This window comes from Callospermophilus lateralis, chromosome 6 (genome assembly GCF_048772815.1).
Source record: "Callospermophilus lateralis isolate mCalLat2 chromosome 6, mCalLat2.hap1, whole genome shotgun sequence".
NCBI lineage: Eukaryota > Metazoa > Chordata > Mammalia > Rodentia > Sciuridae > Callospermophilus > Callospermophilus lateralis.
The window spans coordinates 9,718,663-9,789,069 of record NC_135310.1 but is presented as its reverse complement, the minus strand read 5'-3'; the positions used below and the strand labels follow the sequence as shown (position 1 = coordinate 9,789,069).

At 47.4% G+C, this 70,407-nt stretch overlaps 2 protein-coding genes and 1 pseudogene across 3 annotated transcripts; 2 read left to right on the top strand and 1 right to left on the bottom strand.

The window, feature by feature from the left end:
- The first annotated feature begins 3,178 nt into the window (after positions 1–3,178).
- LOC143401736 (neuroguidin pseudogene) lies at positions 3,179–7,416 on the top strand (annotated as a pseudogene).
- Positions 7,417–22,415: 14,999 nt separating this feature from the next.
- On the top strand, positions 22,416–59,800 carry Tmem181 (transmembrane protein 181). Of its 2 annotated transcripts, XM_076858078.1 has the most exons (17): positions 22,416–22,498; positions 32,063–32,166; positions 37,964–38,019; positions 40,700–40,790; positions 41,209–41,330; positions 44,233–44,343; positions 47,971–48,051; positions 49,547–49,646; positions 50,197–50,327; positions 50,523–50,614; positions 51,515–51,572; positions 54,108–54,210; positions 54,699–54,750; positions 56,201–56,283; positions 57,411–57,500; positions 58,454–58,520; positions 58,859–59,800. In XM_076858078.1, the coding sequence occupies exons 1-17, from the start codon at positions 22,491–22,493 to the stop codon at positions 58,935–58,937; spliced, it is 1,428 nt and encodes a 475-aa protein (XP_076714193.1). In that variant the 5' UTR covers positions 22,416–22,490; the 3' UTR covers positions 58,938–59,800. The 2 variants fall into 2 exon arrangements, with proteins under 2 accessions (XP_076714193.1, XP_076714194.1); XM_076858079.1 differs by lacking the exons at positions 58,454–58,520; positions 58,859–59,800 and adding an exon at positions 57,730–57,817.
- A 3,302-nt stretch (positions 59,801–63,102) lies between these two features.
- Dynlt1 (dynein light chain Tctex-type 1) lies at positions 63,103–69,731 on the bottom strand. Its single transcript, XM_076858080.1, has 5 exons — positions 69,637–69,731; positions 66,784–66,825; positions 64,437–64,560; positions 63,832–63,909; positions 63,103–63,526 (listed from the first exon to the last, which is right to left on the bottom strand). Exons 1-5 carry the CDS (start codon positions 69,661–69,663, stop codon positions 63,456–63,458), a joined length of 342 nt encoding a protein of 113 aa, XP_076714195.1. The 5' UTR covers positions 69,664–69,731; the 3' UTR covers positions 63,103–63,455.
- Positions 69,732–70,407: the final 676 nt, after the last annotated feature.

Below are 70,407 nucleotides of genomic sequence, written 5' to 3'. Positions count from 1 at the left end.
CTGCTGCCGCCTCGGCCCTTAGGGCCTCCGCGCCTCACCCTGTGCAGCCGTCACCTTCTAACTTCTCCCCTGCGGCCTGGGAGCCTTTTCTTCGGATGCTGGAGCGCAGCTCCACCGACAGCAGAGAAGCTCTCCCTGTGGCAGAGCTGCTCTGGCTTCGCCCCTTCTGTCCCGTTGGGCGGAAGCCGAGGAGACCCAGCACGCATGGCTGCTGCTGTGTGCCGTGCTCTGTCCTGTTAAACTACACTGGGTCCTGAGAGAGGGACAGGATTTGTCTCTCTTTAGGTCACAGGTCACACTCATGATACATACCGGCCACCAAGCGGCAAAGCTCATGGGTTCACAGAAGACACCAGGGCAAAGGCGGTGAGCGGGTGTGTGGGGCACGCTCTTTGTCCCTCTCCCTGGGTCCACCCCCACCCCCGTCTAGTTCTGTGTCCACTTCTGGACTGGGTTCCCTGGGCTCCTCCATCCCTGGCTTCCACCAGGTTTGGTGGGAAGCACTGGGATGAGGCCTGCAGCTGGAGGACACTAGTACTCCTCCTCACAGTGCCCGCAGGAGTACCTGTGCCTGAGTCCAGCCCCCTGGTCCAGCTGTCACGCACTAGCTTCCTCTGTCCTTAAATACAGGATGTATCTTCAATGGGTCATGCGGTGCCATGTGAAATCAGGGAAACGGAGCTTCTGGGTTTGTTGTGTTTGTTTTTTAGTACTAGCAAGTGAACCAGGGACATTTTTGCCACTGAGTTATATCCCCAGCCCCTTTAAATTTTTTTATTTTTTTTTTCTTGAGGCAAGATCTTGCTCAGTTGTTGGGGCTGGCCTCAAACCCACAGTCCTCCTGTCTCAGCCTCCCAGGTGGCTGGGATGACAGGCCAACACCACCTGCCTCGCTGTGGAACTCTTTCTTAATAGAACTACAATGCTTCAACCTCCAAACGCAGTTGGTCCTGGATGGAACACCTCGCAGAGATCGCACTGTACATGGGGAAAAGTGAATCCTCAGGAGCCAAACACTCCCATGACTCTCTGTGGGATAGTGAGCAGATATTCATAAAAATGGACCATGTGTCCTATAATGAGAGTAACCTTGGTGCTTTGAGACAAATTAACCACATCAGGAAAGTGTTACCTAGTCACATTTCACAGAAGGAATATCTCTGTGATTCTCAGATGAAATATCTGAGAGACGCCAGTGGCAAGATGTCTGTGTTGAGACAGTGCTAACAGTGGTGTGCACACCTCATAAAATGTTGCCAATACTGAGTGAGAAGTGCCAGCAACTGACAGGTGCAGCAGTGCACACCTGTAATCCCAGCAACTCAGGAGGCTGAGGCAGGAGGGTGGCAAGTTCAAGGCCAGCCTCCACAACTTAGCTACACCCTGTCTCAAAAAAAAGGGGGGGAATGGGGGGCTGGGGATGCAGCTCAATGGGAGAGTGCCACTGGATTCAATCCCCAGAATGATAGAAAAAAAGAAATACTGGCAAATGCTTAGCACAGCTTTCAGTACACAGTATGTGCTCAATAAAGTGGCTTTATTATAATGGTTGTTGGTTTTAAATGCAGCTAGGAAGTATCTCAATTAAGAGCCACAAAAATAAAAAACTTATTGTGTGGTTTCTGAGGAAAAGAAGAATGGCATGTTTGGCTGGTTGAGCCATGATAAATTAGACCAACTGTCTCTATCCATTGCCCTTCCCATCTCATTTTTTTTTTTTTTTTGTACCAGGGATTGAATTCAGGGCACTCAACCACTGGGCCACATCCCCAGCCCTATTTTGTTAAGGCCTTGTTGGCTTTGAACTCGTAATCCTCCTGCCTCAGCCTCCCCAGCCGCTGGGATTACAGGCCTGCGCCGTTGCGCCCGGCTCCATCTCATTTTTCTAAGCAGACTTTGTTATGACCTTCCTTTATTTGATTCCTCTCAAAAGATGAAAAGTATCTGAAGAGTTTTTGTTTTGTTTTGCTTTGAGCCACATCCCAGTCCATTTTTTATTTTGAGGAGTCTTGCTAAATTGCTGAGGCCGGCCTGGTACTTGTGATCCTCCTGCCTCAGCTCCTGAGCCACTGGGATTACAGACATGTGTCTCAGTGGCTAGCTGAAGACGATTTTTGATTTGAGGATTCTCTGCAAAGTTCTTCATGTTCTCAGGAGGAACAATGCCTTTTAAAATCTAATCACCAAATAAACAGACCAATGAACATAGGGAGTCTTCACTGAAAGCAAAAGTGCATCACTCTAAGGGCTCTTGATTTCATAGTTCAAAATGATAAGAGACGCAAGGATCAATTATAAATGGTATTACTTCTTCTGTGTTTCCAGTGATTTTTAAATTATATATATATGCTTGCTGTGTATTCCATTGATTTTCATTTAGGTGAGCTAAGTATTTCACTTAGAAAATGTATAAAGAGTTGCTGGCTGGAAAGTTTCATCATCAACATGATCTATCTTTCCTTCCTTCCTTCCTTCCTTCCTTTCTTCCTTCCTTCCTTCCTTCCTTCCTTCCTTTCTTTCTCTTTCTTAGACAGGGTTTTGCTCTGTTTCCTGAGCTGGTCTCTGATGGAGGTTCCAGCTCAGCCTCCTGAGTAAATGGGGTGACAGGCATGCACTGGGCACACCATCACACCAGGCTCCTTAATTTTTTAATTGAACATTGGAGCAAAAGTAGAGCATTTTAATTATATTTTAATCTTGGTAAACATTGAATTAAATACCCATTGTGCCCTAGACAACTTTAGGTACTGAAAATTCAACACTGACTAAGAGTCAGTTCCTACCTCTGGGTGTTCGTAGTCTAGTGGGAGAGGTGCGTGCAGATTCAAGTGAGGCGATTATGTCTGGGAGAAGTCAACCCTGTCATTAGGACAGGATTTTTCTTATTTTCGTACCAGGGATTGAACCCACGGGCATTTAACCACTGAGCTACATCCCCAGTCCTTTTTATTTATTTCTTTTATTTTGAGATAGGGTCTCGCTAAGTTGCTTAGGGAGTAATTTGCTGAGCCTAGCCTCAGACTTGTGGTCCTCCTGCCTCAGGCTCTCCTGGAATTACAGGTGTGTGCCATCACTCCTGGAAGGACAGGGTATTTTTTTTTTTTGGTACCAGGGATTGAACTCAGGGGCACTCAAGTGCCCTTTACTAAATTAAAAAGGAGCCACTGGGCTCACAAAGATGGTGGCGTTGGGAGTGCTGGAGTCAGACGCACCACGTGCCATGACACCCTTGGAACATCTCCAGGAACAGATGGTGGCTGTAACACTGAAGGCACTGACCCCAAAAGTTCCATCGGGGGGCTAGGGACGTGGCTCAAGTTTAGCGCGCTCACTTAGCATGCGTGAGGCACTGGGTTTGCTTCTCAGCACCACATAGGAACCAAATAAAGATACGTGTTCACCTAAAACTAAAAAATAAATATTAAAACAAACAAAAAAAAGTTCCATCGGGAGCCCCTTCCTGCAGAGAAGGGTCTCAGCTTCCTGAAAGTTAAGATCGGCTGCTGCACATGTACCTAATGGATGTGAGTCACCTCACCCTGGACAAAGCCTCAGGAGGATCTCTTCAGGGACATGCTGCAGTTTTGAGACTGTAGAGATTCGCACAGTGTTGGAAAAGCTTCGTCCCTTGGACCAAAAACTGAAGTATCAAATTGACAAACTGGTTAAGATCGCAGTGACAGACAGCCTCAGTGGGAAGGACCCACTCTGTTTGAAGCCTCATCCCAGCAATACGATAAGCAAGTTGAGCTCTGAGGATGAAGAGGAAGATGAAACAGAGGATGGCCAGTCCGAGGCCATCAACACTCCTTTTGTAGATTTCTGGTCTCTGATAGAGGTTCAGCCTCAGACAACCTTGGGTACTGAAAATCCAAGCACAAGTCCCACCTACCTGGTGCCAGGACATTATGGTGGCACAGAAGCTGAGCAGGAGAAAAAGCATCTGGAAGGAGCCAAGAGGTGGTTCTGTCATTCGTGAACTTAGTGAGCAGTACTCAGATGCTCCAGAAGAAATCTGAGATGCTGGCCATCCGCACGTCACTCGCCAGAGTCAAGAGGACAATATAGGATTAACTCAGGAAAGCACGTGTAAGTGTCAGGAAGCCAGAGGAAGGACGGTGACAAAGAGCAAATGTCCTGAGCCCACAGCTTCATTCCCTCACTCCCTTCAGTGACATCAGTGCATCGACAGGAGGAACCGCTCTCTTGATGAGGATCAGAATCCTGTTAAGCGGACCCAGATCCCTAAGCAAGGTCGGAAGGAAAACGGTTCTCGGAGGCAGCGTGATCATGGGTGTACGTGTTTTATGCATTTTTTGTCATCCTGGGATACTTCTATTTTCACGGTAGGTAGGTCTTTTCCTTGGAATTGTTTCCTTTGGACATGTGGAAACATCTTTAAGAAAACTGATCTCTGAAAATTGATCTCTGCGTCTGAAAAAGAATTAAAAAAAAAAAAAAAAAGGAGCCAGTAACTTCTTCAGAGTCTTCACAGCCACATTTGTGATTGAGGGTATCTGTGAAAAGGTTCTGTCTCTGTCCGGGGATGGTGCCCATTTTTATTTCCCAAACACAAGCTCAGGGCTTGAGTGTCATTTAGTGGGAGAGAAAGCTTGGTTCTGTACATGCCTTATACGGTTCCATGTGCACTTGAGTTGCTGGAGTGCATTTGAATTCACCGAAATCCACCATCGTATTAAAAGTTGGGTGTTTGGGAAGCAATTGGCCACTTGACTTCCTTAGGCCTATGGACTCCTTTTCATCCGCGTTCACATCGTTCTCTGTCCCTCTTATTCCTGGCTGGCTGGCTGTGTCCATTTAGTTTGGGACGGTTGCTATTCAGTCTGTCAACAGTACCTAGTGAGCACCTGCTCTGTGGCCAACATTTTCGTCAAGGATGGCGGGTCATCACCCTGTTGGCAGAGCAAGTCCTTACCTGCTTTGTACAACTTGAAAGTCCCTCTTGAGCTGGGGATGTGGCTCAGTGGTAGAGCGCTCGCCTAGCATGGATGAGGCACTGGGTTCCATCCTCAGCACCACATAAATGTAAAATAAAGATATTGTGTCCACTTAAACCTAAACAATAAATATTAAAAAAAGAGTTGGGCTGGGGATGTGGCTCAAGCGGTAGCGCGCTTGCCTGGCATGTGCGGGGCACTGGGTTCGATCCTCAACACCACATAAAAATAAAATAAAGATATTGTGTCCACCTAAAACTAAAACATAAATATTTAAAAAAAAGCTGTGCTGCAATTGTGTAGGATGAATCAAAAATGCATTCTGCTGTCATATATACTCCATTAAAATAAATAAATTTAAAAACAAAAAAGAAAGTCCCTCTGCTACAAAGAGACTCTTTGCGAACACGGTAGAAGCCTGTAGATATTGCCTTAAATTCTACCATTAGAGATTCATTATTTCGACATAACAAGTATTCTTATTTAAATGTGGATTCCATCTTAAAGCTGGTTGATAAAGGTTTATATAATTCATGTAACAGGGGTTCATATAAAATAGTGGTTTAGGAATCTCTCTGGAAATTTCCATGAAAATACATTTTTAATGAATACACTTTTTAAAAATATATTTTTTAGTTGTCAATGGACTTTTATTTTATTTATTTATATGCAGTGCTAAGAATCGAACCCAGTGCCTCACATGATAGGCAAGCGCTCTACCACTGAGCTACAACCCCAGCCCCACAGGTACTGTTTTTGACCCAGCAATTTCATTTCTGATCCTAAGGATATAATCTGAAATTCAAAGATTTGTGCATGAAGATTTTTCACTATAACATTATATATAACTGCAAAAACCTCAAAACAACTAAAAAGGGAATAATTGGGGACTGGTTAAATACATTGTAATACATCTCTGGGCTAGTACATTGTGCAACAATAAAGATGGTTTTATTTTTTTATTGGTTTTATTTTTTAAAATACACAACAGCAGAATGCATTATGATTCTTATTACACGTATAGAACACAATTTTTCATATCTTTGTATAAAGTACGTTCATGCTAATTCATGTCTTTATGCGTGTACTTTTTTTGCATTACAATTCTTATTACACATATATACCACAATTTTTCATATCTCTGTTGTATATAAAGTAGGTTGACACCCAGTTCATGTCTTCATACATATACTTTGGATAATGATGTCCATCACATTCCACCATCCAAAGATGATTTTCAAAACAAGTTTTTATAATGTTGTATCACTCATATAAGTGAAAAAGCAGGATTCCAAAAAAATTATCACATAAACTGTATCACATGTGGTTCCAATTGTGCAAATGTTAGGATTGAGGGAAGTGAAGTTTTGAGGGACAGTAGAAAACCCTGGGTGTGGCACTTGGAAAGAGGCCTGTGTGTTTTGTTGTGCTGGCTTCGGAGGAGAGATACAAAACACTAGGAGCACAACAAGTGAGGCCATCGAGGTGCACTCTGCGTCCTATACTCAAGCAAGAAGCTTAATGAGGGTGGGGCTGGGGCTCAATGGTAGAGCGCTTGCCTAGCACATGTGAGACACTGGGTTTGATCCTCAGCACCACATAAAAATGAATCAATTAAACAAAGGTATGGTGTCCATCTACAACTACAAAAGAATAAAAAAAAAAGTTGAGCAGAGCGGCAAGAGCTGGTGGGCTGACCTGGTGACACTGCATAAATAAATCATAAGGAAACAGAGTGGGAGTGGGACTGGTGGACTATCTGAATGCTATACACTAAGTGTAACAATGTTTTATGAGTGCATGATAGTTTTACATGAATAGGGGGTCATTTTGACATAATCATACTGCATAGAAAATCATTTACTCCATTTCAGAGCCCAGTCTTCCTCTTTCCCTCCTTTTCTCCCTCCCTCACCCTCCTCCCTCTACTCTGCAGGTCTTCCTTCAATTCATTTATTGTTTTTTTAATTGGTGCATAATGGAATTCACTGTGGTATATTCATCTATGTACACTGAAGGCTCTATACCACTTTTTAAAAACTACTGTTATATGAAACCACATAGAATCTCACTGGCATAAAATGCCATGAACAGAGCCACACTTGGCAGAATGTGTGCTGCATGTTCCATTTTATAATAAGGCAGGCTATACATATTTACAGTGATAGAGCCACAACCGTGGTTATGACAGAAAGAGGAGTCCTGGAAGGACAGCACACAGCCTGCTGGGACTTCTGTGTCTTCACTGAGGTGGCAGTCACAGGGACAGGTGCATGTCAGATTTGAATGACCTGCCCTCCTTTTACTCCTGTCACGTGGGCTGTACCTCCTCACAGCTGCTGTCCCTCATCCTCATGCCATTCCTACAGTGGACCCTCAGCCTCTAAGAAATGAGAGGACCCTTCTCCCCTGATTGACTGTTGTCAGTGTCCTCTCAACAGCAAAACACACCACCTGAAGACACACAGCTTAAAACTTCAGCAATTACTTCAGTCCTGTTGGTGGGCTGCCCTGGGTGGCCTCTCTGTGCTGGGGTTGCCTGTGGCTGCCTCCTGGTCTCTTTCTGCCCAGTCTCTCAATAGAAAATCCAGACTTCCTTACCCAGAAGCAGATCTTGAAGAAGCTGGAGACACACAGTGCAATACCTGGGAGCTTTGGCACAGAAACATGTGCTGTAACTCCCAAAGCATTCTATTTGTCCACGCTAATTACAGAACCAGCACAGATTCAAGATTCTGCACCTTGATGGAAGTAGTAGACAGTCATGCTGGAAGAGGATGCCCTTTGGACAGCAGTTCAAGAGGAAAGACCTAATGATATGGATACCAGCGGTTCCCCAAGGAAATGGCTTAGCAATGTTCTAATATCAGATACGACAAAGCTCATGGTCAACATCACCACCCACCCACCCACACATAAGAAATATTAAAGCATTTCAGTGTTCTACTCTTAAAGAGGAACTTTCAGCCAAATCCCCGAACATCTGAAGAAAATTTCTAGCATGAAGATAGTGACACAAACAAGCAGTAAAGTGTAACTTAGAGGAAATAAATTATAAAAGGAGAATGATGTATTTTAAAACTATCATTATTCATGAAGAGGAGAGAGAAAAGACATTGTATCAATTAAACAAGAACAGGATAAGAAGAACATTCAGTAATCAAAGCTCTTGAAAACTAAAAGCATCATAGTAGAAATAAAATCTTAATAGGAGGCTTAGGAAATAGTAAATAAAAGTTAAGCAAATAGATAAAACTAGTAGAGAAATTAGAGGATCGATTCTAGATATCCCACTTCTAGCTATAGGGGTTCCAGAGGAACTAACAGAAAGCAGAGGAAAAACATCATCAAGGGAACAACTACAGAAACGTCCCCAAACCCAGGGACTTGGATTTCTAGGGGGGAAGTGCTCCCAAAGTCCAACCCAATGGATAAGAACAGCTTCACAAATCTTGAAATGTCATCAAACTATGGACAAAAAAAGCCCCTACACACTTCCAGAGTGAGAAAAAAAAAATGGGTCTATACAAAATCGTGTCTTTGGACTTCTTAACAACAATGCTAGAATCTAAGAGACAATGAAGAGATGACTTCAGAATTTACAGGAAAGTTATTTTCAGCTGAGGATTTTAGCCAAATTACCAAGAAAGGATAAGGGTAAAAGAATGATGTTTTCCTACCTTTGTGATCTCAATACATTTCATTCTCTTGCCCTCTTCCTCAAAAAGCTCCTAGGTTGTTTGGCCAATACAATAGATGAGGGATTGAAACAGAACCAAAGGGAAGAATCCCCAGGGTGGCGGTGGAAAGACCTTTCGGATGGCATCATGCACCAGGCATGAGGGCAGCTGGTCCACAGCCTGGCAGAGGGCCAGAAAGAGCTATTTTGCCAGCAAGAAACTAATGGAAGTTCTCACAGATCCAAACACCTTAAGAGCGGAATTAGCAAATCGGTGGGAGACCTGAAGTTGAATTAAGTACACAGAAAGCCAAGCAATAAAAAGACAGTTATTAACTCTGTGGGAAATAAAATATAAAAAGAAAAGTGATTATAGTACACTCTGTGGCTCAACTTGTAAAATATTTATACAGTCATCATATGTATGTGCATGTGATATTTTATCTTACATTTCTAGTTGTTTGTAGTCAAAGGGGGTAACAAAATGGATTAGTACCCCCATAACCCTGGAACCAGGTTTGAATTGTCCTCTAGGGGTTGAGGGGAGTCCACCCAGAGGAGAGAGGGAATTTTTGAGAGAGGATATGTTTTGAATCTCAGAGTTGGTTAATATTCCCCCTAATGATAAGCTTCCTGTAGCTAACTATAAGATATTTGAAATAGGGCATGAGCTAGGCCCAAATTCTTTCACTACGGAAGACAAATCTGTGTGTTTCTTTTTAGCATGCCTCTTTCTGCACTGTTTTTGGGTATTACAAATTCTGAGCTTCACTTTTCATCATCCTGGAATGTTTGACTACAAATGCTCACTCTGATGAATTAAGGGTAAACTCTAACAGTGTAGTGTGTGGTGTAGGATGATCATAAGCTACAGAAAGATTTTCAAGGCTTGACTGGATAGCTTGGCTAACCAATAAAAAGTTATTCCAAAATGTAAGGAGAGGGAGGAAATAGAAAGCAAGGTTTAAAATAAAAAGCAAGGGAGAGTGAGTGATGTCAGAGCATAGATACTGGCAACAGGAAATATAGAACTTGAGAAAATTGAGTTGAGTTCCATTATTAGACTCACCTTTGAAAATTAAATTACTGAGATGCATATTCTAAAATTTGGATACAATTATGTAGGTTGTCCCCACCCCACAACTGTGTATTTGTGAGATGTTCCCCCAATGTTTGCAAGATCAATCTTCCGTGGAAACCTGTCGTGGATTCTGGTGGAAACAAATACTATCTCAAAGAGCTACTTCTCCGCTTATTATTAGAAAAATTTGCAAGCGATCTCACCACTCTTTGGTGAGTAATCCCATGAGGACATGTTAATTTGTTTTTATTTGGAACATTAGTGTTGAGCCTGTAGAGAATGAAATTCCTTTGTCCAGACATTTTTTGATGGCTCTAGTACGTGTGGAAAGAGGCATCTTCCGTGGACACACTCCATTATCGTAAAAGAAAGAAAGAAAGAAAGAAAAAGGAACATGTATTAGGACCCAGCTGTCATGGACTTAGTTTAAGATGTTTTTTGCAGCAGGCGGAGTGGAACCCTGGCAGCCAGGCGTCTGCGAGAGCTGTCCGTGGTGCTGAGCGCGGGGCCGGCTCCCGTCCGCCTTCTCCGCAGAACTGGCTCCGGCCCGCCCCCGACTGCCGCCCCCTGGCTCTGCCCTTTCCTCTCTCGTAACACCAACCGGCGAGGGCCGCACGTCGTATTTTGTCCTGGGCAGCAGATGACCTTGTCTCGGACGCCCATCTCGCGCCCTCCCCGGGAGGCGGCGCCCTCCCCGCGGGGCCCCCTGGCGGGCGGCGAGGCGGCGACCCCGCCCCACCCTCGCGTGCTCGCGGCCGCGCCCTGCGCGCGCCCGGCCCTCCTCCACGCCCCCTCCCCACAGCCACGCACCTGCTCTCCGCGACCGGGTCCCGCCCAGCGCGCCGGCAGCCGGGGTCCCGGGAGCCCGCAGCCGAGAGCGGTGAGGAAGGCGGAGCAGAGGGCTCGGCGGCGCGGGGAGGCGACGCGGGGCCGGGGCGCGCGGGCGGCGGCCTGCGGAGCGCGGCGCGGGCATGGACGCCGAGTACCCTGCCTTCGAGCCCCCGCTCTGCAGCGAGCTCAAGCACCTGTGCAAGCGGCTGCAGGAGGCGTACCGCGAGCTGAAGGAGGACCTCACGCCCTTCAAAGATGACCGCTACTACCGGTAGGCGCGCCCGGGCCGCCGCCCTCCGCTGGCCTGCGGCGCCCCCCGCGCCCCGCCGCCGAGCCCCGGAGGGGGCTGGGAACCCGGCGCTGGCCGCCGCGCGCGCCCGCGGGGTCCCCCGCAGGTCGCGGCCGCAGGGTCAAGGGCCCTTTCCCATCCCCGAAGACCAGAGCCGATGCTCGCCTCGGGAGAAAGGGACCCTGGGCTTTGGTCCCCGCTTGGCTCCTCCCTCTGCCTCGTGGCTCTCCCTCCCCTCCCCGCGCCGGCCGCTCCGGCCTCGCGGAGTCCGGCCTTGGGGGTCTGTCTCTTCTCCTGGAGCTTGGGGAGCGAGGGCGGGCCCTGGCCTCTGCCCTGGGGTGGAATCTCTGAGGCTGGGGCGCTGCCGAAGGTCGGGGATACAGTGTCACACGACTGGGTGGCACCGCCGTGAAGATGCGGGGAGGCCTTGTATGGACGCCCCAGGAGCTGTTGACTTGGGCGTGTTTGCGTCCTTTCCTGGCGTCCTCTCCTGGGTGGCGGGAGCAGTGGGGCCTGCAGGTGCTGCCGCAGGGCACCCGCCCCTTCCCCTCTGTGCAGCGCTGTTCTGGTGGGGAAGGGTGTCCGTTGCCAGGGCCTGCTTTTACCTACTGTATCCAGGTGTCAGGAAAGGACCCTCTCAGGAGTCGTGTGGCGTGCAACCTAGATTGACTCTGTTACTTACTAGCTCTGGAGCTGAGAAAGTTACCTAATTCCGCACCTCAGGAGTCCCCACCTTTAGTGGGAAGCATGAACCGGAAGGATTCTAGTAACAGCTTACTCCCTCTGTGTTCAAGAATGGCAGTTGTACTGCCAGCTGTCGTTGAATTTATGGTCGTCAGTTTTATTCTACTTACCCTGTGATAGTAGTTACACCATTCATGCTCAGAATCCGTAGCATATTTAGTAAATCTTCTCAAAAGCCTACTGGTCTTCTCAAAAGCCTTCTGGCTTCCCAGGGGGCTCATTAGCAATATATCACGGTTGTGGTCATGATTGCTGAGTGAAAAATCCCATTCTTTAAAACAATACAATGCCAAGATCAAATGTTGTAGTTTGAAGATGAGTCCCTCAATCTCTAATGCAGCCTCCTGGCAGACCGGACAGGTAAAAGAGCCCACAGAGATTTATTTATTTATTAAAAAAAAACAAAAAACTAAGTTGTAGATGAACACAATACATTTATTTTATTTATTAATTATTTTTATGTGGTGCTGAGGATTGAACCCAGTGCCTCACACATGTTGGGCAAGAGCTCCACCTCTGAGCTGCAACCACAGCTCCCAGGTTGGTTTTGTTTGTTTGTTTGTTTTTAATCTTTTTTTCCAGTACTGGGGATTGAACCTAGGGGAGTTCCACCTTTGAGACAGGGTCTTGCTAAGTTGTCCAGGCCGACCTTGAAGTTGCTATTCTATTGTCTCAGCCTCCCAAGTAGTCACATTATGTTTTTGAAGTAAGATTATTTCCAGTCTCCTTTCCTACTTTTTTAGTCAATTTTGCATCACTGTGACCAAAAGACTTGACAAGAACAACTTAAAGGAGGAAAAGTTTATCTGGCTCATGGTTTAAGAGGTTCAGTTCATGGTCATATGACTGCACAGCTCTGGGCCCAAGGTGAGGCAGAACATCAGGGCAGAGGGCATGCTAGAGGCAAGCAGCTCAGAATATGGCTGGCAGGAAGCAGAGAGAGCTCACCAGGGACAAATGTAAACCCAAAGGCACGCCCCAGTGAGTTATTTCCTCTAGCCATATCCTGCCTATCTACACTTACCACCCAGTAATCCATCTCACCTCTGAACAATCTTGAATTATCTCATACATGAACTTTTGGGGGACACATATCTAGTCCCTAACACCCACAGTTTTCTTCCTCTCTGGTTCCTCCTCGCTTCATTTTATTTTCCTGGAAATGTTTCTTTGTCAAATGAGCTGGTAAATAGGAGAAAAGAACAAGCCACAGCACCCCTGGTTAACCTTTATTCATTTATCCATTTATTCAACTCATCAAAATTGAGCATCTCCTTCGTTCCTGCTGTTGTTGTAGGGAATGGGGGATACAACAGTGAGCAAGATGAGCTGCTGTCATGGGGCTTACAAATATTAGCTGAGGCTGAGTTATGATGAATGCCAGCAATATAGTAAGTAAGGAGCCATGATAGAGTGACCTGTGTCACTTCAGGGCAAGTGGTCAGGAAATACTCTTTGAGAAGGTGACATGGATATGAAAACTGAAGAATGAGGAGCTCACTAGATAAGGAGGTGGAAAAGCTCCAGAGGAGGCGGGAGAAATGCAAAGTCCCTGTGGCCATAATAAAAACAAGGTCTGAGGCTGGGAATGTGGCTCTGTGGCAGAGCACTCACCTAGCATATTCGAGGGCCTGGGTTCAACCCCCAGCACCACACACACACACACACACACACACACACACAACCCATCCCCCCCCCCCCCAAAAAAAAAACCCATGGTCTGTTCAGGGAATCCACAGAAGACCAGCTAGTGTGGGGCATTATGGTCAGAGAGAAAGGCAGGCCAATGACTGTGTGTTTCATTAGAAATAGGACGTGATTCGACTTTAGGGTTTTAAGTCAAGGAAGTGACCTGAGCAGTTTGGCTGTGTGTCCTAAGCAGGCATGTAAGTCTTTGTTGTTCATCAGTTAAGTTGGATCCTGAAGACCAATTTGCCATGGTTGGAAAAGGGCAGAAACAAATTCTACCCACTGCCACGAGAACAAGTGGACCGCAGGGTGCTTTACAATATTTTCTGTAGACAGAGCAGTTTGGCTGGATCACAAAGGCTTCCATAGTGAGGGAGTGTTTAGGTCACTGAACTAGCCTCAGATGCTCCATTGAGCCTTTGTATCAATGGAGTGTTCCTTCACACACTAGGTGAAATGCTCTTGGGTTTCTAGGCCAGACAACTGACAGTTGCAGCGCCTGCCCCGCCTTGCTGGAAGGTGAACTTGCTACTACAGTGTTTGCTCCTGCTCTTCTCACCATCTCCACTTCTCTCTGGTGATTTTTGACTAGAAGGCACCAGCGTTTTTTTCCCTTGGAGCTGCAGGGAAGTAACCTCACGTGTTTGACAGTTTCCTTGTAACATGGTGATACAGGGAATAGCTGCTAATGACCCATTTTCAAAAGATGGCTGGCCCCTCTGGTAGCTGGCATGGCTGTGTATGGATCAGTTACGTAATCTGCTGAGCTGCAGCTGTGTGATCAAAGGACTCTCAGTTATTTCCACAAAATGAGATACGGCCACTGTATTCCCTGCCAGGAAAGGGAAGGTAGAAAAGGCTGGGGAACTGGAATCCTGGGTTCCAGTCTCAGCTCAGTCCTTGGCAAACTCCCTGGCCTCGGGGGATGACTGAATTCCACAGGTGATCAGTTTCCATGTGGGAAAAAATGAAGCCTGTGATCTCAACTTCACAAGGGTGTTTTGAGAGTCAAGTGCTTTGAGAAGATTATACTGCAGATGCTTCCTGCTGGGGCTGAGGTAAGTGGCTCAGTGGTAGATTGCTCGCCTACCATTGATGAGGCACTGGGTTCGATCCTCAGCACCACATAAAAATAAAATAAAAATATTGTGTCTACCTAAAAACAAAAAATAAATATTAAAAAAAGATGCTTCCTGCTACAGATAACAAAACACCAAAGCAGGCCTGCCTGGATGGTAGGCGATGAATCAGGTTGTTGATCCAGCAGCTTAATGATGCAATCATTTTTTTTTTTAACTTGGTAGCAATTAGCTGCTGATAACCATTTTGACTCTTGGTTCTCATTCACATTCCTGTGAAGAAGTGGTTGGCTATCTTTGGTTCTAAAAGCAAAGGAATAACTTGAAGTCTACAGCAAAGTTCCTTGAGTCTCCCTTTACACCCCCCACCCCCAGCGGCAAAGTGAAGGAGACAGATAGGTTGAGAAAAACATGGAAATTTCCAGCACTGCTGATGGGTGGAAATGGGTATAATTTCTATAGAAAACCATTTACTGGTTTCTCCTAAAGTTGAACATACACATCCCTTTGACCTGGCAGTTCCCCTCAGGTGTGTACCCTACAGAAATGCATACAGGTGTCCATCAAGGGACATGTACAAAAATGTTCATAGCAGTAAACTGGAAACTAGCTAAGTATTCATCAACAGTAGAATAGACAAATATATTTGACTCATTTCATAATCAAATATTATATTGCAATAAACAATTCACAACTACACACAGCAATCAAAAAGAATCTCACACAGTGTTGAGCAAAAGAAGCCAGACAAAATGCTTACCATTAGAATCCATCTATGTGAAATGCACAATAGTCCAGTGACTCTGTAGAAGTCCGATGTTTACCCTGGAGGGACAGGGCCGAGAGGGAAAGAAGGTGCTGGTGCTAGTCTGCTTCTGGATCTGGACACTGGTTCTCCGGGTACATTTGCCTGGTGAACGTGTACCCAGCTATTTGTGTATTCTGCTGGCTGTCAGAAGTCAGAGTTCCCTCCACACAAACCCAGCTGCCACTGTTGACAATGACCTTGGCTGGCTCTCCCTTTGCACATTTCCAGCTCCCTCTTTGAGCAGATGTGTGTCTGAGAGGCCAGTGGTGGGTGCTGGGCAGGTCATGCCCCCAGACAGATTCGTGCCTTTGGGCTTCCCTGCCCACTGCAGGCAGCTCTCCCCATGCTGTGTGCTCCTACTCTGTTGATTGACCTGTTTGCCCTATAACTCAGTCTTCCCTCAATACCAGCTCCTTCCATTGCCATATAAGTTCATTCCCACTAACCTCTGTCAGCCCAGCTTCCTTAGGAAGCACACTATCTCCTTTAACGTCTGGAGTGGTCTGGCTTCTCCCACCCCATGTTGTCATTTTGGACAAAGCCTGGGCTGTGCAGGTTGGTTTCCACATTCTTTCCTTCTTCATAGTAGGATAATTAGCACAAAGCCCACCTGGGCCAAGCCCAAATTCTTATACATCAATGGTGTTAAATATAGCACAAACAAACATATTTTTAGCCATTTAGGGTCTGCTTATTTGTATATTCCATGAAATAGCACCCAGCATCTGCTAGACAAACCCTGTGTCTCTTGAAGACCCTAAACAGCTGCTGCCCTCTACCCAGAGACACCGCTCCTTGTTGCTGAGTGACATCACCTGGATCATAAGCCCCCCTCTCCAGTTCCTCTTTCCCAGGGGAGTTCCCCTCATGCTGTCTCTGGAGGGTCTCCCACTGAGAAGGACTCTCCTCTCCTGTATCCTATCTGAGCACCAGCCAGGAAAGCTCCATGCAGTCTTGCCACCCTGGGCTTGCCTCTGGCTACCAGCCTGAAATCCCCGAACCTGCCACACCTGTTCTTCCCTGCCAAGTCAGGCTGACCTAAGCACAAGGGCTCATACCATGTGATCCTCAAGGATCTGACCTTAAGCTGGGCCTCTTAAAGTCTTGTCCCCTGACTCCAATAGTGGCCTGCTCTCTGGTTCCTCCACCTTTTTGTTAATGCATGGCATCAGAGTCTCTTCCGGGTTCTCTTCTTACTGTTTAAATTAAAATGAATCCTTCAGGGGCTGGGGCTGTAGCTCAGTGGTAGAGAGCTTGCCTAGCACAAAAATAAATAAATAAAATAAAGGCATTGTGTCCAACCACACCTAAAAAATAAATATTTTAAAAAATATGAATCCCTTATTTCCTCAGACCAAATAGTACCATTAAACATGGCAGAGTGGCCCTGGGACCATGCCACATACTGCAGGTTATCCATGCTACAAAGTGACCTTTTCTTTCCTCTCTGCAGTATTGAGGTGTGAACTGAGGAAAGTTACAACACAAGCCACACACCAGCTCTCCTTAGAGACAAGACAGTGAGAGACTGGGACGGTGTCTTGAAGCCAGCATAGATGCAGGGACATTTGGGGTGTTTCTCAATTACCTATATATAGGTTCTAGAAAGTAGAACACTGTGTGGGCTTGAAAATTTAAATTCAAATCCCAGCCAAAGCTTCCACCTGTATTCCCTGTGGGAGGAAGAGTTGTGTGGCACCCATGTTCGCTGCCTCACAGGGAGGAAGGTGGGTGGCTAGGAGCAGGGGCCTCTGACCTCCCTGCCTGGCCCCGAAGCACCTGGAGTAGAGGGCATTTTCAGTATCTGCACTTTTTAAGGAATCATTACGTAGCACATAAGAAGAGGTGTCCTGTACCACTGCCACCACCCACAAAAACAGTGGTCCACACCTGGGCAAAACACCAGGACAACCAGGTTTTTTTTATGAGGAAGCCCAAAGGCCTTTAAATACACGAGGTGCTTCACCTCAGAAAATGGGAATAAGCTAATAAAGAATTACAGCTCAGAGATGGATTGGTAGACACCACACTGTTAGTGAGCATCACCCGGTTCTAGCTGATTCATGAAGGCCCTGTGTGTGTCCCAGCATGGGGTCCCTGACAGAACAGTGGCACATGGCTGCCATTTGTTCTCACCCTCATGCTGCACCTCAGCTGCAGCCTTTCAAGAACATAGGGAGCCTTCTTAGCTAAGAGCTGAGCAAACGCTTTTTGTGTGGTAATGGGAATTGAACTTGTGGCCTTGCACATACTAGGCAAGTGGTTAACCACTGAGCTTAACCACCCAGCCTGCCCTGTTTTAAAACACTGGACCAGGCCAGGGGCATGGCAATCAGAGTTGTGATCCCAACAACTTGGGAGGCTAAGGCAGGAGGACTGAAAGTCCAAAACCAGCCTCAGCAATTGAGCAAGACCTTGTCTCAAAATTAAAAAAAAAAAAAAAAAAGGAAAGGGTACGGATGTGGCTCAGTTCAACCCCTGAATACCTAAGCAGGGGCGCATTGGACCAGTGATTCCTTTGTACAAATGCAGGCTCCTTTGAGTATTCTACCACCCCACAGGCCTGGGAGGGGTAGCTTGCTGGAGGCACAGGCCCCTTCCCCTCTGCTGTGCGTGTGCAGGTGCAAGATGTTGCATTTCACTGTTGGGCTGGGACTTCCTTGCTGAACAGCCTCTGCCCTGCCTCATGTTGCCTGGGCATGAAGAAAGTGTAATTAGGTGCTGCCTAAAACACACTCCCCCAGGGACTGGACCCTTCTTGGACCCACTGAACCCACCTGGCCATTCCTTGGTGCTTTCTTTCATTTGTCATTCAGTGCATCTGTGTTGTACAGCTCAGTGCTTAAGGCACAGCCAAATGCCTTCAGCTGGTCACCTGTGCTCATGCTGCACCTGGGATTCTAATGGCAGAAGGGCTACACACTCAGAACCTGGAGATTCACCAGGGCTTAGTTACTTTTGTGTGTACCTTAGGGTGAGCAGAGCTCTTGCCCAGATAGCAGAATTTTTTCTTAAAATTTTTTTTTTTTAGTTGTCAATGGACCTTAATTTTATTTATTTATATGTGGTGCTGAGAATCAAACCTAGTGCCTCACACATGCTAGTCAAGTGCTCTACCACTGAGCCACAACCCCAGCCCTCTTTTTCTTTTTTAAAACTATATATTGCACTGGACTGGGAGAGAAAAACATTTATCTCTCTGGTTTCCTAGAGAGCAGAGCTGGTGTAGGCACCCCATCTGTTCTCCTGGGCCCTGGTCCTCACTGGGCTTCAATGCTGACTTAGGTCTGGCAACTGAAAGAACATTTTCCAGATGAGACCAGGCCTTGAGGCTAGCACTGGGCACCTGAAACTTCAGGCAGTTCCTCATCCCAGAAATATGAAGGCTGGGGCACCACATTAGTGTGCAGACAAGGGCCCAAACTATAGCCACTTACTCTCGCACAACTCTGAAGGCCGTACATCTGAAATCAAGGTGTCTACTAAGTGCAGTGGCACATGCTGGTAATCCCAGCTACTCTGGAGGCTGAGGCAGGAGAATCACAATTTCAAGGCCAGCCTCAGCAACTTATCAAGAACCTGTGTCAAAAAATAAAAAGGGGCCTGAGACTGTAGCTCAGTGGTAGAGTTCTTGCCTAGCAAGTGCAAGGCACTGGGTTCTATCCTCAGCACCACATAAAAATAAATAAATAAAAGGTATTGTGCTTATCTACAACTAAAAACAAATATTAAAATAAAATAAAAAGGGCTGGGGGTGTAGCTCAATGGTAGAGACACGCATCTTTTCTGTGTGTGTGTGCTCTGCATCCAACTCTCCCTCTGGATTAGGGCCACCCTAATGACTTTGTCTTCATCATCAAAGACCCTGTTTCCAAATACAGCCATATTTCACAGACACTGGGGGGTTAGGACTTCAACATTCTGGGGGGGTGGACACAATTCAATCCATAGAAGGATCTCCTTGAGGAGAAAAGCCCAGGTGTTGACAGGGCTGTGGAGTTTGGCTCCTCTCTGCTGACAGCTGCCTAAAGTGACAGCCGGATGTTTGATGGACAAGTCGGGAGGACTGGGCAGGTTAGGGTCCACCACTGCACTTCTCAGGCCAGTCTGCAGGTCTCAGGGTGATCTGATCCCCCTGGCTCTAAAACCCAGCCAGCAGATACTAGTGGAGCTATGAGTCTGAAGGAAGTGACCCGTGTCTGCCCTCTGCCCTGTCTCCCCTGCAGAGTGTCTGGAATTTTAGCTTTGTCACCTGAACGGTCTGAGGTTTATCACTTGTGGGCTGAGGAAGGGCTGTGTGCTGTGTGTGGGTGTTGGGGAGCAGCAGGCACGGAGATTCTGGGCAAAAGAACAGAGTGGCCCAGCCTCTATTGGGGGATGTAACCAGGCAGCTCTGGAGCTGAAGAGCCAGAAGTCCGGTGACCAACTCGTCCTGGCTTTACACTGAAAGATGTGTCCCAGGAAAACCTCTTAGTTCCAGAAAAATCAGGACGGTTGGTTACCCTCAAGGAGAGAAAGCGAAGACCCAAGGATAGAGTCCAGGTTAGGTCAGGCTGGGAAGTGGGGCCAAGGCAGGCTGGCTGGCCGTCTGCTGGGCAGGTGCCTTGAACTTCTCCGGCTGGAGGCTTGGTTTCCCGCCTCCAGCTGGCTCAGTGTCTTGCTCTTCTCATTGAGTCACCCTTGTCTGCCCCTCCACTCTCAACACAGCTCCCTGTGTAGCAGGCCTTATTGCCCTCCGGCTCTGATTCTCAAAAAGGGAGGAGAACCCTCCCTCCCTAGAGCTTTTAAAAAACATAAGGACTGTTTTGTGTAACATCTCTTCTCCTATCCTGAATGAAATTCCTTGAAATATCAATGAAATATCATTGATGCATCTATAACCTTAAAAATGACCATAAATGTGACCTAAAGGAGCAATGGAAGAAAAGTGCCTCCTAATGCGTGGCTTGCATTTCAGCCTGGCAGTACTGTAGCAAGGCCATATAAAAGGAAAAGCCATCAGGAGGCGGGATTTCAGGAAGCTGCTGTTTTAGGCCCTGGGTCACTCCAAGTGCCATAGCCACAGGTGGGCATCTCTCTGAAGGCCACCATGCCCCTTAGGTTTGCCCAGCCTCAGGACACTGCCATGTCTGCTCTGAACCTTTCTACACTAGCATTCCTGCCACATCTCTCTTCCTTCCCTACCCTGTATTTGCTGGAGTTGTGTAGTTTAGGCCGGATCTAGAGGATCAGGACAGAGCTCCTTGTTCTGTGTGTTCAAGCTCAAGTAGAGGCTTCTTTGTGACACTGAGCCCTGCAGTGGGACAGACCCTTCTTGTGCCTGGGATTGGCCTACCTTGGCCTTCCCTAATCTGGCAGTTTGTGGCAAATTATGAATCTAATTGAGCAGCCCTGGTTTTTATGTGGGAAATAGCTTGAGTCAAGGACTAATTATCAGCTGGAAGTGCTCAGGCACAGGCACACACATTTTTAAAATATATATATTTATTTTAGTGGTAAATGGACCTTTATTGTATTTATATGTGGTGCTAAGACTCGAATCCAGGGCCTCACACATGCTAGGCAAATACTTTACCACTGAGCCACAGCCCTAGCCCTGGCATTATGGTTTTTTAAAGCTCCTCAAGTGATTCTCACTTCCTTTTGTCTCACGGCCCCTAATCTTTGCTCAGGACCCAAGCTCCCTTGTCATGCCAGGCTCCCTTGTCATGCCAGGCTGCCTGGTCAGCAGGAGGCACTTGCCACCAGGCAGGTTTCAGAAAGGTCACCATTGATAGGAAGTCACCATTGTGAGCTGAGGCCTCATGAAGCCCTGGAGTACTGCTAGGCTTTCCCAGGCCATTCATTTCTCCAGTCTTTGTAACAAATATTCCAAACCTTCTCTTTCTTTGGGCTGGATCCCCAGATCCCCCTGGTCTGCCTGGGTCCACACCCCACAGGACCATGGCCTCCCCCCTTGCTTTCCTGCCTGAGCTATGCTGGAAAAGTTTCCCATGGTTCTACCTCTGTCCCTGCAGCCCCAGCAAAGGAGCCCCTGGGTGCTGACTGACAAGGGAGCCTCATTTGCCCTGTACTGGCTGTACTGGTACCTTCAGATGCTGCTAGCCATCAGTAGCCACTTGCAGGGGACAGGTAAAGTCACCTGGATGTGTAGATCAGACTCTGACCAATGGGACACCAATGAGAGACAGGTAACAGGACAGAGCCAACAGATTGTCTCCTGACCCCGTAATTTCTATGAATCTCTCCTGCAAGGTTGAGCAGCCAGCTGTGTTGAAAGCTCTGACCAGCTTGCACTTCCTCAAGCGTACTCTTCTCTGTCCCTGTCTAAACTTTATTCTCTCTCCTTGTTTCCCTGCTCCCAACAAAGTTAAAAAGTTTCTACTTTTGAGGGAACCAAGCAAAGACACTTTAGGCCAGTAACTAAGAAAAACATGGGTCAGAAATAAGGTGATCATTTGTCTTGGTTTGTCTGGACTGAGGGGGTTTCCAGGACATAGGACTTTTAGTGCTAGAACTAGGGAATTCTTAAGCCTTCTAGAACTAGCTGCTCACCCTAGCCAGAAGGCAGGGGCCCGTTTAACCACCCGTCAGCAAATTATATACTTACTAGTCCCCTGAAACCCATTCCCTCTGATTCCTTGGGAAAGTGGTCCCCATTCTCTTAAATTATTGGAACATAGGCTGGTATATTGTTAGTCACCTGGCAAATCCAGTTCAGTCATCTGTTCAATACTCGAGTGCTGGTGTCTTTCTGTGCTAGACTGGTGCCAGGTCCTGGGAAGAGGAGGACAAATAAAAGCAGTCACAGTGATATCATAGGGGATGGTGATGGAATGTTACAGCTAAATACTGGTAATAAAATACGTGTTGCAGTCTAATAGACTGGGAGGGATGCTTAAAAACCCCTAAACTACCAAAGGCAGAGCGGGTATAGGATGCTTTTCTGGCGGGATGCGCTCACACGCTGGCCAGTGAAAGTTCCGTGCAAGGACCTCGCAGTTGGAGACGAAAGAGGAAGCAGACACGTGTGTAGGGCCCTGGAGACTGACGCCTGGTCCCCAGAGGTGGCCCCGCTCCGGGATTCGTGCCCTTACGGCCCTTCGGCTGGCCTCGGTCGTGACTGAGGCGACCGGCGTGCGGAGGACCGGTGCCCCGCGCTGGCCAGCGCCCGCCGCGGTCGCCGCGTCCCGCGCGCTCCGCTTCCGCGCACGTGACCGCGCGTCGCGCTCTGACGCGTTTTCCCGGTCCGCTGCCCGCGGCCGCCGTCGCTCCGGCTCTGGCTGCCGCGGCTGCTGCGCGGCTCCGGGCGCGCCGGCCGGGGGCGCCGAGATGGAACCGTGAGTGCCGGCGCGGGCGGGCAGAGCCGGGGGTCCGGGTGCGGGGCGCTCTGCCCGGGGCGCCCTCCGCGCGGGCGGCGCGCGGGCGGGCGAGGGGGCGCGGCGCGCGGGCCCGGCCCGGGGGCGCTGGCGGCGAGGGGAGGCGACCGGCACCCCCGGCCCGCCCCGCAGGAGGAGGGGAGCGGGGGTCTGGCCAGCGGGCGGGCCTGGCCACCCCGAGCCCCGGCCTCCGCACCGGGAGCCGGACGCACCCCCTCCCCGCGGCTGCCGGGCGCGCGACTGGGGGCGCTGCCCGGGGGCGCCTCCCGAGGCGCTGGTGACGTGGGCACGCTGGAGCCGGCACCGCCTCGCAGGGTCACTGGGATGCCGAGTTTTACGAGTTTTGCAATCTGCTGACTTCGGCCGAGTCCCCTGTGAAGTGCAGAGGCTTTAATGGGGAAAAACCTGTCGGGGTGGCCCCACGGACGCCATCCCTAAAGCTTGCTTTTGATGCTGCAGAGTCACCCGGGTGACCCCAGGGAGCGTCCGGAGAGGGGGTTGGTGGGAGGCTTGGCGCTGAGTGGAGCTGCGGAAGGTCCGGGGCCGAGTGCGAGTCCGGCAGCTAGGAGGTTTGCCGGGCTCTGCAGGGTGGCCCCCGGGAAGGCGGCCTCAGGAAGGAGGGACTGTGTGGGTTAGAGGTTGATTTGGGGTTCTAGAGGCAGAAAAGTAACGTGGTGGGGGAGGTTGCCTCCAGGCAAGCGCCTGTGGTAGAAGGACACTTTTCCCCTCCTTCCTTGCAAGTTAGACTTTGGTTGGTCACTTCAGCACAGGGTGGAAAACCAGGCTGGCATTAAGTGTCAGGCCCAGGTGGATGTTTTAAAGATCTTTCTTTTAAATAAAAGCCAGGTGGAGGTGTGTTAGCAGTGTTGCTGCTGCACTACTCCCGGGACAGCTTTCACGTGTGCTCTTGTGTTGCGTCTTGGAACACCCAGGTAAAGGTGCCTTCCAGATATGTGGCCCTGTGGCACAGTGGTGGTTGCATGCTTACAGACCTCTTGGGTTGGTTGGCTGGGCAGTGCATCTGGGATTCCTGCCTTGTCCCATTCTGTGGGGAATAGTGGAGTATGTGAAGGGCATTGAACTTTGGCCAGAACTGGAACCCAGGTCCCCTGCCTACACTGTCTGTTACAGACCAGGGGACTAGCCCAAACGGAAGCCATTAACCAAGGAAAGGTCTTGGGGAGGAACTGTTTACTGCAGCTTGAATGAGAGATTTGATACCCACAGTGTGACCCGCTGTGGGCACTTGCTGTCCGGGAGGTGTGCCTCAGGCTCTGTTGGGCAAAGGGGTGGGGTGGTAGGGTGTGGATTTCCGGAGGTCAGAGCGCCACATCGTTCAGTGTTCAGTATGGCACTGAACTGGGAATCACTAAAGGTTTTGGGCAGTAAATAAAATCCTACTCAAGACCAAACATCTGAAGCATGTCTGGTTAGGTCAGAGTGCTGTCCAAGGCCAGAAGGGACAGGAGCAGGGTTGGAGCCTGAAGAAGGAAGTGGGTGGGAGAGATCAGGAGAAAACAGCTGCCTGGAGGAGCCAGGGCAATGCCAACAAACTTCTCAGGGGCATGATGGCCGCACTGTCCGCACTGCAAACCCTGGCCCCAGTGACCTCTCAGCTCACGTATGGCTCAACCTTCTCTTTAAAAAGGCAGAGAGATTGCCATCAGAACCAGTCAGAGCCTTAGTTTTTAAGGCTTCAACCAGGAGTTTCCTGCCACCTCCATCCCTTCTGATAATGCCAGGACAGGAGAGATATAGGCTGCATCTTGAAGAGTAGTCAGGTGGCTTCTTTTTGAGCTCTGCTGCCGAAGCTTCCTTGTGCCCTTTGGTTGCTTTGCTTCTCTGTTGCGTTTCTCTGAAGAGGTCAGTAAGGCTGGCATTGTGTGGGTCTTGCTTGGTGTGCAAGCCGTTTTTTAAAGAGTGTATTTCACATGTCTCTTTCATCCTGGGGTGTTTTTGAGTAGGAGTGTATCGATTAGACCCATCTCTACCATAAGTGAAGGTGAACAAATTAAGCCCTGTGGATCCTGCTACAGCTTCAGGGTCCCAAGCCTGCTGAATCTCCTAGTGCTTGAGGGGACATCAGGCTTGGTAAGAATCATGTTCCTGCAGTCCCGGAGTTATTTAGGATCATGTCTGTTAGCTAATTTTTCTTTTTTCTGAACCAAATGATCTCTAGAAATAAAATATAACCAAAGATAACCTCTTGGGAGTTGACTGTACTAGGTACTGTCGTATCGCTTTACACCTGTCATTTTGTGGACTCCTCACCACCACCCTGCTGCCAGGAGGTTTTCTAACTTCCCTATTTTGCAGATGAGGGGACTGAGGTACAGCAGGGTCCATTGAGTTCTCAATGCTAAGCTGTTAAGTCTCAGCTTGAAAGGAAGTCTCATAGTTGGCTCCAGAGCCCGAGCTCTTGACCACTGCCCTCTACTCCTTTGAGACAACAGCTGGCAGCTGACCTGTCCTCAGCAAGAGCTTTCAGGAGCAACTCCTTCCTCATCACAGAGAGCCCAGGAAGGAGCCCTGGATGTTATGGGTCAGGAACCCGAGGTCCTGAGAGGTAGCGACCCCAGGTCCCTCTGCTGGTTAGTGGAGGAGAGGCCTTCCTGCTAGCCTTTGGACACTGGACCCCAGGCCACATGACCTGGCCCTGGCTGGAGCCCCTCCCTTGGCTGGCATGTAACTTTTGGGAGAACAAGTGTGCTGCCCGGTGTCTGACCTGCTTCCTTGTTCCGTTTGGCCTGGGAAAGGCATTTGATGACCTAACCAACAGGCTCCTGGATGTGAGCCACTGACCTGCAGCCTGGAAAGGATGCACAAGCTCATGCTCCCTAGAGGAGCCCATTAAAATGCACAGGATATTGTTGGGCCTTGAATTATCACATAATGGTATTTTTGAAGGCTCACTGCTTGAGTAGGTAAAGAAATTATTTATAATATATTCAACGTGATTGATTGAAATTTCAGACTTCTTATTCTGTTTGCCCCCTCAGAAGTTTCTTTTCAAAACCCCTTCAATGGTAGGTTATTTAAAAAGCAAAGATTTGGTGAGGGAGTAGAGTGGCCTCCTTTCTGCCCTGACCCTCACATGTTGGGTGCACATATGTGGGTTCAGATCCCACCTCTACCTCCTGCTGCCTAGGACCCTCACCCTTCTGTTTTCCCATGTTTAAACGGCCTTGTAACGCCAGTGCCCAGAAAACTTCTAGCCTGGTGTCAGGTAGGTGCCGCCCTTTCCTTCAGTCTGAAGCTCACGGAGGGGACTTCTTAAACAGTGCATGTCCAGAGACACTGTGCCAGTGAGACTGAAATTTTTCACCATATGAAGTGGAGACACTGCGTGGAAACACCTGTACTCCAGGCTACTCAGTAGGCTGAGTCAGGGGGATCGTTTGAGCCCAGCCTGGACAACATATCAAGACCCCGTGTCAAACAAAGGAAAGAGAGGGACAAGAAAACACAACTGTCACTTTTAAAAACTTACATGATCGAGTGCTACCTTCTCACTAAACATTTTGCTTTTTATTTCAATTTCAACTCCCCACAACCCTATAAATGCTGGTTCTCTTTCCTGCAATGAGGCCCTGGGAGGTGGCTTTAGCTTGCCTGCAGCTGTGGTATTGGAAAGTGGGGAGTGTGGCTGATGGACACAGGCCAGCACCTTGGTTAAGGAAGCTATTGTTTTTATGCCTATTGTGAAAAAATAAAACCTTAACTAAAACGTGAGAATGGACTGAGGGATTTTAAAATCCTATCCCGCTGCACAGATCCTAATAAGTTCTCTAGTGGGAAATCTACATTTTCAGTTGAACAAGTAGCAAATTACTAGTAATATTTTTGGTCATAACCATCTACTGTATTGGTGACTCGATGAGAAAAATATGTCTTGGTAACAAGGCTTCTGCCTCCTGGGTGCCATCTCTGGCCTAGTGCTGTCATTGGGGTGCTCTAAGGTGCTTGTTTTTCCCTTCCATGAAGGCTGGTACCCTCCTTCATTCTCTGCCCCCAGAATCCTGCCTGTCTGCAGTCTTCTGCCTTGAGGCCTGCATGAGCTGGGCACACTGTGCGCTGGACTCCCACCCTCTGCCAGTGCTGTTTGGTGGACTCTGTGGAGGCTGGCATGGGAGGGAGAAATGTGTAGTAAGCGTGTAATGCTGGTGCAGGGGCTCCGAGGTGCTTAACTGGCCTAATGGGGCTTTCCAGCTGGCTGAGCGTGTGTGGCCCTGAGGTCTGTGGTGGGTGCCGGGCGGGCCTCTTGTAGTGAAGTGGCATGGACCTGCTTTGCCTACCTCAGATGGAAGGGGAAGCTAGAGCCACCAACACCATAAAAAGACAACTTAGGAGAAGACAGATGTTGTGGTTCAGTGTTTGACAGTTTATCATGGCAGGGAACATAGTGGAACTCCAAGGAATAGACTAGGGAAGAGCGAGTGGGAAAGGTGAAGTCATTGGACACCCACTGCTCGGGCATGTGCTGGGCCTACTGGTCAGGGCAGGAATCAGGGAGGACACGGATGTTGATGGATGTGGATCACCCGCGATAAAGCCCTGAAACAGGCTTGGGCACTGAGTCCTGCAGGTGGGTAAATGGTTGCTTTCTCTCAGGGTAGTTGGGGTGCCTCACCTGAGGCAGATTGCCGGCCAGGATGGAGTAACAAATCAGTGGCAGCAGGTGGGCAGCCCGATGGCAGGGATAGCTGATAGCTGCCAGTTATTCTGAAAGGGACAGTCCCGGGTGCCTAGAGAGAGGAGGTTATCTACACCTGAACAACTTGGTATTTAGAGTTTCATTTTTAAATTTTGGTTATTTGTGTTGTGTACATCCATGGGAAGTTTTTGGTTTTGTTAGATTATTTGATGAAAAGTGACTTAGCTCCTGCGGGTAAATGATCCCAGATGTCCCTTCCTTGGGACATCCCAAGCAGTCTCTTGGGAAATGGTGATGACTGTGCCTAATGAGGGAAAGATAGGACTTGCAGTGACTCAGATTATGACTGCAGTTTGGGGGCTAGGAAATTTGTATTTTTAAGCACCCCCGAAATTGAGGTTAGTTAATAAGAAGCCCAAAGAGTTCAAGGGGATGTTCTCTTCCATTGCATTTGGAAGCTCTTCTAAGGCCTGGGGGTTCTAGCTAGGCCAGGACTTAGAGCACATGTCAAATGCCTAGTGTGGAATGAAGCCCGGGCCTGCAGAGGAAGGAGCTGCCTGGCCCAAGATGAACAAGCCAGAAGAGGTGGCAGGTATGCAGGAGGTCCCCGCCCTGCTTAGCTGGGCAGAAGACTTCCCCTTGACCCCCTGGGTGTAGTGGGAAATGCTGTCCCTGGCATTTCACCTGTGCTTGAGGAACTACACAAGCACTTTGGAAATGCAGTGGAAGTGGAGTCAGTGTGAATGCCTGTCAGGTGCCAGGCCTGGCAGGCAGGTAGTACTTTGTCTTCAGATGCTCAGCTGAATAGTGCAGACACACCTGTTGTGGTGGCGAGATGGGGCAGTCATGAGAAGGTGGACACAGTGTTCCTGAACTTGGAAGAGGATTTAGACAAGCTGGCAGGGAGAAAAGAGCCTTTTGATCAGGAAACAGTGTGAGGGCTAACCTGGAGTCAGGCAGGTGCGTGCAGGGAGGTAGGAAGATTGGATTGGGATTGTAGGGAAGGACTTGGGGGACCTCAAGAGCCCTAAGGAGGAGGCTACACTTGCCTAGTTGGTGGGGAGCCACCCCAGGCTTTATAGTGGGCAGGCTGTATGGGGGCTATAGTAACAACAACCAAGAAGCTGGGAGGCAGTGGCAGTAATCCAGGTGGGAGTTCCTGAGGACCTGCTGGGAATGGAGGGGACTTGGGAAGCAGGGACTTGCCTCTTGTGGCTGTGTGGGATGAACAGGAGAGGACATGCCAGATGACTCAGAGGTTTTAGGATGTGGAAATGGAGAAAGGATTGAGGCAGGAAGTGGAGAGTGGGTACAGGATTTCCGTCGTGTTCTTCAGTGAGTTTGTTTTAAACGTATGGACCATAAAGAAGTATAGGACGTCTGAGTGAGGATATTTTGGGGACACTATTTTAGAGTGAGGGCAGGGTGCACAGGGATGGTTCCTGAAAGTAGGAAGGACAATTAGAGGGGAAGCAGGTAGCCAGTGTTTGGAGAACCATGAGCATCTGGGGCTGGAGAATTTCAAGAAGACATACAAGGCATTGAGTGGACATGAGGACTGGGCAGGCTGGTGGCTCAGAGGCCTCTTGAAGGTGGACTGTGCAGTTTTTTGCAACCCAATTTGGCCTCTAGTGGTTGTAGAAGTGTCCTCCAGTTGGTCTGATCATAGAGGGTGACGGGCTGTATTGGTCACTGAGACTTGCCTGGCTTGACCTAGGTCCGCGTGGTGGTTAGGAACACTTGGCATTCCAGCGGGAGGTGACTTTGGCTGGAGGCAGAGCTGTCAGTTGTACCTGGGTCAGGACAGCAGTACATGCCCCAGGTGTCGCCATTGGGCTGGTCTCCCCACAGCAGATTGGGCTAGTTCTGGCAAAGCTTGCTCACTTCTCTCTTTACCGTGGCTTCTCAACGTTTTTGTTGTTCTTCCATGAGCAACAGTGGAGACCTGAGGTTTGTCTTAGCTAGGGCAGTGTTGCTGGGCCTTCAGGAGTCTGTTTTTTTGAGTCAGAGTTTTTAGATGAGAAGTTAACAGTAGAGGGAACCATGGAGGGATCCCAGGCACAGTCTAGGGGCCATTCCTGGCCCTTGATGGCCCTGTAGGCTGCAGAGGGCCTGGACGTAAGCCTTCCAGAGTGTGGTAGGGCTGAGAATGTTTGCTGCTTGTCAGGACACAGACAGTGGAAAGCAAGGCCTGTGGCTACTCTTCTCCAGCCTGCTGACCAAGTGTGGGCAGCTGTGACCTGGGTGTGTTTCTTGAGCTAAGAGATTTGCTTTCTGTATCTTTTTTCCATTGACTTGGGTGACTGTTGGAAATTTTCTAATTAACCTGGGTTAGGTGTAAGTTTTAAGATAAAAGACATGATGGGTTACTTTCTTTCCTTTTCTTTTCGGTGGCACTGGGGATTGAAACCAGGGATGCTCTACCACTGAACTGTATCACCAGGACTTTATTTTTTATTTTGAAACAGGGTCTTGCTAAGATGCTGAATCTGGCCTTGAACTTGGGATCCTCCTGCTTTGGCCTCCTGAGTCACTGAAATTACAGGCATGCACCACTATGCCTGGCTCCTTGAGTCTTCTGAGGAGCAAGGAAGCATGTCACCTGGGCGGATTGCATTTGACCTGTGCTGTCATGTCCGTTCTGATGTCTTTATTCAGCCTTTGTTCTCATATGCTAAGTCATGGTGCTTTTAGGGTGTCGATAATGTATTTTAAATGCTGAAGTTTTTTAAATATTTTTTTAGTTGTAGATGGACACTGCATCTTTTATTTATTTATATTTTATGTGGTGCTGAGGATCGAACCCAATGCGTCACATGTGCAAGGCAAGTGCTCTACCACTGAGCTCCAGCCCCAGCCTCTAAACATTATAGTTTAAACTTAATTTAAAATATAATTATTCTGTTTCTCTTGAACTTGGGATCCTCCTGCTTTGGCCTCCTGAGTCACTGAAATTACAGGCGTGAGCCACTATGCCTGCAGGTGTGCCTTCACCCTGTGCTTGGGGAGCTCTCAGTGTTGCTCTGGGTTGGGCTGCTGTGGGGCATGGTTCTCGTGAAGGGAGCATGATGGGGGAGCTCATGAATGGCTATGCATGAGTTCTCCAAACAAGTTCATGTTCACACGAGAGTGGCAGCTTCCTGGTGGCGGCATCTCATAATCTGGCATTTATCAAAACACCAGTACAGTACTAATAACTGTTTTATTTCCCCACCATCCAGTCCATTGAGCTTGGTGTAGTTTTTTCTGTGTGAAAATGCCCTGTGCGTTGCCTAGAAATCTTCCCTTCTTCAGAATGTAAACAGAAATGTATTCAGCACCCCGAGTGAGGAACCTGAGGGATAGCTCCACACCTGGTAACGCAGGGACAGAGGAGATACTTCTTCTCCTATGGGTGTCAAGTTTGAACTTGGTCACACTTTCCAGAGCCTCCCTCCAGGGGAGTGGCAGGTGCTGCCAAAGGGCAGAATTATCATCTCCAGAGTATTTCCCGCTCTGTAAATCAGAGGGACTGGGCTCCGTCCTGGAGACCATTTCCAGCTGTAATGCACGAGACTCTCCGAGTAGGGACCTGGCTCCTTCACCAGCTTCCATCTGCGCCAGGCAGGTTGTGTGTGGGTCAGAGTTTGGACCTGGATTTTCACTGGGTCTGTCATTCAGTCAACCCCATGACCCTGACCTGAAAGTCCATGGGGCAGAGTACACATGCACCAGGCAGTCAGCAGGGCCACGTCAGAGTGGCCGTGGCTCCCAGGCCTCACCTTCGCCCTGAGACGCATGGCAGAGTGGCAGCCTCCTGCCTGGCAGCTGGAGTCGACGTGGGGAGGAGGCGGGTTACTCGTGGCATGCCTCTGTTCACAGGAGTCCGTGACCTTTCCCTCATTCTTGGCCACGCCTGTCTCAGGCGTGAGAGAGTCAAGTCCACTCTATTGCTCCTGGCTCCCAAGGCCAGGAAGCATGAGTACTGTGGACACACAACAAAGCAAGAGCCAGCCTGGGCTCATCCCTGGTGGTGCTTCTTGAGGGTTCAGGCAGGGGCGGGCCAGCCAAGTCCCCCTGCCGTCTCTTTGTAAGTGAGGTTAGGTTGAATTGGAACACAGACAGCTGTGTTCATGGGACGCCTTGGCCACCATGAAGGCCGAGCCAAGTGCTCTGCAGAGGCAGGGTTACCAGAAGTCCTCAGACCTTGTTGTCCATCTGACAGGACTTTGCGGGGAGTTCCAGGGGAATATTTGTGCCCCTCTGCGTTTCCTTCGGACAGTGGGTGGGGAACTGTAGGTGTGCTTCCACATTGGTGTAAATTGTGTCAAAAGCAGACTCAGCCATGAAGGTCAGCTGCTCTTCACTAGGACGGGGCTTCAAAGGAGGGACCCTGCATTTGTGGAGGCCAGATGCAAACGAGCTGTGGTCCCTGGCTTCTTTTGGGGCATGTCTGTGAGATACCTGGGACAGCTCGAGTTGAACATGTATGAGTGAGTGAGTCAGGCTCCTTAAGGTCACATTAGGGCTCTGCTCTGGCAGCTGGAGGTGGGATTTGTGAAGAAGGTTTGAGCCCACCACCTGGTGACATGGGACCTTGTGGGAGCAGAAGCCACAGCACGTTCTGCCACAAGGGCTGGATTTAGCCTGTCCTGTGCAGGCCAGAGTGTCAGGGGCTGACCCAGGACATGCAGGATGGTTAGATGTCTTTGGGACTGCTTTGTCAGGGAAGGTCACAGGTTTCAGAACAGGTGTCCTTGTGAGGTGAGGGCTGGGTGGGGGGAGGTGGGCGGATGAGGCCAGTGTGGCCTTTCGGGCCTGCCAGGGGCTGGCATGTGTGCTGTGCGGCCGTCCTCCTGTGGCTCTGTGGGTCACCCTGCTCTGCTCTGCAGGTTGGCACCCATGCGGCTCTACACGCTCTCCAAGCGCCACTTTGTGCTCGTGTTTGTCGTCTTCTTCCTCTGTTTTGGCGTGACTGTCTTCGTTGGGATCAGAGGTAAGTTCGGTGTTTAATTGTTCCATCATCTCGCCTTCACGGCCTCCTTGGCGTGTTGCCTCTCAGCCTGCCCAGCTGCACCCCTTCGTCCCACCAGGCCCAGTGTGGACGGAGCCCACAGGCCAGAAGAGGCCTCTTCCTGCACCTCTTCTCCTGGGGGAGGCGCAGTGAGCAGCTGAGTGACCCTGGCCATGCCCCTTATTACAGCCAGGCCTCCAAGTCAGCCTTTTGTCAGCACCTTTTAGTGGCCAACAGACACTTCTGGAGTCTGTTGGCACTGTGCTGGGCAGTCCAGACCTGCTGCCCTGGGGGATGGCAACCTACAAGTCCTGATGCAGTGAACGGGGGTGGGGTGTGATTGATGGCACAGAGCAGGGGCGGAGCGGGGAGCAGGGAGGGGCTCTAGTGACACCCTGAGCCCTCAGCAGGGCCCCAAGAAGGGTGCTGGCAGCCTCATGGTATTCAAGTGGGAGTGTGGGGATCTGCCTTCACCCTTGCCTTTAGTCACCCAGCTGCAAGGTGTTTGGGGGGAAAGCCACACCAGGAATTTGGCCTTGAAAGTGCTTTGGAATCTTCTAGGTAGGCCAGGCTCCTCTCCCACAGACAGAGAACAGAACCACAGAAGCAGAGTAGTTCTCCGTGGTTCTCACAAGGTTTCCAGAAACCCTGGAGTCTTCAGTCTGCCTGAAGGATGGGCAGCAGGACCCCGATGTGATTGGAGAGTGCACCTCTTCATTTTCTTTTAAGTAAACTGTCATTGTCTTTGAGGGTGGTTTCTGGTGGCCCTTGATTCCACCAAAGCACTAACGCTGCAGTATGACAGTGATGCTTGGCCTATCCCAGGGGCACTTGTGCCTCAAGAGCCCCTTTCCTACCTAAACTGATATTCTGTTGGTGAGAGGGCTGGGAAGGCTGTTCTGCTGCTGCTCTGATGCTCAGGTGAGAGCTGGTGGTGTTCGTTCTAGTCGGAGGGAGGGAGGGAGGGAGGGAGGGAGGGGGAGAGAGATTGATTCTCCTTAAGCCATATTGTTCTACTAGGCCTTCAGTAGATTTCATGAGGCTCACCCACAGCAGGGAAGGGGTCTGCAATCTGCTCACTTAGTCTACTGATTCAAATATTAATCTCATCCAGGAATTCCTCACAGACACAATGGAATAATGTTTAGTCAAGAATCTAGGCCCCCTGTAGCCCAGTGAAGTTGACACATAAAATTAACTATCATAAGTACTCTGTTCCTAATTACTTTATGTGTCAAGGTTATTATTTATTTTAGAGTTAAGAGTACTTAAGGGACCATTGGGTTAGTCCCCTCATTTTGCAAATAAGGAAATTGAGACTCAGAAAGCCTAGTTAGCAAAGAGTAGAGTCCAGGTTCTTCTGATTGCCATTTCTTAATTCTTTCTTGGAAGCCAGACTGCCTGGTTAGGAGTTCACTCAGACTATGAATCCATTTAAAAGAAGCCTGATTCTGAATACGGGCCTCCTTCCTACAGGGAGTCTTGCTTCTCAGCACATTCCAGAGACATATCCCTGCGCTAGTTGAGGTATACATACCAGCATTGCCTGCAATGAAGTGGAGGATTATTGGCAGCAGGCTGGGGTGGTCACAGAGGCACCCCAGGAAGCTGGCATCACATCTCAGAATGATATGTTTTAGAGCAAATCCAGTTCTAAATTACATTAATATCAGTTTCACAGTGTCTCCTTTGACTATTTCCTTGAAGTCCAAAGTTCTGGAGGATTATGACAAGGCTAATAAAATTTTGGAGAGGATTTTGGGAAAGTGGTGGAATAGGAAGGAATCTGTTTAGATGACAACTGCAGTGGCAGAATCTCTGTACCTGTTTTGAAGCTCGAGTGCCAGTTGAAGGCTTGCAACTCCCAGTGTAGGATTGGAACCATAAATTGTGGCTAATTTCAGTCAATGCAACTCTTAGCACTGTATAGGGGCCCATTGCCCACCAAGCCCTAAAACAGCTGTGTATGTGTTCTTGGAACAACCTGTGTATAGCTTGTGGGACTCAAGATGGGCAAAACGACCCTGTTCTCCTAATATTGGGGATTGTGCTGTAATTGTTGGATTATTGCTTCTGATCACAGAGATACAATGAGGTGGGCATCCATTGTTATTTCACCCCCTTCCTTTTGGGAGCCAGATATTGAAAGCCAGGAGATTCAAAAACAACTATATATATAGGGAAATTGAGAAGTCCTCATACCTGCCCAAGGAAGGCACAGACTCAGAAAAGACCCCAGAAGACCCTAAGTTTATACTTCAGACTGATCCTTAGCACAGAGACAGTCAACAATAGCCATATCAACAAAACCAAAAAACTCTAGGAAAGGGGGAGAGTCTAATTTTCAGGGGTAACTTGTTATTTAAGTGTCCAGTTTTCAACAGAAAATCATAATGCATAAAAAAGTATTGACTCCTTGAAACAAAAGAAAACACAAAAATCCGTCACTAAGGCCATATGCTGATCTCCTAGACAAAAATCAAGACAGCTTCTTAAAGATGCTGAAAGAATCAAATGAAGATGTGGAGAAATCCAGGAAACAGCATATGCATAAAATGGAAATATCAATAAAGATCTAGATAATCTAAAGAGAAGCCAAAAAGAAATTCTAGAGCTGAAAAGTACAGTAATGAATAAGTGAAAATTTTACTAGAAGAATTAAAGGGAAGATTTGAATAGGTAGAGGAAAGAACCAGCAAATTGAAGATAGGGCAATGGAAATTTTTGAGCCTGAGGAAAAGAAAGAAAAGTGATTAAAGGTCAGTGAGCACATGGGACACCACCAAGTGAACCAACGTACATGTCATGGGATCTCTGAAGGAGAAGAGGGAGAGAAAGGGGGCAGAGAGAATATTTGAAGAAACAATGTCTGAAAACTTCCAAAATGGGCTGAACTCAAAGACACCACACCAAGACACTTTGAAATCAAATCATAGGAAGCTAAAAACAGGAGGAATCTTGAAAGCAGCCCCAGAGGGACTCATCGCCTTTGAGAGATCCTTGGTAAGGTTGTTAGCAGAGACCGAACCAAAGCCTGTTGGAGGCCACAAGGCACTGAGCTGAAATGTTCAATGTGCTAAAAGAGCTATCAATGAAGAATCCTGTATCTGGCAACTGTTCTTTAAAAGTGAGGAAGAAATGAAGACTTTCTCAGATAAACAGAAGATGCGGGAGTTGTTCCACTAGAACTGCCCTGTAAGAACTGCTGCAGGGAGGATGGCAGGTTGAAATGAAAGGGCACTAGGCAGGGACTTGAAGCCGCAGGATGGCAGTAAAGGCAGTTCCAGGGGTGGTGATAAAAGCTCGTGTTACTCTGACAATATAGTATGATTGCACTTTTTGTTTTCTGATGATCTAAGACAAATACAAAACCAATTATTAGCATAAAAGCTAGTATTATTAAAATTTTTATCTGTAACTGTTCTGTTTTCTACATGATTTAAGGGACTAATATACTAAAAATATTTTTGTTTTAGAAATAAATAATATATTTATATATATGAAAACAATTGTCACAGTCGAGACATCAATCATTAAAGAGGTAGGGACAGAGTTATTAAAAGGAGCAGAGTTTTTGTATATTATTAACGTCAAGCTGGTATAAATACAAATTAGAATGTTACAACTTTTGAATATTAAATATGGGACAAAAAGCTATGAGACATAGAATATGAATGCATAGAAACCCAAGGCATACAGAAAACAAAGTGACAGAAATGGATTAAACTGTCTAATCAAAAGTCAGTCTTAGGGCTGGCATTGTGACTCAGTAGTAGAGCGCTTGCGTAGCATGCATGAGGCACCGGGTTTGATCCTTAGTACCACGTGAAAATACATAAATAAAATAAATGTATTGTGTCCCATCTGCAACGAAAAGACATATGTCTTTTTATTTTATATAGTTTATGTGTGTGTGTGTGTATATATATATATATATATATATATATATAAAATGTATTATATATTATTTTGTGTGAGTGTGTGTGTGTGTGTGTGTGTGTGTGTGTGTGTGAAGATTAAAAAACCAAAGATTTAGGCAGAGTGGAATTTAAAAAACATGACCCAGGGCTGGGGCTGTAGCTCAGCTGCAGAGCACTTGCCTAACATGCATGAGGCACTGGGTTCAACCCTCAACACTACATAAAAATAAACAAAATAAAAGCATTCTGTCCATCTACAACAAAACAAAACAAAAACAAAAACCAACATGATCCAGATGATATTTTGTCTACAGGAGAGGCATTTTAGATCCAGAGACACAGGTTGAAGTGAAAAGGTGGAAAAGAATATTCCATACAACTTCTGGGTATGTATTCAAAAGAACTGGCCAGGCGTGGTGGAGCCTGGCTGTAATCCCAGCTACTTGAGAGATGGAGGCAGAAGGATTATAAGCTTTAGGCCAGCTTGGGCAATTTAGCAAGACCCTAACTCAAAATAAAATAATAATAGTTTTAAAAGGGCTAGGTTACCTGTATACTCAGAAAAATGAGATATCCCATCTGATTCAAATGTATGACATGTCAAGGTCATTGTACTGTCACTGTAACTAATTAAAACAAATAAAAAATAAATTATATAAAATTTAAAAAATAAAAATAAAAAAATAAAAGGGCTAGGGATGTAACTTTGTGATAGAGCACTTGCTTAACATGTCTGAGGCTCTGGATTCAGTTCCCAGTATGGGGGGAAAAATGTGAAGGCAAGACCTTGAGATATTTGTATACTAATGGTCAATTATTTATGATACTAAAATTGTGGAATCAATTTAAGTGTTCATTGACAGATGAATAGATAAGCAAAATATGATATATACTACAATGGAATATTAATCAACCTTAAAAAAGTAAGAAAATTTAGATAATTGCAGTAACATGGGTGAATCTTCAGGACATCAAGTGAAATAAGTCAGTCAAAAGGACTACTTATATGATGTGCCAAATAAGTTCTACTTACATGGATTTGGAGAAGTCAGAAAGTGGAATGGGGAGTTACTGTTTAATGGGGGACAGAATTTCAGTTTTACAAGATAGGTATGAAGATGGGGTGATGATGGGTGCTCAACACAAATGTACTTAATACTGCTGAAATACACTTAAAAATGGTTAAAATGGTAAATTTTATGTTGTGTTCTTTTATGCTTATATTAGTATATATTTGTCTTACTATATCCCGTACTTAATATTTCTGAAAGATTGGACTAATTGGATAAACATAAAAGTGCCTTAGTCTTTTGGAAGAAATCCTTATGCTTTCCAAAATATGTAGTGATTATGTGGTAAATTTTTTTAATCTCAAGTAATATTTTTTCTATTTTTTATTATTTTTAGGTATACGTGACAGTAGAGTGTATGTTGACATATTATACATATTATGGAGTATCATTTCCCATTTTGGGGGTTGTACATGATGTGGTCGTGTATTCATTTATGAACATAGGAAAGCTGTGTTGGGTTCATTCTGTTGTCTTTCCTATTCCCCCTCCTTCATCCCCCTTTGTCTAATCTAGTGAACTTCTCTCCTCCCCCTATTGTGTGCTCACTGGAGCACTGGAGGGGATCCCATGGAGTCCCACATGCTGAGTGTGGTCAGGCAACCTTGGGTGCTCAGCAGAGTGGCTGTTCTGTGTGTTCGTGTTTTACCCATGAATGTAAAATCTCTCAAAAAAGGGCAGGGAAATAAGATGCCTCTGCATAATGTATGAGTCTTAGCATTCAGAAAAAATTAATAAATTAACAATATAGATATAACCCACTTTTCACCTCTCTTTGTTATGCTTCAGGACCCAAAGTAATCCAGACTTCTGCAGCGAATTTTTCACTAAATAACAGCAAAAAGGTAAGCCTGGGTTAAGAGGCAGCTGTTGGAACATTATGAATTTCTGGGGCACTGAGGAATTTGGTTCTCCTTAGAGAGTCCTGAAGACAGATACCCTTGACCTGCAGCTGCTTCTCAGGCAGCAATGTCTCTCACTGAGCTGCCGGCTTGGGGCTCTTGTCTGTCAGAATCACCTTTTCTGCTATAGGAAACACCTCAGTGCTTAGGAAGTGTGGTGGTATTACTTGGCAGCAGCAGTTTATTTCCAAAGGGGGTTAACTCCTCCCAATTCCTTGCATCTGTAAGTCCTGTTTGAATGTGTTAACAGCGACTGCTTAGGTAGCTGATCCTTTCAAATTCTTAGGTGTCCAGGTTGGGCTTGTTCTGCATCAGGTTTCTAGCTGGAACAGCCTCTGCATTGCTTGTTTGGTATGCTTTGCTTGAACTCGGCTTAAATGAGTCCCCCAGCCCCTTAAACAAGGCTTGATTCTTCTCCATCTTTAGAGGAAAACAGAGGTTCTCTCATTTGGAGAATTTTGATTTACTTTAGTAAATATCAACTTGTAAAAGCCCAGACAGCTAAAGCTTTTATTCTGCTGTCAACCCTAACCCTTATCCGTGAATGGGGCCCAGTTGTCCTGCGCTTTTACGGCACCGTAACATGGACAGTTTAAATCTCATTGTTTGGTCCCAGATCCCTGCTTCCCATTCTCTCACCTCCCTGTAGCTTTACCTTTACAAGGTTTCAAAAACTACATTTCAAAAAATGCAAAAAAAAGATAAATGTCTCAAAACTTAGACCTCTTAGTTCTTTTTGTTGTGCCGTTTAGCCTATCTTTGCATTTTCTTTACTTTCCTTTATTTAACTCTGGGGCCAGTGGTTTAATGTGGAGAGGTATTCCCAAGGAGTTTACTGACAGTAGTTGGTCTTTTTTTTTTCTTTTCCTTTTTTCTGTACTAGGGATTGAACCTAGGGACACTTGACCACTGAGGCACATCCTCAGCCCTTTTTATTTATTTTATTTTTTTAAAACTTTAAGACAGGTTCTTATTAAGTTGCTTAGGGCCTTGTTAAATTGCTGAGGCTGGCTTTAAGCTTGTTATCCTCCTGCCTCAGCCTCCCGAGCTGCTGGGATTGCAGGTGTGCACCACCACACCTGGCAGTAGTTGGTCTTTTTAATTGCTGTCTGTCAGGGTATCAGTCTCTCTTTGATACAGAAAATAGCAGTCATTCCATCAGACTGACTGACTGACTTGCTTCCCAGAGACCATCCTCACTTCAGAAAGATAGGACCTTGCTGGGTACGGTGGTATACACCTGTAATCCCTGGGGAGGCTGAAGCAGGAGGAACACAAGTTCAAGGCCATTCTCAGTGACTTAGTGAGACTCTGTCCTGAAAAATAAAAAGGGCTGAGGCTATGGCTCTGTGTTAGAGTACCCCTGGGTTTAGTGCCTGGGGTTGGGGGTGTATTTTAGTCAGCTTTCCACTGCTAAAAGACCTACCAAAACAATTGTAAAGGAGGAAAAGTTTGAGGGCTTACAGTTTCAGAAGTCTCAATCCATAGACAGCAGGCTTCGTTCCTTGGGGCTCAAGGTGAGGTAGAGCATCATGGCAGAAGAGTGTGGCAGAGGGAAACGGCTCACATGGTGAACAGGAAGCAGAGAAAGACTCCTTGCTCCAGCTACAAAATATATACCCATAGCCATGCTCCCAATGAACCACTGGGATTAATTCACTGATTAGGTTCAGGCTATAACCCAATCATTTCTCCTCCAAACTCTCTTCCATTGTCTTACATGTGAGCTTTTGGGGGACACCTCACATCGAAACCATAACAGGGTGGGAGGAAAAAGAAAGACAGTATCTCTTCCTCCGATAGATATGATTTCTGGAGGCTTTCAGGGACGGCTTTGGTTCCAGAGAGCTTCTCTTGGACCCTGACAGAAGCATTAAGATATGAACCACACATTGACCAGTAAGGGTGGTGCCTTCAAATGATGCTTTTCTTTTAATTTATTTGTTTATTTATATTTTTTGTGGTGCTGAGGATTGAACCCAGTGCCTCACACATGCAAGGCAAACACTGTACCACTGAGCCACAACCTCAGCCCCAAATGATGCTTTTCTTTGGGATCATAGGTGGCACCTGGCTGTTAGATACCAGCATTATGTTCTTCAAAAGACATTGTGGAAAAATCGCTGGCAGCATAGTCTTCTCTGGTTTTCCTCTCCAGGGACAGTTAGACTTCAGTAAAGCTGAAAACAGTTGATATCAACAGTGCTATATTTGGCCTGCTGACTCCAAAGAGATAACCACCAAGATACATATCTTGTCAGTGTGGAATGTTTCTCTGGTGTCCTTTCTTACTCTCTGTCTCCTCATCCTGAAGTGGAACTTCTTCTCCACACTGGTGCCTCCTTGGTATTCAGCAGGTGCACCCTCCAAGGCTCAAGGTGGTGGAAACTGCCTCCTAAGAGATTTTGAAGAGACGAAGGTGGGTTGCAGCTGGAAAGTGTCCTTTCTTGTTCTGGAAGGCATCTTTTCACCAGGTTGTCCAAAGGAAAAAAACTCTGTATTTCTGTTTCAGAACTACTGCTCAAGCCTTTTAGGGCAAATGTGAACGGTGTATTAAGAGAGTTGATAGACTCAATGAGGAGGTCACATGGATTACTTAATTTCTTTCATTTTTTTGCTTTAGCTAAAGCCAATTCAAATACGTTCGAATCCACTATCTACATATAATCAGCAACTGTGGCTGACATGTGTTGTTGAGTTGGATCATTCAGAAGGTATGCAACCTGCCATTTCAGGTACCAAATCTCATATTTAAGAGATTGTGGGATTTTAAAAAACTTGGACGTGTGCTAAAAGATAGGTATATAAGGGTAATAGGTTTACAGGGATATTCATTATTATTCACAATAGGAACAAGTTGGAAGCCCCTTAAATATGAAATGGAGTGGTTGATGATCTGGTGTAGTTTTTGACACAGGCCGCTTGGTCTTGGGCGAGTAGATTCCAGTGGACAGGCTGTCCTCTGCCTGGCAATACGAGGTTTCAAGGCGGCAGAGGGTAGCGTGGCCTCAGTGCTCTCTGGGGCTCTCATGTGTGCTTGGCTCAAGGCCACAGCAGAGCCCTGAAGGCACCTTTGTCAGTGGGTGGTACTGCCCAAGGTGGTCTGTGACACTGAACTTCTTTCTTTTGTAGAAACTTCTATTCAGACGAGCTTTTCCATGACTGTCAAAGTCAACGGTGTGGCCCAGGATGGAACCACCATGTACATTCACAACAAGGTTCACAATCGGACAAGGACCCTCACGTGTGCAGGGGTGAGTGTGTGGATGGCTCCACAGCCCCCAGCTGTCACAGACTTGCTTCTCCAGGGTAGAAGGCAGAGAGTCCAGAGACTTTGAAAAATTACTCTTAAGTAATAAAAAAAGGAAAAAAAAGAAAGAAATTTGAAACGAAGGTCATGAAAGACTTGCCTAACCTCATGTGCTATGCTCCTAGAAACTCACACCTGTGCGCACCCAGGTGCACACACACATGCAGACACTCGTAGTGAGCTTCACTCGCTCACCCGCAGCCCACCCTGAGCACCCTCAACACTGTTCTGCTGTTCACTTAACTAACTGCCTGGTGTGCCCACAGGGGATGCGGATGGGCTGTGCCTCTTCCGAGTCATTCTCCATCACAGGGCTGCAGGTCACTTGTAGTTGGTGTAGAGTACCCTGATCCAGAGTGCCCAGGCCACACAGGCTGATTGGCTCCTTTTGGGGCACCTACTTCAGGCCTCCTGAGGGTCCAGGGAGGAGTGAGCCTGGCTTCTCATTTCGTTGGCACTGCATTCTGTTGAGCCTCTCCCTAAGATAGCAGGAAGGGCACCTCAGACTCCCCAGGTTACTGGCATCAGGAGGAACTCGGAGAGAACCCCAAACGGCAGGTCATTGGCTTGAGGACTGGACGAGGAGGTTAGGAACTGCCCAGTGTGTGGAGCCGTGTGTTGAGGCTTTCCCTGCACACATCCTTAGGTCCTCACAGCAGGCTCACAGCGTAGGAACTTGTAGTAGAGCCCGTTTTATACAAAAGGTCAAAGCCATTGCCTGAGGTGACACAGATAGTAAATGGCAGAACCAGGATCTAAGCCTCTTTTGTCCTGAAGCTGGTGACCTTAACCGAGATGCATCCTTCCTGGTTGGTTACAGTAAGAACCAGGAGCCTGTTTGTCCTTTCAGGGGGCTGTGTGGTGGCTAGCCACCTCCTCTTGCCCTTCTCTGTTGATGTTTAACAGTAGAGACTGAAAGGGGTCAGAACCTGGCCCGAGGGCCCTGGCTGTTGGAAAGGTAAGCTGGGTGACAGTGTGGCCCCTCCAGCAGAGTGCAGCTCGCTGCTTTCCTGACCTCAGCAGCCACAGCTGCATCCCTCCAGGACAGGTAGTATCTAGAGAGGGATCCAGAGGCAGCTGACCTCTGTTTTGCCTACCTCCTCTGACCTGTGTGAGTGAACTGAGCCAGCATCTGGAATGTACTGTCCACACCTGGAAGTGGGAGTTAGGCCTCCTGCCTGTCTTAGAGTGGCAAGATCAAGGTGAACAACACACGAGAGGTTGTGGGGTGTTTGTGCCAGTCTGAGGTGTCCACACTTCCCTGCCTTGCCTGGGTGCAGGAGGTGCTGAGTCACATGGCGTTAGAAAGGACCATTGTCTAGGCAGCCAGTCTTCTCCTTTCCCCAGGCAGGAATGAGGATTCTGCCTCCAGCACTGGCCTTGCAGACGTGATTCTGTGCCACAGCTGCTAGACTGCCTCTCCTCCTATTGTGACTGGTCACCTGCGGTTGCCTTAACTCAGGGGGTTTTGGTTTTAAAACCAAGACCAGTTGGTTACCCACTGAACCCTCGGCTTTGGGGAGAGCCAGGATGCTGAGGGCAGCGGTGCTATCCTGCTGCTCCCACAACACACACCTACCCGTGCACCCTGTGGGTGACCCTCCAGTATCCCTCGTGTTTCTTCCCACTCCTGTTGGTGGCCCTGTCTCAGCTCATGCTTGTCACCCATGGAAACATCTATTCTGTTCCCTGTCAAGTCAGGTCTTCCCCTAACCCTGCAAGAAGCATTGTCCTGACATAAGAAAACATAGCATTTTTATGGTGCAGGGATATTTACCCACTTCCTACCACTGAGCTACAGACCTTTTTATTTTGTTTTGAGAGAGGGTCTCACCAAGTTGCTGAGGTTGACTTTGAACTTGTGATTTCTGGCCTCAGCCTCTTGCGTTGCTGGGATGACAGGCGAGACCACCATGTTGTGCTGCCCTCTCATCTTTTGAAGACTTATGTAAAACCTGGGTCTATTTTCTTACTCTGTCTTCAAACAGTAGAGGCTGAACAACTGTGGGCTGACTGCCCTGTTCAGAGCACAGCAATAGCAAGCCACCTGGAAGCCACAGAAGTTCTGGACGGTGGCTGTACTCTTGTGGCACAGGGAGAGCACATTTGCTCAGGTGGTAGAGTGGTGGTCAAGGGCAGGCTGGCCGTGTGGCTTGGCTGGGGCAGAGCGGCAGAAGTCAGTGACTTGTGAACCTGGCTAGTGAGTATCGTACACCTCTGTGCCCCAGAGTAAAGGCTCGTCCTGCTTGCTGCTTGCGAAGGGACAGCAGAATAGAGGAGACCTTGAAGGACAAGAGGACAGGGCTCTTGGCAAACCATTAAGTCTCCACAGAATCCACTTGCAGCTGTCCACACAGCCTTTGCTTTTGATGTGGGGTGGGATGGGGAAGGACGCTGAGCAGCGAATGGCAGGCTAAAACAGTGGAGGGACAGATGTCACCACTCTGTGTATGGTTACAGTGATTTCAAAAGTAGGCCAGGACAAGTGCATCTGCAAGTGTCCCATCTGTGGTGTCTTGGCTTGCAGTTCCCTGTGCCATGTTGCCTTTAGGGACATCAGGCTTGCGGCGTTGCTTGGTTAACATTTTTATGTAGGTGACATATTTTCAATCATGCAAAGTAGGACAGCTCCAATTAGTGTAGATCATATATTGTTTCCAAATATACCAATTGGCACATGCTTTCTAGGAACTAACTGTCTGGGCTGGCATCTGACTTCCTGGCTCTTAGAGAGCTCCCGGGAGATGTATCTTGCTCGTCTGTTGTTGAGTCATTACTTGTGGGTCAGTTGGTGGGTGAGTCCTCCTCACTTGCTTTAAAAACACAGATCTTCCATGTGTTTGCAGAAATGTGCAGAAATTATTGTGGCTCACCTCGGCTACTTAAATTACACTCAGTACACCGTGACTGTGGGGTTCGAGCACCTGAAGCAGCTCATCAAGGAGATGAACTTCACGGTAAGTACACAGCCAACTGCCTGCTTCTTGGCTCCTTTGTTGAGTGAAACCCATCACAAGGTCTAAGAGGTCATTTTGAACAAGAAGACCACAATTTCTTAAGTACATGGAATCAAGAATAGCTTAAAGAAATAGCACAGGAATTGCAAAGACCTTAGGTGCTCTGAGATTTAAAATAGAGTGTACTAGTGTTCCAGTTGGAAGGTTACTTTCCCTCTTGCAAAAACAGGACTCCCTGCTCAGCCCCTGTCAGTGGTCATCAGCCTGCTGGAAGGTCCAATGAGGAGAGGGCACTGCACTTTACGCATATCCAGCTGAAACCCACCTCCTGTTCCTTCAAAAAACCAGCAGAGCAACTAGGCCCCAGGGCTTCAGCTTGACAGAGGAACTGCATTCAGATCCTGGCTGCATCACCGACTAGTTCAGCTTTGTTGATGCTTCCTTTTCTGAAAGGTAGCTACCTCCTAGTGTTACGAAAGTTAAATGACGCTGCTAATGGGTACATTTTCTTTTTGGCATTGAGATTGAACCCAGGGGTGCTTTACCACTGAGGCACATCCCCACCAGCCCATTTTATTTTTTATTCTGAGATAGATTCTCGCTAAGTTGATGAGGCTGGCTTTGAATGTGATCCTCCTGCCTCAGCCTCTGGAGTTGCTGGGATTACAAGCATGTGCCACTGTACCCAGCTTACATTTTCTTTTTAAATAAGGACTTTATTGAGATACAATTCACAGATCATAAAATTTACCCTCTTAAAGTGTGTGATTCAGTGGTTTTTAGTATGCACAGTCGTGCAACCAATGCCACCAATTCAGAGCATCCCCATTGCCTCTGTGAGAAACCTGACAGCAATCATTCCTACTTCCATCCTCGCAGCCTCTGGCAGCCACTAATCACTGATCTTCCTTCTGACTCTGGTTTGCCTGGCTGGGACTGTCATGTGATGAGGATTGTTCAACATGGAGTCTTGCATGACTGGCTGTTCTCTTAGCCTGATGTTCTTGAGGTTCATCAGGGTTGATGAGGGTCTCAGCGCTCCATTCCATTGTTTGTTTTTGCTGAATAATATTTCATTATAAACCACATTTTGTTTGGGTTGTTTCCTAATATACAGATAATGCAGGATGGACACATGGTCAAGGGATGATTTACACCCCAAGTGCAGCAAAACAGGACAGTGGGAGATTTCACCACAATATTCAGAGTGGTGCACAGTTTAAAACTTATGAATTGTTTCTTTCTGGAGTTTTCCATTTAATATTTCTGGACTCTGATTGGCAGAGGGCAACTGAGACCATGGAAAGCAAAGCAGCAGATAAGGTGGGGTGTTGGGGGGACTGCTGTACTCACAAGACGGCGTGCCTTCTGTGGACAGTCGGTGGTCTTGACTGTGCTCGCACTCACCTGGGCTGTAGGCCTCTACACCATGCAGACCAGTTTTACTCATCTTCCTGCCTTTTTTTTTTTGAGCTTTTGTGGTTCTCTGCATGTCACCCCAGTGTTTCTTTTTTCTTTCTTTTTTTTTTTTTTTAAAGAGAGAGAGAATTTTATTATTTATTTTTTAGTTTTCGGCGGACACAACATCTTTGTTTGTATGTGGTGCTGAGAATCGAACCCGGGCCGCACGCATGCCAGGCGAGCGCACTACCGCTTGAGCCACATCCCCAGCCCCACCCCAGTGTTTCTTAGCACCCTGGGTCATCACAGGCAGCTGGGCATTGTTTCCTCTAATTAAGCACCTTGCAGTGACACTCTGTAGTCAGCACTTCACATTTCCTCCTTTTCCTTCCTAAGCCATCACCTTTGACCAGGGGACGAGATGAAAACAGCAGCCCCAGTTCTTGGCCCTTCAGTCCTTTCCCTGGTGGTCACTGCCGGCTCCCATATCTGCTGAGAGGCCTGGCAGCAGGCAGTGCCTAGTTACAGACTGCCGGCTTCTTGGTCTGCACTTGGTATGTTCTCATCTTAGCCTGACCTCTTCCGAGGGATCTATCCTATTGCTTCAAAAGCCCTGGAAGCCGGCACTGGAAGCCTCAGGACCGGGTCCCCATTCTGGGAATTTTGCTTGGTGCTTCTCAGGTTGCTGGACCTGACCGAGGCTCCCTGACACTCACCCTGTGGGTTCCCATGGCTTTCCCATTCCAAGGACTCTGCTGGATGGGCAGGCCAGCTCCTAGGGACAGTCTGGCTGATTGTTTTTCTCAAAGTTCGCTCATCCCCGTCTGCACAAGGCCTGGCTTTGTTTGCTGCACACAGTATGAGGAGTGTTGCCTGGGGGGCTGGTGACCAAGGCCACCGCCCCGAGACTGTAACTGAAGGAGTGACCTAGGCAAGACGTGGGCGCTTGTTCCCAGTGTACCTTCACGTGCCACAGGCAAGCCCAGTCTCTAGAGCACAAAGACGGCTTTGTGACGACCGAGCAACCTGGATGCAAACGCAAGCGTGTGGAGCACAGGGATCAAGATTGGGAGTCCTGCAGCCCGAGGTTTTTCTGGGAATCCTAGGCTTTATTTCCTGTGTTGACTTTTACTTTCAGAAATATCTGTTGGGGTTAGGAACATAACACCAAGCAACAAAACCCCACAGTGAATTCCACAGAATCAGCTCCATACGGTGGGCCTGGAAACACCCACAGCCGCCTCTGCTCTTCCTGCGCCCACAGAAGCCCTCCGCCTCCCTTCCTTCCTCTGGCCCTGACCTGCCTGACCCAGCGCTGGTGGCGGGCTGGCATCTGCATCGAGGGCCTGTTCTTTGGGCTTTGGCTTCCCTCTCGGGCCTGGGCACAGATGAATAGCAGGTCCAGCTGTTGGGTTGGACGCTGGAGGAGCACATGGTGATTCTCCTCAGCCCTTGCTGACAGGACCCGCAGAGGGAAGGCTGTGAGGAGGAGTGTCCCAGCAGGGGGACACATGGATAGGGCTCACTGACCCAGTGCAGGGCTGGGCTCTGGGGTCTAGTTATGAATGTGGCTGGTGATTGGGTTGAGGGGCTGCCTGTCTTCTGCTCCCCCTGCGGTTAGCAGGTGGCACCTGCAGCCTCTGCTCACAAGGGGAACAGGGACTGCACTCAGCTGACAACCACAGACTTTTCTGGTTTCAGATTCCTATACATGCTTAGACTTTTCTGGAAAATCCTAACACTTTGCACCTTATAAAAATATCTATTTCTTTTAATGGGAAGCGTGGCTTTTTGTAATAGACTGACAAGGTTGGTTTTTGATATGAGATTTAAAATCCAAATGCCCTTATTATTAGATAATTTATCTGTTATATTTATCATTTAAAACTATTTTATGTTCTTTACAATTAATATTTTTACATTTCTGTTCTTAACATAAAAGTAAAAAGTATGAAGTTAAAATTTAGCAACATGGGACTGGGGCTCAGTGGCAGAGCACATGCCTCACACATGTGAAGCACTGGGTTCGATCCTCAGCACCACATAAAAATAAATAAAGATATTGTGTCCATGTATAACTAAAAAATTTTTTTTTAATTTAGCAACATGTAGGAAAACAAAAGGAGAGAACACCTGTGTACCTGGAGGTGACTTCTGGTGGAGGTGAGGGAGTTTCCTCCTAGGTGTGTTTTGTTTTTAAAGTTGCTTCCCCACTTTCTATCTCAGTGGAAGACTTATGACCCTGCGTTCTCCAAGCTGGAAATTTGGTTCCGTTTTGTCTTCGTGGTGCTCACCTTCATTGTCACGGTAAGTACCATCTCCTGGTGGGCTGGGGCAGGTCTTGGCCGGGAAGGACGAGGCTACTTTGTGCAGTTATGATCATCAGAGAGCAGGCTAGAGCTCCAAGACTTGCCATCTAGCAGCCGGCTTGATGCCACTAAAGCTTCTGTGTCTGCCAAGATGCTGACACAGCAAGAATGACGTGGTGTGTTTAGTGAGGATTTCTATACAGTTAACAGCCATTCCATCACTGATGTCCAGGTAAGTGTTGTCATTGTGCAGTGACCATTGCCATCGAAGCTGCCCTGTTTGCCTTCTCTGGTGCAGACACAGCACAATCTGGGGATCTCCTGTGTGTAACATTGGTCTTTTCAGGAATAAGGTCATAGAGAACTAGTTTTAGAAGTGTGGGCTTTTGGCTTATTTGGATGCCAGGTGTTTGTCCCACAAATACACTGTAACTTTGAGGGGACACAGTGGCCACTGGGAACACGGGGTGCCCGGGATAGGGACTGAGAAGCTCGAGGAAGAGGAAGTGAGTTGTGTTTACTGACTGATGCTGATGTGGCGGGAAGGACAGTAGGATGTGTGTCACTCTTCACAGTGGCAGCCCTCCAGCTGCCACCTGAGGACAGATGGTACTTTGAAGATTCTCTGTGACGAGCAGGATAGAAGGGACTGACCGGCATGTGAGAAGGGGCTGGAGGTGGGCATGGGCCCGAGCATCGGCCAGGAGCCGGACTTAGGGTGCTTGTGCCAGGCCTGGGGCCTCGGGGACTCCCAGGGCTCCCCTGGAGAAGTTCCTAAGTGCAGAGGGCTGCAGACATTTGTATCTGGTCATAGACTCTCACTGTTTCTTAAGGCCTGCCTTGTGCCTGGACTTCTACTGCCATAGTCGGGCCCAAAGACTGGCACTTGAAGCCCTAAGTGTGCTCCACAAAAAGATGCCGGCCTGGGTGGAGGGAAATGGCCTCAAACCATGAAATACGGATTCCTTGAAAATTATTGGCCTCTGTCAGATTACAGAAAATTTTTAAAAACTTCAAGCCTAGATGTCACAAGTAGCATAATGTCTTAAAGCAGTTTATACTCTTCTCTGACAAGGGGTTTGACTTTTCCTTGGGGAGCCCAGCACCCTCTTTGGAAGCAGACACCATCTGTACAAGTTTCTCTTCCTGGGTGTGTGGCCTCCTGGTAGGCTCCACAGATGTCCCTGTGCCCCAGAGACTCCTGCCAGCTGCCATCTGGGAACAGGCCTGACAGAAGCAGCCTGTCCAGGTGGAGGGAGGGGTTGGTACCCTTTCCTTTGGCATAGAATTGAAAGCTGCTGTGTTCCTTCTCTCCTGCCTCTTTGAAAATGGCCTGTGGCCCCCCTGCAGCAGTGGTCATGGCCTCCAGGACTTTAGTGGTCAACTAGGGTGTCACCCAAAGATTCTGGCCTGGTGTCCAGGCCTCTGCAGGGGAGGCTGGCCTGGTGGGGAGGCTGGTGGGCAGAAGGTCACGGGCCTCGCTTGGCTTGCAGTGCCTGTTTGCACATTCCCTGCGCAAGTTCTCCATGAGAGACTGGGGCATAGAGCAGAAGTGGATGTCTGTCCTCCTGCCGCTGCTGCTGCTCTACAACGGTAGGTGCCGTTTTTATCTTGGAACTTGCCCTCACATTTAAAGGTGGCAGATGTCTTGGAGGTGGCCTGGTCCCAGAGTCCCCAGAAGCGCCTGTGGGGAGCCCCTGGAGGAACGTGTAGAAGCATGCTCCTGCCCCCAGACACCGTGTTGCACAGGCTGTGGCAGATGCCTGGCTCTGCAGCCAACAGCGGCTGCTTCCCGGTTAAGACTTGGACAAACTGCAGACGCAGCAGTCCCAGAGCTCGGCTGAAGCTGCCCACATGGCTGGCTGTCTCTGTCGCTGCTCCAGAGAACATTTACTTCCTGAACTGCAGTGCTTGGAATTCCCGGGCCTGCAGGAGGAGCTGAAGCAGGCCAGACGGCTCTCTGTCGAGAGCACTGCCGCCATCTGTTCCTGGCTTTTAGGTGTTTTGAAAACAAAATGGCCTTTGGTTCACTACCTTTCCTTTGGCCCTGACCAGGAAGAAAGTGGTGTGGCCTGGTGGGGGTGAGTGCCCTGCTGGGTGCGGGCCACCCTGTGGCCTTCATTGTCTGTCTTTGGCCTTCCAGACCCGTTCTTCCCCCTCTCCTTCCTGGTGAACAGCTGGTTCCCAGGGATGCTGGACGACCTCTTCCAGTCTGTGTTCCTGTGTGCCTTGCTGCTCTTCTGGCTGTGTGTGTACCATGGAATACGGGTCCAGGTAAGCTTCAGAAAGACCTGCCTTTCCTTCCAATCCCTGATGGCAGTCCTTCGGGTGCGCGGAGCCGTGGGACGCTCCCTCAGCCTTGTAGAGTCAGCAGCTTGCACATCGTGGGGGTGTCTGTGACCTCATGTGCTCTGTGAAGGTTAGTGCTTTGTTGGAATTATTCTATTTCTTACCTTCTTTTCTTTTTAGGGAGAAAGAAAGTGTCTAACTTTCTATTTGCCTAAGTTCTTCATTGTGGGACTCTTGTGGCTGGCTTCTGTTACACTAGGAATATGGCAAACGTGAGTAATTCTAGTCCGTGTGGAACGTGGTCCTGAGGAGCACTGGCAGAGGCGGGCAGACCTGGGTCTGGCTGTACTTTGTGGTCTCTTCAAAAAGGAATCCTCTCCCTGTGTCTCCCGGGTGGCCGTGTGACTGGGACTGAGGAATCAATTCTGCTCGAATGGCTTAACGAGACAGAGACACAGGCTGCCGTGGAGATGGAAATGAAAGCTTGAGTCAGTTAGATTTCTCCTTCAGAGAGACCAGGACTGGCTCTGCACTGTCCAGCAGGTCTGTCGGCTCCCGCCTGGCTTGCACTTTTACATTCCAGTCCTTACGCAAGCTCCAGGTTTATCCTTGTTAGTGTTATTGTCCTACTGTAAATGGCACCAAGGCAGAAGCCTGTGTGAAGGCCTGATTCCCAGAGAGGACTGTCCTTGCAGGAGTTCCCTGGCAGGGGTGTGGCTTTGTGGCTGGTGGGCCCCACTTTATGACTTCACCCCGTCGGCCCCACTTACCTGCCTCTGCTTCCCCATCAGTTCCCCTGCCGTTTTCATTTTGAAAAGAAATCTCATGGAAATTCACCTTTTTTTGCTTTCCTTGTGTTTTCACCTATTTCGTGATGCCCAGGTACGTCATCAAAAAAGCTCTAAACTGACAAGAGAAATGGCAGAGGGGTTTTGTAATAAAACATACTATGTGTCACCATACTGGAGAATGGGGACAGTTAGTAGTATTGAGTGCTTTTTGAAGGTGAAATATACAATTTAGGATTCCTCATAAATTTAGGATAGCTTTTTATTAAAAATCCTTCATTGTTGGTAGCAAATAGTTTATGTTGATAAGTAAAAATAAAATGGCCAAATAAGAAATAAAAGAAAAGCTCATTAATAATCTATATGTTTAAACATCATTTTCAGAGTTAATGAATTACATGATCCAATGTACCAGTATCGAGTTGACACTGGAAATTTTCAGGTAAGAATTGTTAATGAAGAATAAGGAAATTTTTTTAAAAAGTCGTGTATGAAATGACTGAATTTAACTTAACTCATACTGTTGACGAGATCTTGCTAACTGGCTATTTGGGAAGGATTATCTAAAGTTCAGGAGTAGAAAGTTTGGGGAAAGTGAATAATATAAAAAATAAGCTTCTAAAATTGCTTCAGGGACTAGGGCTGCGGCTCAGTGGCAGAGCGCTTTTAGCATGCGTGAGGCACTGGGTTCGATCCTTAGCACCGCATACAAAAGTAAGCAAATAAAATAATGGCATGCTATCCATCTACAACTACCAAAAAATTATATTAAAAATAAAAAAGCTAGCCGGGCATGGTGGCGCATGCCTGTAATCCCAGCAACTTGGGAGACTGAGGCAGAATTATCGTGAGTTCAAAGCCAGCCTCAGCAGATTAGCAAGGTACTTAGCAACTCAGCAAGACCCCGTCTCTAAGTAAAATAGAAGAAAGGGCTGGGGATGGGTCTCAATGGTTAAGTGCCCTGGGTTCAATCCCAGGTACCAATAAATAAATAACTGCTTCAACTCCCAGTCTTTGGTTTCTGTTTGAAGTGCCAGGACACATGGAGGGTATGTAAAATTTTAGAATAATTAATAGAATATTTCTGCACGTGTTTCTACTCATGGAAGTTTTTATGAGTAGGTAAATGGTGTGGTCAGGGCGTGTCACAGGTGAGCATGAGGTTGCCTGTGTAGTACCCAGTCGCTGCCCTAAAGTTCTTCCCATGTGGGACGGGACCAGGAAATGCTGAAGGCCACTTTCTAGAGTTCCCCATGGCAGAAATGAGCAGCGTGGCTCCGCACAGAGCTGCTGCTGCCTTGCCTGACCCACAGCATTTGCCAGGGTGGCCTTGCAGGGCTGCCTTTGTGAGGGGGTGAGATTAGTGCTGCCTTGTGGAAATGCCTTGGAGAAGGAGGCAGAAGAGTAGTGGGTGGCCATGTGTTGACAAGCTGCACTTGTTTGGAGACCATATGTGTCCCAGAAAATAGTGTAAATGTCCAATTCTCAACTGAAATCCAGTGGATGTGGTGCCGAGAGCACTTACGTGCCTGTAAATGGGAGGATTTCCGAAGGTTCTCGAATGGATGCCCCATGAACAATGCCACAGTGCCACAGAGCTTGGAAGAAGAGGCATTTGGGGCTGGGGAAGAGGACTGCCATCCACACAGAGGGGAGCGCTGCAGCTGCACCTTGGAGATGAGGGCCCGGGTACAGGGAGATGCTCAGGGCACACTCAGTCCTGGGCTGGGGAAGGCAGTTGCCACTGTGTGAAGCCACAAGGCCAGGCTCTCTGAAAGGTCAGGGCCTCAGAGGAGGTTTTCTAGTTGTGGAGGATGGTCATGGAAGGAACATCAAAGAAGGAGCTGCTCTGACATGTCCCATAGGCAAAATTTGACAGATCCTAGTGACAGGTATTGGAGAATGAAACTCCCAGATTTAGATAAAGAAGTATAGTGGTTTGTGCTGCCGTGGTTCTCCCACTTTTTACATCAGGGAGGTGTGTAAGTAAGGGAGGTCCTCTTCCATTTCTTGTCTGTAAAGTGGGACAATAATGCAGTCTACTCTTTAGACAAGAACGTAGAGCGCTGGGCCCAGCAGCAGCTCTCGGAAGGTGCAGCTGAGGCCCTGCCTGGTCCTTCCCTTCCCATCCAGATGGTGGGGAGAGCCACTGCGAGGGCCCATCTGTTCCTGAGATACATAGAGGCCAGAGATTGCTGGGAAGGGGATAGAGACAGCTATCTAGGTACCTTCTGTTCTGTAGCTGAGAAAGTAGAAGCCAGACCAGAGCCACACAGGTCCCTCTGGGCAAATCAGAACTGGGTCCCTGCCTACAGTCTAGGTCCCCAGGACATGGCCGTGAGAGGGGGATTCTGGCACAGGGAGGCAGAAAGGGATGGAAGTCCCCACCCAGGGCAGCCTATGACTTGTGGGAAAGGGGCTCAGTGTGGTTGACCACCCTGGACCCTGGCCCTGGCCAGAGGCAGTGATCTTCCCTGCAGCCACCAGGCACAGCTGTCCACCCTCAGAGGGGAGAGCTTTCCCGTAGCAGAGCTTCGTGAGTACGAGCCAGAGTCCTTGAAGAGCTTCCCATTTGGCCCCTCATTTCACAGATGGGAAAACCAAGGTCCAGAGCTTGGGACTTGCCTGAGGACCCTCAGAGTGCAGCCCTGGGTGGTGGTGGGCATGAACCTCCATCCTCATGAGCAGGGCAGGGCTGCTCCACGCAGGGTGAGGCCAGCAGTGGCCGCCATGGCTTACTGAACCTGCTCTGGCACCAGGCTCCACAGGGCAGCAAGTGTGTCGCTCTGGCTCCTCTGATGATGAGGCTGGGGGTCCCTGTGGGGAGCTGTCTGTTCTCAGGGGTCCCTCCTCTCCTGCATCTGGAGTGGTCCCAGGGCTCCAGGTTCCTCCTGGGCAAGCAGAGCATTGCGGCCTGTAGGGTGCTGCTAGGAGGCAGCCCAGGCGTCCTCGCCAAGCGCCGACTCCTGTGTTCCAGGGAATGAAGGTCTTCTTCATGGTGGTGGCAGCTGTATACATCTCATACCTCCTGTTCCTGGTGGTGCGGGCGTGCTCGGAGCTCCGCCATATGCCTTACGTGGGTGAGCACCACTTCAGGGACCGCTCGATCCCAGTGAGGGGCACACCTGAGGGAGCCTTGGGGCTGCAAGAGGCCCAGTGGGTGACTGGCCATTTGGGGTGGAAGCCAGCACTGGGAGAGCAATGGGGTGGGAAAAGGGCTCAAAATTTGACAGATCCTGGTGACAGATATTGGAGAATGAAACTCCCAGATTTAGATAAAGTAGTATAGTGGTTCGTGCTGCCGTGGTCTGGTCTGGTCCCATGGTGGGCACCCTCAGCCGAGGTGGGGGTAAGTTACCTGATCGTGGGTCCTTCCCTAGCTGGTCCCCACCAGAGAAGTGTGGCGGGGGCTCACTGGAAGCCAGCTGGCCCTGCTAGCTCAGAGCTGCCTGGGCTGAAAGGCCCTGGTGTGGTGGGGGCTTCTGAGGGGTGGCTCTCCTTTGTTACTGTTTTTGAGATCTGTGAGGTAAACAGAATTTGCTAATGGGAGTATTTCTTTTTTTTTCAGATCTCAGGTTGAAGTTTTTGACAGCATTGACCTTTGTAGTGCTTGTCATTAGGTAAGATTGTATTTTTTGAACATGGTCACACTGAACTGTATTCCTGTCTCGAGTGTCTGTCTCCCTCTGTGGAGCTCTTCAGGCTCTTTGTGGCCACATAAGTTTTGTTGTGAACGTCCACGGGAGGCAGCACATTAACCTCAGACACTCGCCCCACTTGCTCTGACACCTGCTGGGTGTGCAGCCTGCCATCACCTGTTGGAATTAGAGCCTGCCAGGTGACAAGAGGAACACTCCAGACCCTGGCACTTGTGGCACAGCAAGACAGGGCTCAAGCATGCGTTAGCACAGCAGATGTGGTAGAGCAGCACAGTGGGTCCCTCAGGGGCAGGAGCCAGGCAGGAGGAGCTCCTGTGCCAGGGAGAAAGGCCGTGCTTGGAGGAGGTCCCCTGCTCCTGGGCAGGAGTTGTTTCTTTGAATAAATTCCAGGTAGTCATTTGTTGTTTAGAGTTTGTCTCTGTCTCCAAATCAAGACTCAGAGTGGGGAGAAATCTGGTTTTCTGCATTTCTTTTTTGGTGGTTTGGATGTTGGCCTTTTTTTGGATGGGAGCCACACAGGGGCTGTATGGGGCTGGCCTTTGCCAGGTTTCTAGCTGGCTCTGGGGATCCCAGGCTTGCTGAGGGGAGGACTGGGGGAACCAAGTGGGAGTGCAGCTTCCCTTCTAAGGGAACATCTGAGCTCACATGGAGAGAGTAGTGCAGGTATGTTTTAAGTATTAACCTATTTGGCCTCTAACTCCTTACATTGTCATGGCATTTAAGTCCACAGAGGAAGACAGGTGATGACCAAGGGACTGAGTGGCCCAAGGGCCCATGCAAACAAGGCAGGTGAAGATGGCAGAGGCAGGTGGCTCCTCTAGGTGACAGGGGTAGGGATGGCTCTGGGGAGGTGGAGGGGGCGCCCTGACGTTGAGGGCAGCCTGAGGTGGGAGTGAGCTTGGCAGGGGACAGCCCAGCAGCACTGCAGGAGGCTGTGGTGGTCAGGCAGCCTCTGGAGGTCGCAGTGGGCTTTGTAGGCTCCCAGAGGGGTCCAGATTTTATTTTCAGTGATGAGAAACTCTCGAGGGATTTGAGCTGGGAATCGGGAGGACTGTTTGTATTAAACAGGGTGGCTGTGAGCAGGGAGGTAGGTGGGGGAGGTGGGTAGATCAGAGGCTGCCAGGGGAGCCTGACGCCTGACTTAGCTTATTCTACCCCCACAGCTGGCCAGAGGTCAAGCCTTCCTAAATCTAAGACAAAAAACAAGAAGTGGTTGATTGTGTGTGTGTGTGTGTGTGTGTGTAGAAATTTCCATGCTGGAATAGTAGTGTGTGTGTGTGTGTGTGTGTGTGTGTGTGTGTGTAGAAGTTTCCGTGCTGGAATAGTGCTGCGTATCAGTGGTGAGCACAGAGTTGGATGAAGCTAGTGCCACTTCTGTATTTCACGTAATGTCTCTGCCCCTCTTTTTCAGCATCATCATCCTTTATTTAAGGTTTGGAGCACAAGTGTTGCAAGACAACTTTGTAGCAGAACTGTCAACTCACTACCAGAATTATATCCTTTTACCTAGAGCAAGGCGCCAGAAAGCCCTCTGAGCATTTGTCCAGCTCTGGCCTCTCTGGAGGAGGCGCTTCACTCCTGACTTATTTTCAGGAGGCCTTGTGACCTCCTGTGTGCAGTTCATGCTTAGTGGCAGCTCTCACCCTTTGTTTTGTCTTGTGTCAGTCCTGGGAAGGTTGACTTGGTCACTCACCCTCTGCAAGCAGAAAGCTCATACAAGGTAGGACTAAGCCAATACCCGGGGTTAGTCACCATGTGGCAGAACCTGGGTCTGAACCCAGTGCTCCGGAACTGTCCTCTGTACTGCACGACCTTCCCTCTGCAGCTGAGGGACCCACAGCCTTGGCTCCGAACCTGAGGTCAGTCTGGATCCGCCACCTTCCCCGCAGCAGAGGGCCCAGGAGGGACTCTAGGGCTGCTGGAGCTTCCTCTCTCCCAGATGTCATTTCTACAGGGTGTGACAATGTGGCAGATTGGGCCTGAGGATGTAGGAAGAGCTTATAAAATACTCGGACCTCCTTGTATTCTCTCTGTATCCAAGGCCAGTTTCCCTGTCTTCGTTAATGTGGATAATAGGTGTGTGTGTGTGTGTGCGCGCGCGCGCGCACTTTGTCCCCAGCAGTATGGGGACACTTAGGGAATCAGTGGGTTTTTGTCCGGGGACCTCTTTGTCCTTAGAACTAAAAATGCGTGGCTTTTCAAGTTTTTGACTGAATTCCACACTAAGTTTTTAATAGAGTCTCCAAGGGGCCTGTAGTCCAGAGACAGTTCAGAATGGCCGCTTTGGATTCTGCTTCCGCTCTGCACCTCATTGTTGTGTTTGGAGACCTTGATTCACTTCCTGCACTTTGCATACATATAACTCAATCCCTCCAGGTCCTTAGTGCAGTGAGAGAACTGCCACCAGATATGGTCTTGGTGGGCCAGGGCCAGTGATAGGAGAGGTCATGGCTCACCTGTTGTTTCCTAATCAGTGTGAAGTCCCGACATCTGGATTGTGGAGTCCCAGGCTGGCTGGTGGTCAGCACTAGAGAGGTCTGGTGTATGGCAAGGGGCAGACTGAAGGCAAAGACGCCAGGCGAGGTGTCCTCACAGATGGTTTCTCCCTTGACGAGCACCACCAGCTGAGTTCTTGTCTTTCTATGGCTTATTGAACTTTTATCTCTACACTCTGGCCTTTGTGTATTCTCCATCAAAGAATGCTCTGTATGGTAAGTCACCCTGGGGTCTGGGTCACAGGCACATAACTGAAACAGAAATGTCCATTGGTGGGCTGGGGATGTGGCTCAAGCGGTAGCGCGCTCGCCTGGCATGCGTGCGACCCGGATTCGATCCTCAGCACCGCATACAAACAAAGATGTTGTGTCCACCAGAAACTGAAGGATAAATATTAAGAAAAAAATTCTCTCTCTCTCCCTCTCTCTTAAAAAAAAAAAAAAGTGTCCATTGGTTCATGAGCATTTCACTGAAGCTGTCATTCATGGTGCCCTCTCTTTGGTCAGAGAGAGACGGGCAATTTAAATGGGGAGGCTGAAGTTTTGCCAGAGCGCAGCATATGTTGAGCCTATGTCCGTCAGCCATTTGAAATAGTCTGTTGAAGACTGGTGTCGTGACTGTTCAAAGCCAAGCAAAAACCTACAAAACCAAAACGTGCCAAAAGCAAAACAAAGCAGCCTCAGAGAACGAGAGAAGAGAACGAGCTGGGCTGGAGCTGCTGGGATGGACGCCTGTGTTGTGCTGTGCTCAAGATCACAGCACCTTGTGGACAGCGTCTCCTTTGAGCTTCTTGGTGACCTTAGGACAAAGGAAGAGAGGAAGCTTGCTGTAGGTCCAGGACAGGGTGGGAACAAATAGGGCAGAGCCACATCTCCAGGAGCCCATTTCCCGTCTCCCGCTGCCTGTGTAGACCTAGAACAGTGAGCAGGAAGAGATCACATGTGTGGCACCTGCCTTTGCCTACTCTTCTAGAGGCACTCACTGGGCCTGCACAATGCCCCTGCCAGGTGGCTCTGCCAGCCATCTTGTAGCTGAGAAAAGAGACTCATGCGGAGATCTGCTCAGGTTCACACACAAACACAGGACTGGGCCTGGGCTCCAGCTCCTCAGAATTCTCTCTGGGCTAATAACAAATTGCTAAAGATAAAAAGGCTTTTTTGGTTTTCAGAGTCCCAGCTGAAAGACAATCCTGCCTTTTCCATGCTGAATGACTCTGATGATGATGTGATTTATGGGTAAGTCACTGTCCTCTGAAGGCCATCTCAGGAGCATCTCCATCTGGCTTTGTAGTTATTAGTCTAAAATTCCATTCGGGGTGTTAGGAAGTCACCTGGGAGTGTCATGTAGTTCCCTGGCTTTCTGTTTCCACATGGTCCGAGCTTAGATTTAGCAGTGCCTCTTTGTGCAGAAGGCCGGCAGTGCATGGTGGGCCAGGAGGAAAGGGGCTCAATGGTGAGGAGTGGCAGGAGGGGTGGTGATGGAACACCAGAGGGAAGCTGTGCAGTGGGTTCTTCCAGAACAGTGAGGTCATGAGCTCTCCAGGTAGAATGGTCAAAGGTCTCTTTCACGACAGGAGTGACTATGAAGAAATGCCTCTGCAGAACGGCCAGGCCATCAGGGCCAAGTACAAGGAGGAGTCTGACAGCGACTGAGTTCCCGGCAGTGGGCAGGGCAGCCAGAGGCCGGCCGCCTTCCTTCAGTGACCATGTCCTGGCCTCCCTTCGACCTGCTTATGTTCAGACTTTCTTATAAGCAAGGTTCCCTGTTCCTTATTTGTTTACATATTTTTAAAAGAAAAACCAAACCTTGAGAGAAAATTTATATGTCGGGTCACATATGCTCCTTATATGGGAAAAGGCTGATAAAAAGCAGAAAAAGCCAAATCCTTTCTACAGATTTCAGATGGGAGAGCATGTTTTCAGTGGTGAGAGATTACCCATTTTTAGTAGTTACGCACTTTGTTTTTTAAAATAATTCAGTAATTTTGAGCCATGGGAAACCTTCTTCTTCCTTCCCTCTCTTTCCTATGGTACCTTTTTTTTTTTTTTTTTAACTTAAAGTAAAGCCTGTTTCTGTGGCCACTCAGCTGGGCAGTCCTTCCCTGGGCAGTGGTCAGGGTCCTCGATTCCCCAGAATCTGGAACCTTCACATCTACTGCATTGGGTGAGCCATGTATAGCACATCTCACCGGGGAAAGGCAGGGGCCAGGCTCCAGCCCTTCACTGCCACTGAAGCAGAGGTGACAGTGACAACAGAAGTGAGTTCTGAGGAGCTCTGATAAGCTGAATGAGAAAGGAAAGTTGCAGGTCACCAGCTCTGCGGGCGAGGTTCTGTGCCGTGGTGCTTTCCCAGGGTGTGTGCGCACACTGTACAGACGTGAAGATGGGCGGATATCCCTGTGGTCAGGGTAGACAGCAGGGTAGTCCTTCTTGTTCTAATAAATAGTTTCTGCAACTTAGTTGAACATGAAGCCCCACAGAGCTTTATTTTTTTAAATAAAAGCTACATGAATGATTGTTATATTATAGATTCTTTATTGCCAAAGTGTTTTTCAGTTTCCTCTTTGGGAACTAGATGAAAAGAAAGTAAGAGATTTTAAATGGCTATGGAAACACATCTTTGGGTAGAGGTAGCTTGTTTGGAAGTCACTCCCTGTGCTCCAGTGAGTCTCACAGCGGCCAGGTGAGCAGATACATTGCCCCATGGAAAATAGACATCTCTGGTGCTGGCAAAGCTTGGGCATCAGAGGTCCTTTTCCTTTCTGTCAGAGACAGTTGATGTTTCCTTGCTCCTCCCTGGCCACACACAGTTATGTCTGTTAACATGTGATAACTATGACCATCCCCCATCTGCTGCCATCTTGACCAACACAGAGGCCAGAAGTGGCTCGTCCGGCTCTCCAGGCAGCACCTACGGTCCCTTCATCTATGCACCAACTCTCATATTTCCATCCAGAGCCACAGGTGACAGTCCACCTCAGGTGGTACTAGGTCCTGAGCGATGCTTGAAGGACGCTATGCTTTATGACATCCTTTTTAAACTTTAATGATAATGTACTTTATGGATTTTATTTACTTTGTTTTTAAACACCTTGTAAATATGAATGTTTGAAAACAATTATTGCAAGGGTAATTCAAGTTTACATGATTTTTACATCTGCAATGCTGTGATGACTTTTTGATTCTGTATATTGAAATGTTTGTTACCAAATTTTACAATTCCTACTGAGACTACTCCAACTATAATTTTATGTATATTGATAAAGACTGACTTGTGCTGATTAACATATTATGTAATGTAGTTTATGTTTTAATCATTATAAAAGGATTGTCCATGATTTGGAATGCTGTTATCAGTAAATGTAAGATATTGAGGTTTAGCCATAGACAGAACTTTTTTAGGCTTGTCTTTGTCATGTAGTGATTATAAACTGATGGCTAATATTGTCACACACTGATTCTTCATGGCATCAATGAAAGAAAGTATGGGAGTATTTTTTTGTTGGAAACAAGAGAAATATTAGTACTTAAGGAAAAATGGTTGCTTATTAAATCATGCATTTTTTTATTTTGCTTCCCTGGGTGTTATAGATATTGACACATTATATATTCCATGTAAAAATTTGCTTATAAAGCACTAAGCATGTAGAATATGTGCCATAGGTATTAGGTTAAAACACTAAAGTCTGCCAGAAACTTTTGATAGTAACAAAATTGTTTTCTAAGAGGATAGTAAAATTTTGCAACCTTAAATTATAAATGGGCTGACTTTAATGCTTTCATGATAATGGATTAAATAACTTCGTCTCTGGGATATTTTTTTTATATTGGTCCAGTCTAGGGGAACTTGGAAGATGAACAGAGCTATTTCCTGGTTTCCCTAGGGAAAGCTTCATTATCCACATGGATAACAGATCTGCTTGATTTATTATTAAATCATTCCAGCAGCGAAGTGGTGCCATTCTCTTTCTAGAGAAGGGGATATATGAACTATATTAAAGGTTTATAAGGTGATGACTATACATAATTACAGACTTCAGTAAGTTAGAAAAATTGTGTAAACTCAGCGCATTAGCTGGATAGGCTACAAGACAAATGTCACCAGCCTCAAGTGTTTGATGAACTGTTTATTGAAGGCATAGTTATGAAAAAAAGGTTATAATGTGGCCAGTACCTTATTTCCTGAATCATTTTCACAGGAAAAATATACCCACAAAAGGGATCATTAAAAGAGACTACTCCATGAACATTTATTAAAGATCAGATATAGATACTAAGGTGTATTTGTGTATTTTGAGGGTTTCAGAAACCAGTTGCCTTAGAGATTAGATTGGGGGGTGGGTGAAAAAAGAAAATACAAGTCTTTTCTTCAGGCCAAAGGAAAACTGCTTTAATCTGTGATATCCTGTTGAGCAGTTTATCTTGTCTTGGGGTTTTGGATGCACTGGTGTGATATACACTATGAAAGGGTTTTCTGCTACTGAAAAATTCCTTTTTACAGAAAACAAAAAAAAACACAAAAACCTGTAAATATTTGTAAAAATGAAACACTGAACTTTTAAGGTCAAAAAGAAAGAACTATGTATTAGATTTTGGAACTGTCAGTGGAGCACAGTGTTCCTGGCCACCTGATCAGAGTGGATGTAATCAATCAGGCAAATGTCAATAAATGTTTATTTATGGCAAACTTACTATTTGGGAATGGCCTTATTCTGTTTAATTTATTTTTAGCTTTCAAACCTTATATGTATCTTGATTGTTTGCTCTTTTAGACATGTTTGGCCTTTTAGACATGAGTGTTTTAGTACAAGGGCTTCCGAGACAAGAATGGGGCCTCCCCCCCCGCCGCCCCATTTCAGGAGGTAGACACAACAGTGTTACGATTACCATGTCTGACTATTACCACATCTGCTGTGGCCTATGGGAGACCTACGAAAAGGACAACGGACGCCTGGGCTTTGGGCACACTATTCTACTTACTTAGACATTTGACTTTAAAATCATATATTGGCTTAGCTGCATAATTGCTGTGGACACAAAGTGACCAACTGTGAAAGCATTTTGTAAGCCCTCAAGAACTAAAACACTATGTGATTGCTACTGAAAAATAACATGGGAGTAAAGCTGTAACGTCACAGCTTTGAGCCAGGTGTCTGTCTTGCCCACCTCTCTCTCAACTTCCAGAAGCTGGCAACTTAGGAATAAGGGATGTGATGTTCGCAGAAGATCTAACCAGAACCCAGCAGCACTGTCAGCATCCTGGTCCAGTGGGTGAAAGCAACAAATCCTCCTCCTGGGGAAGACCAAAGTACAGAAGCAACTGTTTTATTGATGTATCAAGGCATTTTATTTGTATGTATCGCATCCCTAGAAAAAGAACCCCAGGACTTTCCCTCCTGTTTTCGTCATCTTGGTCCATGCCAGCGGAGGTTTTCAGTCCAGTGAACTGAATCGGACAAGGTGGCTGGAGATCTTCTCTCTTTTCCTAGATAATTTGGGGCTTGTCACTGCCTGCTTGATTAAGCTGCTTGTGAACATTTGTGATTTTGAGTTCACCAATGGACTCACACCTCATGGTCACAGTGAGTAACCAGTGGCTGACCTTGGATCCCAGCCTACCAAGAACCTGGCCTCACCTCTCTTCCCAGCATTGTTGATGCTTTGCTCTTGGGAGCACCAGCCAGAACATTCAGTGTACTCTCAGGGTGGCAGAAGAGCCGAAGGCAACTTTCCTTTTGTGAGTCTTACAGATTTCTGAAGGCACTAACCCAGTATGAAGAATTTGTGACACTAATATAACTATGAAAAACAAGCAGACTTGAAATTTGAATAATTTATTATTCTAACAAAAGTATAAAGTATGGAAAATTAGTGTATTTGAATCATTTCAGAGAGTAAAGAGTTTCCCACTAGCAGATTTCAGTTTTTAGCACCTTTGAAAAGAAATAGAGTTAAGACAAGTGGCAATACAAACTCCAGTCTACCTACAGAATTAATTATTCATCTGACTTTGATTATGCAGTTCATATAACAGTGTAGTCATTTGGTTTACTTGTCTACGTTTTGAGAGTGCTACAAAACACAAGAGAAAGGTGTTCACTGAATTCATGGTGGGTTAGAAAATAGAAAAGAAATGTTGAGACAAAAGAGGTCACAGGCTGGACAAAGAGGTCAGATGGACAGTCCAAAGGCGCTGACAATGCAGTACATGGTCTTGTTCTCCCATCGCACAGTGCAGCTCCCTGGTTGGTGGGGGGAGAGAAAGATCAGCACTGAGAATGAAGAAACTAGGGGGGCCATTACTCCAGTACCCACCTCCTTATGGTATACAGATAAAGAAGGCTGGCAAATCTCCATAACAGGTAAGATAACTTGTAAAGTTATGCCTTTGAAGACACAACACACCCAAGCACACAGTTCATAAATCACTCCTATAATATATATTATTTTAAATACTATATATCTCAGCATGGTCCAAGCAGGTACTTGAAATTTTTTCAAGGAAAAGGCACAACATGACCTCACCAATGTGGTTGAAAAATCATACCATCAGTAGAGCTGTCCCAGAAGCAGGAACTTGCCGTGTGTAACCCAGCTCCATTCTTTTGCATAATTACACAGGTCACTTAAATTAAAACAAAGAGTTATTAGAAAAATTTTGGCAACATAAATTTCATTTTGCCCACTTTTAATGTATGTACATAGATCATGTGATTGATGTTCATAGTAAAAATGATAGGGGTAGACTGCCTTGTCCTACTCTTTTGACAAATTACATACTTCTCTCTTTTTTAAATATATATTTTTTTTAGTTATAGGTGGACACAATATCTTTATTTTATTTATTTTTTATGTGGTGCTGAGGATCGACCCAGTGCCTCCCATATGGTAGGCGAGTGCTCTACCTCTGAGCCACAACCCCAGCTCCATACTTCTCTTCTTTTACAACATAACTTGTTCTAAAAGTTTCTAGACAGATGTATACCCTGGAATTGTACCAGCAGCCAAACAGGCCAGTGACCTATTATGAGGAACTTTCTTTGAAGTTAGGCACTAAATTGGCAAGCTACCTCTCTTTTCTGGCACTGGACACACCTCTGATCAGTATTTAAAGAACTACCAACAAATATATGAGAAACAAAAGTCTATTACCGATATATTTAAATGGTTTTCCCAGCTTGGTGAGTTGGCTTAAGGTTTGTTCTACGACATTTGTAGTCCACTGGTTGACTTTGCTGTGCTGGTAAGCATTACCGCCGATGGCACTTTCTATAGCCTAGAGAACAAAGCACAAGAATGCTAAAGAATGCCCCAAACACGTTCCAGTTAATATTTATGAAAATGCAAGTTTATTCTTAATTACAAGGATTCGTTCATTTATAGGACTAAAGTACAGCCCTTACATGTCAAAACTTAAAACATTTGCGACAACATTGTTTATTTAGAACCTTCCTCTTCTGCGCTCTGTTCTTCTAGGGCTGTTCTAGGATAGGGCCCACTGTCCCTGCTCCTGCTAATAAGCTTACTGCTATGAGATTCCCGTCCTGTGGCTTTCTGGGTTCTTCCCTATGAGCTCCCTTTTGCATTGGCCCATGTGCCTTTCTAATATGTTGTGCTAGAAACCAGAAACCTGAGTTTCTTTGACAGTTATGACCTAAAATAAAAGTAACATTCAGTGAGGGCCATGTTCCATCCTCAGACATACAGAGAGAGCCAACAGTCCAAGGCTTGCAATGCAGGTGGTAGTGAAACAAAAGGGTTACCTGGCCAGCGACCCTGCTTCTGAGGAATAAAAACCTACAAAGGGTCACAACCTGATTCTGTCCCCAACCCTTCCTATCTATCCAGGGCTCGCTCTATCTATCTATCTTCCTATCTATCCAGTTGCTAACACGGCTCCTGGTTCCTCATCCACTGCCATGTCTGCCCCACCTAGCTCAGAGCATGTGGGGTCCAGCAGTTCTGCTTTAGGGGGACTAGGGCATTATAGACCTGGAAACTGTCAAAAAAGAGAAGACACTGTTCAAGTCAAACCTCTAAATCTGGCAACTCTTCACACACTCTGAAATTCACTTTTTCAGGGAGGGGGAAAACCCCTCCTTCAGGTTTGGACCTGTCCAAATTATAACTTGTCACTATTTAAAACAGCTTGAATAGAGAATGAACCTGTTACCAGGGCAAAAATGCCACTGAGGCCAGTGATACACTGGCCATATTCACTCCAGGCTTCTTTGTGGGGTGGTGACCTATACTTTCCTTGTTCCTGCTCCCTGGTGAGCAAGTCAAAGTTAATTCAAGAAACAAGGAGGCAACATTAGAACCTAAGCCTCCACTTTACCCAGTTCCAGTCTAATTTACACCTTCCTGCTCCCACTTGTCAGACATGAAACAGTGAAAAACAAATTGTTAAAGACCCCACGAAGAAACCAGAAAATCATGCCTGATGTTAAATAATGTATATAGTAAAAGAGAAAATCACTTTGCATTTGGATACTTTTCACAAAAACAGGTTGTGGTTCTTTATTACTCCAGCATTAGTCGATAATTTGCATTAGCAGTAAACATATGAACATATGAACCCTTATGAACCCCAATATTAACATATGAACCCTTAAATGGTACCCTTAGAGTTAGATTACTGAATGACTTTCCCTTAGCCAGTGGCTCAACATCTGTGCTCCATCTTACCTAGGCAGGAAGTGACTAGGAAAACCTTTTTGATTTCATTACTGCCCCAAGAGTCCCCAGCTCTGCACCCTGCCACCCACACTCTCCATGCTCAGCCCCCACCGCTGGAGCTTCTGCACACCCTGTCACAGCCCAGAGGTGGTGTTCCCATTTTTCCACTGTGTTAACCCCAATTTAGGTTGAATCCCCTTGTAAATGCTCTCACAGCACCAAGACCTGTGGCACTGTCCACACAGGAAATGCAAGCTTGCATGTCCCAGCACAAGTATCTGATAAGCCATCCCCCTACTGCAAACTCCAGGAGGGTGGGTCAGTCCCTGGCTGCTCCCTCACGTGTACTTCTCATGAATGAAGGCAGTTCAACATCCCTTTTGTGTCTCATCCTCATCCTTTAAGGGAGAGACTATGCTGCATAACAACAATGTGGGTAGTTTAGGAATGTAAGAAAAATAACTGACTAAGCCCCAAACTGCATCACCAGTTCCTAACTCAAAGTTGTTAAATTTCCTTTACATTCACTCCCATTAAACACTAGAAATACTTATTTGTATGCCATGAATTTTCTATGCTAAAAGGTCATAGAATTTAGCCTTGGTAACATTTAATAATATGCCACATAAAATTTCCTGATTTAATGCATATAATTTACACAATACTGGAATAATTCTGATCTAAATAATAATGAAGGAAAAATGTTATTTGAAATGCCAGAACACACAGGCTCAATAACTGCTGAAAATATTCCCAAGTATTTAACTTATATAGTGTTTTCATTCATAAATGCTTAAAAAGAAAGCATTTCTCCTCTTACCTCTTTGACAATGTTGCTCACTTCATCAACAACAAAAGCAGTCTGTGAGGGAAGAAAACTTAGATAAGTTTGATTTATTCAAAAGATGTTTCTATTGCATCAATAAATGCAAATTTAAGTAACAAAATATAGAAATGAAGATTTTAGAAGTTATCTCACCTAGCCTGTTCACTTTCTGTGGAATGCATTACAAGGAGACTCAAACATTAAGTGGTCCTTGAGCATCACAGAGCCAGTGACTGCAGCTGCAGGACTAGAACACATGTATATAATTTAAAGGTTCTGTTGCTGTTGTTTGTTATAATCATGCTACAATCTCAGACCCCACTTTAAGTTTGATCTAGAATTTAATCTCTTCTCCCATTCAATTGGCTGGTAGGATCATTAACCAGTATAGATGGTTACTGCTCAATTTTTTTTAATATCTTTATTTTATTTTTATGTGGTGCTGAGGATTGAACCAGTGGCTCATGTGCACCAGGCAAATGCTCTACCACTTAGCCACAGCCTCAGCCCAACTACTCAATTTTTATATAAATTAATTGATGCAACTTAAGCAAGCCATTTAAAAGATGTAATTCTCTCTTCCCTAATGTAAACTGATTAGGAGGCCTAAAACTCAGAGGTTGGTTTTATTTTTTTAAAGCCATTATTAACCATAAAATTTAAAATGATGGCACTATCTCTGGATAATGATTTTTCTGAATGCTGTACCACTTCACAACCAGCTGACTGAGGGGGTGGGCTGTCAGCAGCAATCTAGTCCAAAAGAATAATTTCCTTTTCATATATGGCAGATTCATAGTTACAGGTCATCCTGAAAATAACATCAGTCAGGAACCTGCCTGCCAAGGTGCTTCCTCACAGGAGAATGAGCAGTTAAAGTTACTGTTGAGTCCTAGGAACAGTACTTAGTTCTGGATATGCCTCCTAGAGGACAGCCCCAGGGACCCTCAGTCAGAGTGCTTGGCAGGTGGAATAAGAGCATCCAGTTCTGCTGTGGCAAGAAGTTTTCCTCCCTGATTGCCTGGTGACCATTTGGGTTCTGCCCTGTTCTAGTGATGTCTCTTTCTTTTCACTAGAAATAAGAGCTGGTTGCCCAAAGTGTATCTTTGCTATACTCAGGAGAAGTGAGACTTGGAAACAAAGCCCAATCACACCAAGTTAATGAAGATGTGTGGTATCTTAGAGATTAAAACATTTCTGGAAGTTTAAAGGACCCTTCCAAGAGATTACAGTGATCCTAACCATAAAGTCAAGTCCTGTATAATTTTAGATAAGGTTAAAGTATGCCAAGGGTAGAGGAGATTTTAATGAACTTTTAGTGGAAAGTAGAGCAGTTGTATGGAATCCTTTGGACAGTTTCAACTTATATGAGAAAAATGAATGAGTTAGGAGTAGAATCCACATAAAGTTAGAGGATGTGCAGAAAAGGCTTCTTGAGAGGCTGGTAGGACTAGAATGGCCAATTTAGTAAACACCAAGACGAACCCAAGACAGTCACGGTCTCATCCAACCAGGTGCTCCCCTTCATTTTACAGACATGCCACTGCACTCTGAAATAATGAAGCCACTTCACTATGAAAGCCAGAATTAGAATGCATTATTAAGGGTTTCCTCACAGTACCCCCCCTTTTAAAAGGTTTACTCAATGTTATTATTATACAAGCCATTTTCCAATCCTATATTAGTTGGTGGTTTACAGGGAAAAGCTTCTTTGCTCATGGCTTCTGAACCCTGGCTGCTTAGGATTATCTACTTGGTTGCTAACCAACAGTCAAACACTGATGGCATTGCTTTAAAAGTTACTGCCAGGAAATCAGATGTAACAAACTCTAGGCTCAGTCCTTAAGTCTTATTTACCTATCAAAACATTCCTGGTTGAAATGTTGAAAAATGACAAAATGTAAAAATGTGGATGTGTAACCGATGTGATTCTGAAATCTTTGTAATGTTTTGAATAACCAATAAAAAAAAAGAAAAATGACAAAATACCAAACCTTACCAAATTCATGTTTTTATTTTTGACAGGCTGCATAAAACATAGAGCTCTATTTGAATTTCAGCAAGGATTATTTGGCAAGAAGAAATAAGCAACTATTCTATCCGCTTTTTCCTGAATGTTTGTCAGCTTGAAGAAAAGCCATCACAGCAGCACACCTTACAATGACTACTGCGTGGCAAATGATGGTGTGCTTTGACCCTCCTTCTTGGAGCAGGAAGAGACTTTTCCCCCCCACAAGAATGGGCTATTTTATTAACCTCTCAAACTCATACCATAATGGAACGTACTCCTTCGCCGCGGCCTGGGTGGGAGTGAGCGCTGCACCGCAAGACCAGGAGCGGTGCGGAACGGAGACAAAGGCAGGTTCTCCTATTTGCACGGGTGCATTTGCAAGGCAGCCTCGACACCAGTCCCTGACTGAAGGGCCTGGGAGGTGGCCCTGTGCGCCCCTGTCACGCACGCAGGACACCCTGGCGTCCGCTACAATGCCAAGCTCCAGTCTTCCAGCCTCGACCGGAGCGCTCCCGGGGCCGGGCTGCGGAAGACAGGGCCGAGCGAAGTCGAGCTCCCAGAGGCGCCAGGACGCTCCCTCGGCGGCCCTGGGCGCCGGCCGCGCGGGAAGGAGTCGGAATCCCGGCCTCCCGCGCCCCTCCCCGCCAGGCAACCGCGGTGGAGCCGGTGCAGGTTGCGGCGGGGCGGCACCGGCGCTCGTCAGCCTCCGGCCGGGGAGGGACGGCCACAGCCCGGCGAGCCGCCGGAGAAACTTAGCCAGGACTCCCCAGGCAGGACCGTGCCACCACGCTCAGGGATCTGGGCCTCCACCCTCTGGTCACCCCCCGGGCGCTTACCTCCTCTGCAGCCTGGAAGTCTTCCATCTTTCCTCCAGCTCTTCGCCTCCGCCGCCTTGAGTACAGCGGACTGCGCAGGCCCACTCAAGCCACGCCCACGCCCACGCCCACCGACGCCTGCGTCAGCCCGTTCCGGCCACGCCCATTCTGGCGCCAGGGCCCCGCCCACGTGTCACACCCACCACTCCGACACACGCCTACGCCCTACGTCGGGCCCCGCCCCTCCCAGCGCCGCGCGGGCTTGAGTGAGGTCTGAGCGAGCCGCTGGACCCGCCGCTGGGGGACCGTCAGTCCTTCAGACGTGTTGGTTTCCACGCGAACCGGTCAGGGTAGCCTAGCAGCTTACTAAACCGCAGCAACTGGAGCCAAACAAATGTACAAAAGCAAGTCAGGGAGGGGAAGCGTCGCCGTGGCGCCCGCTCCAGCTCGTTCTGTGTGAATTAATTGGAGCTTTCAAACGGGCCCAGACAACTAGCTGTAGACTGTAAAGTGACTTCTGAAGGTAAGGCGTACTGTGAGAGGTTGGTCACAGTCCCTTGGTAACCTAGGATTAGGATAGTTGTCTGAACAAAACCTTGGAGAGGTAAATTCCCATATCCAGTAAATGAGAATTTTTCCTCTAGGTACCGTGTGAAAAAACTCTTTTTTTTAAGTGGAGAATTTTGTGAAATGGAGCACGCTCCCTTTCTTCCTTAGCCATAGTGAACTAGATGCATACTTGAGCTGTCCAGAGGCCTCTGTGGAGATGAGCGACATCACCGAGCTCTACAG

Bases quoted from the DNA above. Each gene is read 5' to 3' on its own strand.
- Tmem181 (XM_076858078.1), top strand. The intron at 44,344-47,970 runs GTAAGTACACAG...TTTCTATCTCAG, and splicing joins TCAAGGAGATGAACTTCACG to TGGAAGACTTATGACCCTGC. The intron at 54,751-56,200 runs GTAAGATTGTAT...CCTCTTTTTCAG, and splicing joins TTTGTAGTGCTTGTCATTAG to CATCATCATCCTTTATTTAA.
- Dynlt1 (XM_076858080.1), bottom strand. From the start codon at position 69,663: ATGGAAGACTTCCAGGCTGCAGAGGAG. The intron at 63,910-64,436 runs GTAATAGACTTT...TTTTAATTTAAG, and splicing joins AAAACCATTTAAATATATCG to TGACCTGTGTAATTATGCAA. The intron at 63,527-63,831 runs GTATGATTTTTC...CCCACCAACCAG, and splicing joins CTGGGACAGCTCTACTGATG to GGAGCTGCACTGTGCGATGG.